General features: G+C 44.0%; 2 protein-coding genes across 2 annotated transcripts in view; one reads left to right on the top strand and one right to left on the bottom strand.

The window, feature by feature from the left end:
• Positions 1 to 12615: 12615 nt before the first annotated feature.
• LOC126996796 (V-type proton ATPase catalytic subunit A-like) lies at positions 12616 to 53240 on the top strand. Its single transcript, XM_050857658.1, has 9 exons — positions 12616 to 12727; positions 22635 to 22728; positions 24251 to 24363; positions 24914 to 25144; positions 36632 to 36826; positions 39342 to 39578; positions 44083 to 44651; positions 48964 to 49228; positions 51577 to 53240. The coding sequence occupies exons 1-9, from the start codon at positions 12725 to 12727 to the stop codon at positions 51736 to 51738; spliced, it is 1869 nt and encodes a 622-aa protein (XP_050713615.1). The 5' UTR covers positions 12616 to 12724; the 3' UTR covers positions 51739 to 53240.
• A 16337-nt stretch (positions 53241 to 69577) lies between these two features.
• LOC126997122 (uncharacterized) overlaps positions 69578 to 72089 on the bottom strand; it is a 3637-nt gene continuing 1125 nt past the window's right edge. Inside the window, exons 2-3 of the mRNA XM_050858179.1 lie at positions 70055 to 71253; positions 69578 to 69585 (exon numbers count right to left, since the gene is read on the bottom strand). Coding sequence (XP_050714136.1) covers positions 69578 to 69585; positions 70055 to 71253 — 1207 coding nt within the window. The remainder of the gene's footprint in view (positions 69586 to 70054; positions 71254 to 72089) is intronic.

The following is a 72089-nucleotide window of genomic DNA, read 5'->3' as shown; positions in this document are numbered from 1 at the left end:
AAGGTGCTGAGATAGTAGTTCCTTTATAGTGATCGACAGTCTACTGTGCAAGTTCATTTCCCCAAGCTTTTCCAGCATTTACAACCACAGGATGATACTGAACACTGCATGAAACTTGGCGTGTTGTGCAGCAGAGAAATGCTGGAATCCAATAAAGACAAATGTAGTCCACATATTTGTGGGACAGGAGGTTGGTAAAGTGTTTTAGTTAATTACTCTATAAATATTCCATTTCAGATTAGCATTCTTTAGTTTAACTTAATTTTGTTACTGAAAATATGGTGTTCGCATCACCCCGCGCACTGTTCCGGCCACTCCCAGCACGTGGTACGTCCGATCAAGAGGTACCTTTCGGAAAAGCTCATATAAGATATATTAAGGACTTCTTACATTATTAGTAAAAATCGTCATGCCTGAGCTTTAATTACCTCTCTATCAGGGCTCCTCAAGTCTCTTTCCTGGGGACTCTAGGCCCAACAACAGTCAGTCCAGGAAATACACCTGCAAGAAAACATCGCCAGGTGTCAGGACCCAGAAAACGAGGAAACAGAGGAGTGAGATATACAACTGTGTAAACACCTGACAGGACAAACACTAACAAAAAGGGTGACATATATATAAGTTTAAACATCTCAAGTACAAAAGAGGGGAAACAACGAGGGTAAAGGAAAACAGATACCCAGAGAGGAAAGGCAGGTATACAACTGTGTAGACATCTGACAGGACAAACACTAACAAAAAAGTGACATATATAACAGTGTAAGCATCTCAAGTACCAAAGAGGGGAAACAACGAGGGTAAAGGAAAACAGATACCCAGACTCAGATACAGAAAACAGATGCCCAGTGGGCGTGGTCAGAAAGTGTGAACAACCATTGAAAAAGACTCTGACCCGTGACGTCAGTCGTGGCGACATGTTATGAGCCAATAATTTAACAGAAAAATCACTGAGGGAGTGTCTTAAGACTGACTCACGAATAGCAGGAGAAGTAAAACAATACAACATAATGAGCGAGCAGATGGGTGTGACAGGAAGTATTGGCCATTGGTTATGTAAAGAATTAAGGGCGTGTCAAGGATGTAAGTCCGCCTAAAGCAAAGAAAAATGTGGCCTAGAGATCAGTGGTATGAGTAGACCGAGCTTGGTTCTCGCCTCAAGCAGACCTGCTACTCACTCAGCCGAGAATGGCTGTTGTGATCTTAATCGTGAGTAGAAATTCGAGAATCTAAGGGAAACCGACTGTATTGTCCTGGAGATTATAATGTAGGAGATGTGAAGTAGGATTGTGAGTGGGACAGGATTGTGATTATTTGTTTGCGATGTAAAGCAAAGGTAAAACCACTGGGTGTGGTAAAATAATGTGTTTCCATGACTTGTAGTAGATTATACTATAGGAATGTGTTATTAGGATTTTGTGAAGAGAGTACATAATGATTGTGATGTAAGCAGAGAGATACAAACCACTGCTTGTGGAACGACGAGTGTTATTATTATTGGCAACAACTGAGCACATATTGTAGTATTATGTTTAAGACATGTCGTTTGTCATATGTTGCATCCATTGCTGAATATGCCAGTGTTATGATCGTCTGAGCATAGAATATTGCGTAAGGCAATTACTTTCATTTAATTTTAAATAAATGTATATTTACTTTTCCTTGTTTATCCCCGAACACCAGTCTCCAATAACAACTTAAGCCGGATCACGCTACCAGGGATACGAGACGGTGAGATCATTTATGGAGTAATTAATGAGTGATAAAAGAGTTGATTTAATACAAGAAAAGAAGGGTCTAAAACTGGCGGCAGCGGTATAGGGATAAATAGGGACATGTGCTTACAGTGCTTTTGTTTAATTTACTCTGACGAGAAAACGCCTCTTATTTTCATTAAGCTTTGCTCGTTTTAAGTGGCGGAAATAATAGTGACGATTTAATTATATAATTAATGGTTCTTCCGGAGGACATGGACTTTGACGATATGGTAATGGAAACTCTGGCCAACCACTGTTGTTCTGTAGTGCAATGGGTAGCACACGCGACTCAACCGAGAATTCATGAGTTCCTTCCCGGGCGGTGTGGAGAGGGATGGGCAGTCTCTCTCCACCCGCGCCGCGATCCATTCATCAGTGAGAGGGTGTCAGGTGACAGGCAGCGGCAGCGTCCTGCCTCTCAGGTTTGTTTGTTTTAGGATTGTTACCCCAGGATGGAGGGGAACACGGGGCTCTACGCCTCACAGGGTGGTGGTGTGCCGCGGCGGACATGCAGCCATAGAGTGACTTTATAAAGGCCTAACCCGCGTCCCCCAGGTAGGAAGTGTAGAGTATAATCTAGAAAAAATGTGAAATACTAAGAAAAGTGTGAGGTATGGATAAAAAGTCATGAATGAAAAAAAAAAAAAAATGAAGCATATGGACAATAGTGTGAAGTATTAAGATAAATGTGTGTAAGAGAATCAGAGGAAGAGGAGGCCAGGTAGTGCCCCCTCAGTTATCTACTACAAATAACATTAAATAAACAAATGAAAATAAATAAATAAATAAATAAATATGCACACTTGCAGTGAAAAAACGGAAAATGAGCGAAGAACAAAACAGGGAGTAACCTTTAATATAATAAGATGAAGGCTATAACGAACAAGGAGTAACCTTTAATATAATAAGATGAAGGCTATAACGAACAAGGAGTAACCTTTAATATAATAAGATGAAGGCTATAACGAACAAGGAGTAACATTTTATATAATAAGATGAAGGCTATAACGAACAAGGGAGTAACCTTTAATATAATAAGATGAAGGCTACAACGAACAAGGGAGTAACCTTTAATATAATAAGATGAAGGCTATAACGAACAAGGGAGTAACCTTTAATATAATAAGATGAAGGCTATAACGAACAAGGGAGTAACCTTTAATATAATAAGATGAAGGCTATAACAAACAAGGGAGTAACCTTTAATATAATAAGATGAAGGCTATAACGAACAAGGGAGTAACCTTTAATATAATAAGATGAAGGCTATAGCGAAAAAGGGAGTAACCTTTAATATAATAAGATGAAGGCTATAACGAACAAGGGAGTAACCTTTAATATAATAAGATGAAGGCTATAACGAACAAGGGAGTAACCTTTAATATAATAAGATGAAGGCTATAGCGAACAAGGGAGTAACCTTTAATATAATAAGATGAAGGCTATAGCGAACAAGGGAGTAACCTTTAATATAATAAGATGAAGGCTATAACGAACAAGGGAGTAACCTTTAATATAATAAGATGAAGGCTATAACGAACAGGGAGTAACCTTTAATATAATAAGATGAAGGCTATAACGAACAAGGGAGTAACCGCCTCACATAAATATAAGGAAAAGAAGGCTATGACGAACAAGGGAGTGACCTTAAAAATAATGACAAGAAGGCTATAATCAACATAACTCAAGAGTAACTTTGGTAGGCAGATCGCACTACTCATGATAATACATGGTATGCAAAAGTGGCAGCACTCCTAGAAACAGGAGCGTGTGTGAGTTTTTAATGGATGAAATTATTAAAGAATTAGGGCTCGCAGTAAATAACTGTGAAGCGAAACCCGTGAATATTGTCTCTGTGCAAAGATACCATATTGAAAATGACGGTAAAAGACAAGTTAATATGGAAGGAAAAAGTAGTTTCCAAGACTTATTGATAACACGCGATGTAGATTTGCCGACTCATATTCTGTTGAGTACTGATTTGTCGTGTAGCACGAGATTATTTTGAAAACATTGCAACTAAATGAGGAACAAAAGAACGAAGCTCAAAACTGATAATAGAAGGGGAAACCATACAATTATGCCAGGAAAAATATGTCTTATATCTAGAGGTGAAGGATCTTAGCTAAATGTAGATGGAAATGAAGAAGGTCTCACTGAAAATAAGGCCGTACGTTGCCAAGCAGCGGAACCTTTGCAACTGCATGCATCTGTTGCAGGTTACATAACGCTAGTGACGCAACTACAGGCAAGTGAAGCTTTATTTGAGCCTTGTGTTAGTACTCATCAGGCTAGAGTCTTGTGCTCAGGGATAGTTAAGTTAACCCCTTCATCTGACAATCAAAGATCTTATGTCACTGTGCCGTATTTGAATATTGAAAGTGAGTGTAAAGATAGATGATAATACAACGTTAGGATCTGTGAAGCCTGTCACCCATGAGCTATACGCTGATCTGCCACAAGTATCTAGTGTACAGACCGCTGACACAGCTAAAACAGACTTGAAGCCCGCAGAGCTTGAAGTAAGGAAGAAAAGCCTCTATCAAATTGTTGACGCTAAATTCCCAAGTGAAGAGAGAGAATCAGGTTTTAAAGTCCTTAATAGATAAATATATAACAGTGTTTTCCACAAAACAAGAACCATTAACAGTAACGCCCTATTTTTTTAAGCACCATCAAGCAAAACACTGATGAAGTAGTGTACAGGCGTTCATATAACATTCCTATCAGTTATCATGACAGAGTAAATAAACAACTTATATCGCTCCAGCAACAGGGTGTGATTCGCCCTTCGCGATCACCCTATAATGCCCCACTTATCCCAGTGCAAAAAAAAAAAAAAACATGGAGTACTACGACTTTGTCTGGACTTCCGGGCACTTAATAAAACACTACGGGACGACCGGTACCCACTCCCTAATATAACTACCATACTCAATCAATTGGGAGATAGTAAGTTTTTTTTTCATGCCTAGACATGAAACAGGGTTCCCATCAAATCCCCCTAGATGAAATCAGCAGAGAGAAGACGGCATTTTCTTCTCCAGCAGGACATTGGGAATTTACTTCCCTCCCCTTTGGCCTTAAAACAGCCCCGTCCTGCTTCAAGAAAATAATAAACACTGTCCTTACAGGACTATTAGGTAACAAGGTTCAGGTGTACCTTGATGACATAATTATCCTGGGCGATATATTTTCTAATCACGCAGATAACTTAGAACAAATTCTGGATCGCTTAAAGGAAGCCAAACTGACTCTTAAGACGGAGAAGTGTAACTTTTTTAAGAACAAAGTAGATTACCTGGGCCATGCCATCCGCTCAGAGGGAATAAGACCTCAGTCTAGCAAGCTGGAGGCCATACAAAACGTCCCGGCCCCTCAAACTGTTCATGATTTACAGTCATTTCTTGGATTGACTAATTATTATCGCAAATTTATTGCAAATTATTCACAAATTGTTGCTCCTTTTCTAAAGATTTACAAAGGGAAGAAAGGTACACTAAAAGAATAAATAAAAATAAAATAAAACTCCACTCATATGGACGGATGAAACAAAAATTGCGTTCTCAACCCTTAAGGATAGAATGCTTGGTACAGCCACTCTACGCATCCTACTACAATACTGATGTATTGCAATAACAGGATAATGATGATAAACTAAGACCTGTATCTTTTTTTGTGAGAAATTGAATACGGCAGAACAGCGGTACAGTATAGTTGAACGAGAGGCTTTAACTGTAATTTATGGGTTACACGTAAACCGCCCATTAATACTGGGTTACCCTGTTGAGATCCACACGGGTCACAGACCTTTAGTCTGGTTGTTACAGGTAGCTAGTCCCAACGGCAGGATAGCTAGATGGCAGACTCTCATGAGTGAGTATGGTTTCACAATCAATCATTTGCCTGGCAAGGAAAATATAGTACAGATTTTTTTTTATCAAGGATGAAGGGTCACAGGACACTGAGATTGAATTAGAAGGAAACGCGCGATAATGTTTGTGGATGGGGAACAACAAAAACCGTGGAACACGTGGATAATGAGGGGCAAAATATTGCACTAGTGCAGAAAAAGAAACAGGCGCCGAAAAATTAGAAAATAAAATACATGATATGTATGGACCTGAATAGTGAGTGTATTGGCCACACACTTGACTGGAGTATTCAGGAGATTAGTGAGCTGCATGATGAGCAGCCAGCATATAAGTATGCTAAAAGAAGGAAGCCCCAAGAAAGAAAATTGAGCAAAGACTCAGAGAAAAAAGGCATAATGTGAGATGCCGCCCCTGTTAGAGGTACAGGTGGAAATTATGTTATATTGTGTTGAAGATGGGCATAATGTGAGATGCCGCCCCTGTCAGAGTTACAGGTGGAAATAAATGATGTGTTTTAGTGAGTCCGTACGGAGAAGCCACTAAGGTGGTGATTCTACCCCCCAAGTATTTCCAAGGCGATAACTCTGGCTCATTCGTCGCCACTGCAGGGCACGGAGGAACCAAAGTTACGTTATGTCGGTGTAGAAAGTTCGCTTTCTGGCCTGGAATGAAACGGGATGTAGAAAATTATGTAAGGAAGTGCGTCATGGTAGTCGTTTTAAAAGTGAGTTGGGAACTTGCACCCTGCTCCTTGGCGGCAATATCCAGACGTCACCGCTCCTTTTGGAAGAATACACATGGACCTTGTGGGTCCCATGGGTGTATCGGACAATGGGGTTCGATACGTAATGCCCATAGTTGATGTTTTTAAAGGTATTTGATTATAGTACCCTTACGGAGTAAGGAAGCCCGCGAAATGGCAAGGGCGTTGTACGTGGATGTTGTTTGTGTACACGGTGTTCCTCAGACAGTTGTTACAGATCAAGGTTCAGAGTTCGTTAATTCCGTGATGCAGGAGATAAATTAGAAGCTACCTGTGCGACACGCGAATAACGGCTTACCATACAAATGGGAATGGAATAATAAAGCGCGCAAATTATACTGTTGTTAACATTTTGAGGAGAATGTTCTAAGAAATGTGTCCGTTTGGGATATAATGCTACTTATAGACATCATGGCCTATAATCCTGCGTATTATCGCACCATAAAGGAGTCCCCATTTTATCGAGAGAGACAGAGAGAGGATTTTTAGAGATCCTCCTGTACCCTACACTGTTAGAAAAAAATTCAGCAGCCCTGGTATGATATTTACTCCTATAAAGAGGAAATGGTTGTAATTGCAAGGAAAGTTTATGATATTTACTCCTATAAAGAGGAAATGGTTGTAATTGCAAGGAAAGTTTATGATATTTACTCCTATAAAGAGGAAATGGTTGTAATTGCAAGGAAAGTTTATGATATTTACTCCTATAAAGAGGAAATGGTTGTAATTGCAAGGAAAGTTTATGATATTGACTCCTATGAAAAGGAAATGGCTGCAATTGCAAGGAAAGTTTATGATATTGACTCCTATGAAAAGGAAATGGCTGCAATTGCAAGGAAAGTTTATGATATTGACTCCTATGAAAAGGAAATGGCTGCAATTGCAAGGAAAGTTTATGATATTGACTCCTATGAAAAGGAAATGGCTGCAATTGCAAGGAAAGTTTATGATAGATGCCAGGTTTACAATAAAGAAAGTAGAGAAGAAATGGAAAAGTATTACCAAGTTACAAAAATCAAAACTATCAACGTTGGCGACAGAGTGTTCCTCAAACATACACCAAAAAGAAAAGAAAAGAAAAAGTTGCAACCTATTTTTGATGGACCCTACAGGGTAATAGAGAAGATCAGTGATATAATGGTAAAAATTATAAACCTCAGGACTAGTAAGGTTTCAACGGTCCCCACAGATAGAGTAAAAGTCCTTCATGAAGATTGCATCGACGTGCAGCAATGTCCAACGATTAGGAGAGCATACCCTTTAAATCCAGAGACAGACACTGATCTATTCTTTGCATTGCTCAACCCTGAAATCGCTGAGAAAACTTCTACCGAAAATAATGACTCGTAGCGGAGAGGTGACTGCTACTCATGACACATTAAATAATGTTCGTTCTACAACAGCAATAAACAGCTGATGCACAGGCCCTACCTTCTCAGGTTACTCCCAAACTTTCAGAGCCACCTCGGCATAGATAAAGCCTTCGCTCTTCGACGGTACAAGAGTTGCCTAAAGTAATGTCCAAACTAATACGATATAGAACAGGAATAATGCATAAGGATGAAAATGCAATAATTGAGCGGAAATATGACGAAATAAACCACAGATTGATTTGACTCTTTCGGTGTACGACTCATTGACACAACAGGAGTCCCCAACACGTGCTGGCCAAAGTTTCACACCAACATACTCTCTATATTATAGTCCTCACAGACAGAGACTATAGTACCGTTTAGCCTCACAGAAGATGTTTTAGCTGCATTATATAAAGCACGGATTTTAACTGCTTCGTTACTTGAAATGTTATTCAAATGTCACCTGAGTATCCAGCTGTAAAAGCAAAAAAATACACACTCTTTAATTTTGAAAACGAATTCAGTTTATTGTTGCATCATCTAAAAAAAGTTTTAGGCTATGTGATGACTACTATTCAAAACAAGCTGCATGCTTCTATGAATTATAGAAAAAAAAAAACGGGAAATAATTTTTTTGAGGATCCTTGTCTAATAACCTATTTGGTACCGCGACCCAGGCTCAAGTTGATGCTATTCATGAAAAAATAGAGAACTAGAGTCATTAACTGAGAAAGATTTTATATAGTTAAATGTTTATTATGGAAAACTCAACATCATTAAGTAATATGCATGCCATGCAATCTGCCTTTAATAGGCTATATTCAGCTGTAGATGTATTGAACCAAGTTGTGCGCCATTTTAGTATAGACTATGGCATTAGGAAGAGAAAAAAGCTCCTACAAGAATTGTTATATTTTGACTTAGCATTGAGACACATAAGTCCAGGTATACAAGATTTATATTTGAGTCTGCAGGCTCCCCTGCAAACATACATAACTCCAACCATTATGTGAAACAAACAGTTGTTCAGTACATTAAAGGAAGCCTAGGATCGGCCTCCAGGTCTTTTGTGCCTTGCAGTTCTTGATTTTTTAGCTCTATATAGGGATGTAATAACTGTCCTCCAGGACAACGGCTTTGCACGATTCTCGTAATTTCTATTTCACCAAACCTTTGCGAGGAGATCCGATTGACACCTTTGATGTCTTTCGAATCGACTCCCTTCCATTTTCTGTGCAGAATAGCACTTACTTTCTTATGTATAGTGTTGATTCAAGATGTATTGCCTTCAGTGAGAATAGGAAAATATATTTTATGCTTTCTAGTATAAAACACTGTAACAAGAATAACCATATGTTAGTTTGTCCTCCCACAGGCCCCGTCCATGAGGCTTGTAACGCAGCCTCTTGTGAATCGGCTGCTTTCTTGAAACATGAGTCAGTCATCAACCTCTGCCACACAATAGTCTTGAAAACATTTCCCCCTATGTTTATAAAAGGTCCTGGCTACTGGACCTGTTCACTTGCCTCCCCCATCACTCTGACACTCACATGCCCTACCCATCCTGTAAACAGACATACTGTCAGCCTGACGGATAATGGAATATTGATGCTTCGGCAAGGTTCTCTTCGCAGTGCTGAGTCCATCCCCCTACAGGAGCTAACAGCTGGCTTGCAGCCCCTAAATTATGTGGTCGAGCCGGATCAGCCCTTTCAACCCGCAATCCATTGGTGGATTGTCTTCGCCATTGTCGTGATCCTGGTTCTTCTGCTGGTGACGTCTGCCGTGGGGTATTCCTATGTCCTACGCTACGCACGACGCCGCCGAATTCCAGACTCAAGCCAACTGCAGACATTGCAACGAGTATCTTCTCCACCAACACCTGTGAGATCTCAGGGGCGAGATCTTCCGGAAGGGGAAGTAATGTCAGGACCCAGAAAACGAGGAAACAGAGGAGTGAGATATACAACTGTGTAAACACCTGACAGGACAAACACTAACAAAAAGGGTGACATATATATAAGTTTAAACATCTCAAGTACAAAAGAGGGGAAACAACGAGGGTAAAGGAAAACAGATACCCAGAGAGGAAAGGCAGGTATACAACTGTGTAGACATCTGACAGGACAAACACTAACAAAAAAGTGACATATATAACAGTGTAAGCATCTCAAGTACCAAAGAGGGGAAACAACGAGGGTAAAGGAAAACAGATACCCAGACTCAGATACAGAAAACAGATGCCCAGTGGGCGTGGTCAGAAAGTGTGAACAACCATTGAAAAAGACTCTGACCCGTGACGTCAGTCGTGGCGACATGTTATGAGCCAATAATTTAACAGAAAAATCACTGAGGGAGTGTCTTAAGACTGACTCACGAATAGCAGGAGAAGTAAAACAATACAACATAATGAGCGAGCAGATGGGTGTGACAGGAAGTATTGGCCATTGGTTATGTAAAGAATTAAGGGCGTGTCAAGGATGTAAGTCCGCCTAAAGCAAAGAAAAATGTGGCCTAGAGATCAGTGGTATGAGTAGACCGAGCTTGGTTCTCGCCTCAAGCAGACCTGCTACTCACTCAGCCGAGAATGGCTGTTGTGATCTTAATCGTGAGTAGAAATTCGAGAATCTAAGGGAAACCGACTGTATTGTCCTGGAGATTATAATGTAGGAGATGTGAAGTAGGATTGTGAGTGGGACAGGATTGTGATTATTTGTTTGCGATGTAAAGCAAAGGTAAAACCACTGGGTGTGGTAAAATAATGTGTTTCCATGACTTGTAGTAGATTATACTATAGGAATGTGTTATTAGGATTTTGTGAAGAGAGTACATAATGATTGTGATGTAAGCAGAGAGATACAAACCACTGCTTGTGGAACGACGAGTGTTATTATTATTGGCAACAACTGAGCACATATTGTAGTATTATGTTTAAGACATGTCGTTTGTCATATGTTGCATCCATTGCTGAATATGCCAGTGTTATGATCGTCTGAGCATAGAATATTGCGTAAGGCAATTACTTTCATTTAATTTTAAATAAATGTATATTTACTTTTTCCCTTGTTTATCCCCGAACACCAGTCTCCAATAACAACTTAAGCCGGATCACGCTACCAGGGATACGAGACGGTGAGATCATTTATGGAGTAATTAATGAGTGATAAAAGAGTTGATTTAATACAAGAAAAGAAGGGTCTAAAACAGGATCTTCGATCATGTTTAATTAGCCTATATTTTCTACTCCTACGTGTAGGGGAGAGTGGTGATGATTCGGCCACTTTTTAGAAAGATATTTTTAGAAAATTAAGTTTAAGAATTAGTGTAATTTTGTTGATCTCAAAATGTTCCTCCATCATTTGGCTCTTTAGGTTGCTAATATGACACTCGTAGCTATTTCCAGTTTTCAGATGTAGATGATGAAAGACAAGTTTCTAAATCGTCCGAACCATCCCAACCAGTGGGGATGGTTCGGCCAAGGAGGTGGGATGGTACGGATCGACACTCATAATACTCTCCATAATATTAATATAACTTAAGTTTCATTGGCTAATAAACAAGATTATATCTACTACAAAACATTTGCATAAGGACAAAAGTATCCTCTCAGGGTTTATAGGATAAAAAAATAAAAGGAGAACTACAAGAAATAGCTAAAAAAATTTGGTATTATGGCTTCCTGCTTTTCTCACAAGCATAATATCTGATTATAAATCAACCAAATTATCCTTTTTATAACCGTTGTAACACCTGTAGTGTTTAAATTGATATAAATTTGATAAAAATCATGAAAAAATCAACCGTCCGAAAAGTCACGACTCTATAAAAACAAATGTGTGGTCACACTCCTTTTCCAGCACGAGAGCTGGCTGATAAATACTTTACGTTTCGCTAATTGCCATGTTTTTGAAGTGAGAGCTTACGATACACTATGAAAATATTACATACGGGATGCAAAAAAACATAAAATCGGAACAGAACAGCTTTGAGGGCGTGGTTGCCCCTTCGTGGGCCAAGGCAACAAAGTTTTGCACATTCACACAAAATCTCGCGGCACGATCACTCCCATACACTTTACAATAATTAAGTGGTACGGCCGGACCATCCCACTGTCCGAATCATCACATATCTCTCCCACACATTTTAAGTTGTCTAACTGGACCTTTGCTCATGATAGTTAAGTAACCCCGACCTATGTATATTGTAGTACCTATACAAATTCGCATCACACCCGTCCCACCCTGCCTTGGTGATGACGTAGGATTACTGCATGCCCATACATGCATTGCTTCAAGATTTGCTTGGCATCACCATCTGATTGTGACAGACTCAGCCCGTCGTCTGCATAAAATAAAGTGTTCGTTGTGAAGTGCTCGTCTTCAGAGTCTGTGTTGATTGCAATGAGTTTTTTTTTATGTATGTTATCCAGTCATCCATCTCCAGTGACGTCAGGATTGTGCACCGACGGCCATCTTTCTACTCCGACTGATGAAGGTTTAGTTACGATAATGAAATTTACACTTTGGCTCACCAGAAATACTATAAAGATGGGGGAATCTATGTGACAATCAATAAACAGACCCATACGGACTTAAATACGGGTGAAATGAGTCTCAAGTGATATGTCACGAGGCTTTCATGGCGCCTCTACTCCATACATAGAGACACGTGCTGCTCCTCATGTGATTTGATGACATCACGGAGAATCGATGACGTCACAGGCCTATTTTTCTCCTCAAATAGCCTTTTTTGAAACGCCAAAAAATCACATAGGCCTCAAAATCGTCACGGAAGGTCTGGAAAATACAAACCAGGTCTCAAGAAATAGAAATAAAGGAGAATAAAGGTTTGTGTACATGCCCCGCTCCCCCCGCCCCCCGCCCCACACAGGCTCCCGTCACAAGGCAGATCGAAGAGCGGCTGTCACCTTCACATTTTTCCATTTTCCGAGAGAACTCCGCGCCAACACCCGACGCCATGGTAATGTATTGGAGGCACGGGCACGGCCTTCATTGTGTTCAGGGTTCCGCCGCGGCCTGGCTGTAATAAGGGAAATATGGAGGGTTTTGTGTGAAGGGGACGGGCTGGGAGGCAAACAGCTGATCCTTCCCTTAGACCTACCAATAAGACCTTAAAGCAAGACCCGCAGGGTTTGCCTGTGGCCGCCGCCCGCCGCCAGGCTCACCAGTGTGTTGTGTTCGTCATGTCATGAAGGCTGCTGTGGATGTAACCGTGTGTGCTAGGAGGGAGCCCGTGTATCCACGACTGTGAAAGTGTGTCTTGTTTGGGTGTTTTGTCACATCCCTGTTTGTATGGTCATGTTTCTAGGGTCACGCCGCCACCAGGGTCATGAAACTGCAGATAATATTGCCGAGAGGGCAGCCACCCCTTGCCAAATCTATACTTACACTACGTATTCTTTTTTGGTCCCTGAATGCAGTGAAGTAACAAATAACTACCAGAAAAGAGAAGGGGGGTCGAGGGGGCAAAGGGGGGTTGTGGGGACGGAGACTCCTTATTAAGGGGGTCGAGAGGATCGAAGGCCCCCCCCCCCCTATTAGGTAGGTTATGTTAGTTTAAATTTATTAAGCACGCGGTGTGGCTGGTGGAAATATGTGGCACGGGACGGGGCAGGGCGGCGGCAGGAGTAGTCCACTACACAGGTCGGTGGTAATGGGTGGCAGCAGGAGTGGTTCACTATGTGGGTCGGAGGTAACAAGACAGGGCAGGGTGGCAGCAGGGGTGGTTCACTATGTGGGTTGGAGGTAACAAGACAGGGCAGGGTGGTCCACTACACGGGTCGGTGGCAATGGGTGGCAGCAGGGATGGTCCACTTCACAGGTGGCAGTGAGTGGCGGCAGGTGCACAACAGGCAGTAAAGGTCAGTCGTTAGGTGATTTCTGAAAAAAAGTCTCCATAACGAAAAGCATCATATTTTATCTAGAGATAAGCAGTCAGTGTCTCAAAATGGTAAATCTTAAGAATCACCACTCCACCCCCTCCACCACCCCAGCCCCCCCAATCCCCCAAGACAAGCCTGGGGAACCGGGGTATTGGGGGGGGGAGCCCATATCACTGAAAAATGGCCTTCCAAAATTTCCCTAGAAAAATCCCTAAATCAGGAAAAATTCCCTAGTCTCGAAAGTAAGGAAAATCCCTACCGTATACTCACATGCGTGGGCTAATCGCTAACCAAGCATACCATCGCTAACCACCCGAAAACAGCCCTGAGCCATGACTCAAGGTCATCCGGGACTCGGGCTGAACAGGCCCGGGCTATACCCGGCCCTCAGCACGGCAGCCGTTGGGCTGCATGTTCTAAAAAAAAAAAAAACCACGCGTGGTGGACCTGGTCTCACATGCGTGGGTTAGTCGCTAACCAAGCATACCATCGCTAACCAAGCGTACCATCGCTAACCAAGCGTACCATCGCTAACCAAGCGTACCACCGCTAACCAAGCATACCACCGCTAACCAAGCATACTGTTGCTAACCAAGCGTACCGTCGCTAACCAAACGTTCGTAGAAAAAAAATATATTAAGACCTAGTGATGCTTCTTACGGTAGATAATGAATGCGAGCTATTTTGCGGCGGTGGCGTTAGCTCGATTAATCCCTTTAGGGAGCTGTGGTTTTGGTGGTCGTTTGCTCGATTAATCCCTGTAGGGAACAGTGGTTTTGGTGGTGGATGGCCAAATCACTGAAAAATGGGCATTCAAAATGTCCCTACAAAAATCCCCAAAATCGGGAAAAATCCCTTGTCTCTAAAGAAAGGAAATTCCCTAACGTATACTCTTGTAATCTATTCCTATATAACGTAGCAGCCGTCGCAGCGGGTCTGTTGACGAGTGTAGGGCGTGTAATTGGATGGTCAGCGTAGTTGAACCCCCACCCCACCACCCCAATCGTAGTCGAGCAACTCTTGGGAAATGTCATGTTTCATAATTACATATGGTACAATACTGACGGTTAACCTGTCCACTTCTAGTATGTTGATGCTAGATAATTTTTACCGAGTAGTTTAAGATACAAAATAAAACAGATTTGTGACAGCTGTCATCCAGATCGAACCGACGCTCCTGCTGTTAACTGACGCGGGAGTGACCTACCGACTGCTACGTATGACCCTGGCCTCCATTTTACTCAAACTCCACTATAAGTATCGCGCATTGAACAATATCCGTTTGTTTTCTGACACGTACTTGTCACACCATGTGACACTTGACACGCCCGTGTCTTTGTTGGACCCGGTACCGGGATAGTAATTGGTCCTTTTGTCAACCTACATGCACACCATTATGGCGGCTTGAAAACAACTGACTTCAGGAACCTGCCGTTAGGTGGTGCCACTGATACCCTCGCGTAGTAATATTTTACGAATGTATTAGAAAATACAAATAGCTGCGGCATTAGTTGCTTTAATACAGAGAAAAAAATAACGTAAAACTCTTAAAAGACCGTTTTTTTTCCGAAATCGTTATAATCCACGCACATTTTGGATATTACTGACTTAGGAACTAGTTTGTAGGGTGCACTGCAAGGCAGGTATGAGGCTCAGTCTATGTATAGAGGCAGTTGTGAAACAATAACAATGGACTTAGAAAATCCAAGCCACCTAACTCTATAATTAAAGAGGCCCCCTGGCCCCTCCCCAAGGTAAAACGTATACGAAAATGCATTATAATGATAATTCTTTCACATGCTAAATTACTACGAATATTGGTTTGGAGTGGTTATTCTTAAGTTTTGCCCTCATGATTAGTAGGGTACCCTCTCCTCAATAATCCCCGAACACAGCCCTCAGATGTGTCCGCCTCTCACATTAACTATTTCCCAAGGCCTACTTTTCTTGTTGAAAGTTCAGAAGTTGTGTAAAACTATCACCAGCATCACCGAACACTCCATGAAAACCCTGGCAACTTGTACTGAGAGGCTTTTCAAACAGGTGAACTGAGGCACCGAGACGTTTGAAAATAGGTGCCTCTGTGTGCCCCCCACATAGCACACCCCCCTCTCCTCAGCCGGGGTGTTCCTGCAGCCCCACATTTGGCACCAGGACCTCCTGGGTTTCCCATGCTTAGATCACTGTGTGGGTCATGAGACACACTAGAAGTTAATCCAGACCTGGCAAAGGGTTCTACCGGCACTGGGGATCAAACCCATGACCGGCTAGACGGAAAAACTACTTAACCAGTTGGCCAAAGGCTTTCCGCATCATTTTTTGTTTGTTTTACAATAAAGGAAGCAGCTTAACCCTTTATTTGCTAAGCGCTCGCAACGAGACTATCCCCTCAGGTGCGCTTGGGCACCCCAGCGGGGAAAGGGATCTTTAACCGCTGTATCTCAAAAACTATTCATCACAGCTACAAAACAAAAGCACCATTGGAAAGAGGAAGCCAAGATCTATAAGATTTGGTTATGTAAGCCTCTCCTGCGAACGTACAGGCATGTTCAGGGGGTGTTTTTTGCTGTGAGTGCGACTGGCGCTCGCAGTGAGCTTTTAGCACCACCAGCAAGTGACGCTCGTGCTCGCTCTTTTAACCTCTGTATCTCAAAAACTTCATCACAGCTAAAAACAAAAACACCATTGGAAAGAAGAGGCCAAGATCTATACGATTTGGTAATGTAAGCTTCTCCTGTGAATGTACAGGCACGTTCAGGGGGTGTTGCCTGTGAAGACGTACATTTATACGTGCGCAACGGTCAGCCGTAAGGCAACTACTGACTAGATCTCTTGATGATGGGGTGCTGGCAGGGCAGTATTGCCAACTGCAAAATTTACAACTATTTGGTCAAAATATCAGTCATGTGATAGGTGAAGCTATTCAAAAATGTCGCTATATTGGTCAACAACATCCATCAGTTGCTCGTTCGTAGATTTTCCGTGCTGGGCTGATATGATTTTTCACCAAATTTAGTGAAGAACCCACTCAATTGGCAATCCTGTGTTGTGAGAAATATTGTTGGAACACTCATACGTGAGATATTTGAGTGCGGCTGGAGCTCGCAGCGAGCGTTTAGCACCACCAGCAAATATGCCTAACGCTCACTGTGAGCGCTTTGCAATGAAAGGGTTAAGGGAAAGTGCCGCCAAGTATTAGTGGAGGGTACATTCATTTTATTTCAATTGTTCTAAGGTATTTTTTTCCTTGAAGACTTAGGTAAGTCATGTATCAGCATAATAGCTTTCGTGCTTCTGTATGAAAAAAAATTACAAGTGAAATTTATTACTTGTAATAAAAGCAGAGCTAAAAATGTTAATGAGGGCCAGCATGTTCACTCAGTATGTACGATATTGGGTAGTTTTACTCATGGCACCACTAGTTAAAAATTGTCCGATCAAATTTTTAATATGTCTCACTGTTCCTGCGCAATTTTTTTTTACCAAAATCGCCATTTGATGTGTCCCATAATTCTACCACTTTTTTTACCTTCAATAAATCTTATCAGCAGTGTTTTTATGTTTATAAAAAAAACCTGATGGACAATTTTTTTACCATCCACTCGCCTTTCAGCTGATGTTTGAGTTTTTTATTTTCTTCACAACTAACGGAGTTATTATTCTCCAAAGTATAAACAATGCACTTTTGAGATATGTGCTACTTTGTGTGTAAATGCAGTTAGCGTACAAAGTTATGATTTTTGGAGGATCTTACAGTGGTAAAATACAACTTAGATACCTATGCAGCTATATTTATGAATGGCAATGAATGATATAAAAAAAATAATCATAATTGGCACCAGTGTGTGTGTGTGTGTGTGTGTGTGTGTATGTGCACTAAAAATCTCCTGGGCTGCAGTGTTTTGTGAATACCTCCTGTTACTTCATCACTTTTTTCTCTTTTGGCCTTCTTTTCTTTTCCTAGGTGTCCAAACTTGCCAAAGTACAAGTACAAATGTACCTCTGAGAAGCGCTCACGACGCACTAAGTAACTGATTGACTGATTTACTCAACCACACTCTCCGAGGCTTGCTGGTTGCCACTAGAATTTTGCCAGATGAATGATGACACACTTTTTGTAAAAGAAGTGGAAATTTTGGACAAAAGAAGGCAAAATGTAACCTATACGAGTATTGTACAGAGAACGGAGGTTTTTGCAGGGAGGGGACCACGAAATTATTAATACATATCAAATTATTTGAAAGGGAAAAAATTATCATACAGCTGCCAAACTTTCACAGGGAATGTGTGACATGCTCAGCTATTTTTTGGAGTAATTTTTAAAATTTGGCTGAAAGTGATAAATACCCATTTTTGGCACTGCCTCCCCTTAAGGGAAAAATAAAAGCCTGCTAATTACTGCCCCTATAATAAAGATTGGCCACAAGAGAAGTCAGTATCGTGTGGGGAGGTGTCTCAATGCTCTCCTCTTAAAAGGTTGGTCACTACATATGTATCTCTTCCTCCTCCTTTGTGGGGAGTGTCTGGAAGTGTAAAAGTCCTTCCCAGTAACTGAGGTGTTGTGCTCCTTGCGTCCTGCTGGAAAATGCTCTCAGGGGGCTGTTCAGAGTTACATATGTATCATAGACAGTTAACTTATCAAAAGCAATTAAAATCAACTAATTTAACCGAACATAGTCTGTCTTGACCTAACTTAACTGAATCTGAGCTAACTTGTGGCCTGCTTCCAAAGTGCGAGAAACAGAAATATATCCCCAACTTCACACTATTGATGATCAAACTTGACAAATCTAACAAAACTAACAACCTAACCTGACCTGACTTGACCCCCTGTTGCTAAAATACGGTGTGCTGCCCTGCGCTCATAAGCTTCGTACATCCATATTTTGAGTTTTTATTTAATTTTACAGAAATTAATAGTTACTGCATTGGATTCAGAGATATATACAGGTAACTCGATTTACGTGAGTATTATGTCCTTGAAGAGGTCGCGTAAATCAAAAACAATGTAAATCAAACAAGAGGTAGGTTTCTATCGAAAAATAAATATTCACTTCATTCAGTGGAAAGAGAGAGAGAATATCCATATCACCGAGACATTCACTCAGGCACTCAGTCTCGGCCTCACTCGTGTGAGGAAGAAATGAGGGACACCATGAGCGACTGGCTAGTATTGGTACCGGTAATGAGCAGTCTGGTACTGGTACCGTACCGTATAGCTGGTACTGTTAGTACCGATACTGGTACCGGTACCTGCCCACTCCTATTGTTGAGTAGCGTGGCAGCGCGTGTACTGTATTGTTGTTCAAGTGGCGCGCAGGAAGAACTGAGCTCAGCTGTGTGGCAGTGGCGCCGTGTGAGTCCAGGTGCGTGAGACATCTGGTGGCCACTCCATAAAATATCACATATAAGTGAAAAAACGTGTAAATTAAACATTTATTTGTATTTTGGACCCCACGTTATTTAAAAAACGCGTAAAACAAACTCGCGTAAATCGAGAGTTACCTGTAATCTACATACGTACAATGCTAGTATTAACCTCTTTTGAGATGGCTACCCTTATTTCCATATTAGCCAATGTAATAAATAGAAAATAAAGTCAGTAGGTTAGTGTTCCCTCCCCTCCACGGACATACAACTGGGTGGCGGGGAAGGCTGTGACCCGGGAACTGTATCCCAAAGCGTGTATGCTCAGATGTGTTCGACTCTCATGACAAATATTTCCAAAGGCCACAAAGGAGACTAGTTGGGTTCCAGTGAGTGTCTTTCACATTCATGGTGCAGAGGCTTTGTCAAACTAGCACCAGGCTCATAAAACTACCCTTGGAAGTACTAGCTTAACCTCTACAAAAGTCCTTGTAAATGTGGTCATGTAAGCCTGGAAATGTTTGAAAGTATGGCCCTAAAGCCACACATTCCACTCGTGCGGTCCGGCTAAAATGAAGCAATTATATGCAATGTTTTTGGGGAGGTCAAAAGTCTTGTAAATAAAATCAAGACGTGTTGGCGCCTCTTTGATTGGCAGCGTAGACTCCTGGTCCTTCTGGCAGAATGTTACGGGAAATAAGTTGCTGTCTGTAGGTTATTCAATCAGTTAGCCAGTGAGGGCATACAGTGGGGTACATGTTGCCTCGCCCACCCGATGGCAGTGAGGGTGGTGGTGAGGCAGTGAGGGTGGTGGTGAGGCAGTGAGGGTGGTGGTGAGGCAGTGAGGGTGGTGGTGAGGCGGTGAGGGTGGTGCTGAGGCAGTGAGGGTGGTGGTGGTGTAGCTGTGGGCAATGCAAAGTATGAGGCTTGAAATGTGTATTGGGAAGCTACTCTCGGGTGACTGAGTAAGGAGTTGCATCCGGCGCATTCAAATTACTGTTGAATAGAAGTTTAATTGAACTATTCCCTGCATGTATCACTACAGTTAAAAGTTAAAATCAACCACTGAGCAGTTGTGTTCCTCTTGCCCCGAGCCAGTGAAGGTTGAGGAGGGGCAGCACGTGGTGAGAGCCTGACGCCCTTTGTTTTGAAATGATGCAGTCCAGACTTGCGCAACATTCCTCACTATAAACCAGGTCTTCGTCTGACGCACAAAGCATCCAGACGCTTGAGGAGAGGTGCCATACATCCAGGATTTTGGTTTGATTTGTGGGTGTATGTCCGTAGCCCTGGATGAAAAAGAGAGAGTTCTATTTACCCGATATCCAGAATATAGAGGTTTGATTTATAGTGTCTGTGCTGTATTGCAAATTACTTTGATTGTATTTGCTAGTGTATAGGACGCAGCACCGCAAAACGCAACTTATCCGAAAAGAAGATATTTTTATTTATTTATTTATTTATTTATTTTTTAATACTATGAACCATCATATATTTGTTTCAAGTGGTTCTATAGTAGTTTGGTGGGGGGAAATATATTCTTTGTGACACATTTATACATTAAGTACTGGAATCAAGTACTGCTCAGCTTCCCTCTTTCCATGTTCTTTGGTTCAGTCTGTGGCCTGCACCTTGAATTGGATATCGCAGTGCCTTCCTTGCTCTTTGGCCACATGATTGAACTTGGCAGACAATTTACAGTAACAAAATATAAAGAAATACCCTAACACAACCCTACCCTGCCTCCGAGCTGTTTGCCGAGCAGTGTGCAATCTCAGTCTTGGTCTTGCCATTATTGTGTTACGGCGTTGGGTTGCAATCCATTTAGTTGAGGTGCGGATATGTTAGTTTAGAAATTGTTGTGAACTATTTGACTGGCGATAGACTGATATTTTCACCAAGTTTTTCTAATCAGTCAACTAAGAAGAGGGAGAAGGAGAGTAGTGGAAATTAGCAGGATGAGAGCATGATGTTAGAGTAGAAAGAGGAGCTAGAGGAAGGCTTAGAGAAGGGAGAGGGGGAAGTGGAGATGTACAGGGATGAAAACAGAGTAGAAAGAGGACATAGAGGAAGGCTTAGAGAAGGGAGAGGGAGAAGTGGAGATGTACAGGGATGAAAACAGAGTAGAAAGAGGAGCTAGAGGAAGGCTTAGAGAAGGGAGAGGGAGAAGTGGAGATGTACAGGGATGAAAACAGAGTAGAAAGAGGAGCTAGAGGAAGGCTTAGAGAAGGGAGAGGGAGAAGTGGAGATGTACAGGGATGAAAACAGAGTAGAAAGAGGACTTAGAGGAAGGCTTAGAGAAGGAAGAGGGGGAAGTGGAGATGTACAGGGATGAAAACAGAGTAGAAAGAGGACTTAGAGGAAGGCTTAGAGAAGGGAGAGGGGGAAGTGGAGATGTACAGGGATGAAAACAGAGTAGAAAGAGGACATAGAGGAAGGCTTAGAGAAGGAAGAGGGGGAAGTGGAGATGTACAGGGATGAAAACAGAGTAGAAAGAGGACATAGAGGAAGGCTTAGAGAAGGAAGAGGGGGAAGTGGAGATGTACAGGGATGAAAACAGAGTAGAAAGAGGACATAGAGGAAGGCTTAGAGAAGGGAGAGGGGGAAGTGGAGATGTACAGGGATGAAAACAGAGTAGAAAGAGGACTTAGAGGAAGGCTTAGAGAAGGGAGAGAGAGGAGGGTGAAGGGGAAGGAAAAAAGGACATGTTAACAAGGAGGAGGGAGAGATAAAGTGTCGGAAATATGCAAGAATGAAACCATGAAGTTGGAAGAGAAAGAGAAGGTCAAGGAAAACTAATGGAAGAGAGAGAGACGGAAGGAGGAAGAAGGGAGAACAAAAGAGGAGGGAGAAAGGGAGTGGAGGACATATGCAGAGTAGAAAGAGGGGATAGAGGAAGTTTCAGAGATAGGAAAGAGAGAGAGGAGGGAGAAGGGCATAGAAGCAGGGAGAAGTGAATGGAGATAGAGTGCAAGAATGAGTGTGAAATTTGATCCCCTGATGTGTTTCTTTTTGCCAGGCCACAGAGTTTAAGCATAAAAGCAAGTCAACCCTGTCTATCCAAGCCTAGCTACTCTGTTCTTTCACAGTCCAACAACTTCCATTTCTCGTCTAACCCTGCAGTCCTTACTTCTACTTTTCTTTCTTTTCCTGATCAAACAACTTTCCCCTTTCTCTTTTTTCCAGTGCCAAGAAAAGAGAAAGAAAATAAACTTCATCTCAGTGTAACTTCACCTGTTGTCCCCTAACCCTCACCTTCCTTTCTTAAACAACTTTCCCCCTTCTGTTTTCAGTGCCATAAAAGAAAAGAGAAAAAAATAACAAAGTCGACGAAACTGCTCCTGACGTCCCCTAACCCTCACCTCCCTTTCCTAATCATAATCTTAAACAACTTCCTCCATTCTGTCTAACCTTACTTTAACTCTTCATTACTCTCCTGATCAAACACCTTCCCCCATTCTGTCTTTTCAGTGCCCCCCCCCCCCCAAAAAAAAAATAACAAACATAACACAACTAAACCCAATGTCCCATAACCCTCACCTTCCTTTCCTAAACATAAACTCAACAAAACTACACCTGACGTCACCTAACCCTCACCTTCTCTTCCTTCCATTGCAGGCAGGAGGGATGGATTTAGCGAGCAAGCTGCCGAAGCTGAGGGACGCCGAGCAGGAGAGTTCCCTGGGCAGCGTGTGGGGCGTGTCAGGGCCTGGTAAGTGATGCTAGTTGGTGCATCGGTGCAGGAAGGGAAGGCATGAACAGGGAGGGCTGCAGACTTCTTCAACGGGAGTTACTGAAGACATTAGGACATCAGAGCTAAATAGATTGGCAGATTGAGCACACAGCAACCATGACTTAGTAGCTGCTGCGTTAAGGCGAGCGTCCGGGTTGCAGGCCGACCAAAAAAATCTTTATGAGTATGTTTCCTAAGGTTTTAGGTCAAATTCCCTATGGTTCCTTAGTTATTAGTGGTTCCCCCCCCCCCCATACCGATTCAACATGTTTTGTTATTTGTAGAAAGTCATACTAAAATGTTTATATAAGAAAAAACAGCAAAGTTGGCATACATCTGTTGATTTCTAGGAAAGTCTGGCAACCCTGGGTGAGTGTGAGAGCGTGGGCTGATGGCTGGGCACTGTACATAATGAAATCAGTGCCTGTATAGCTGAAAGGGGATGGATGCCGCCTGCCGTTCACTTGCCGATACTTGATACCGCTACACCGCATGTTATTTACCCACTGTATCCTGCTTTTTGCCTGCTGTCTGCCATGGGACGGGTGTCTAAAAATATCAAGCAGAGGAGGGATGCCTGGAAGAAGAGCAAGGACGCAAAAAGACAGCATTTGAACCTGACACCACCACCACCTCATGCTCCTGCAACTCTGATACCCCTCGCTTGACGAGATAATACCTTGCCTTTAGGAAGGGCAGGGGGGGGGGGACTAGGAGCCTGATATGCTTGAAAATACATCTGAATGTATTATCAGATTGTAGATCATCGTAAAAAAACACACAGTTTACCTGAAAACACTTCCCAGTTTGTTATAACAGGTGTGAGATTGATCGATAAACTTTATCAGCCCGTATCTCAAAATGTAATTTATTCACCTTCTAAAATCTAATTTGGAGCCAGTTTTAGCTTGATTTCAATGAAACAAAAACTAAAAGTCAGAGGAATGTTTTTTCATCCGATGTCTGTTGCTATTTTTTTTTTATATATGTGAGCTGTAATTTTGTATTAACCCTTTCATTGCTAAATGCTTGCAGTGAGCGTTAGCCGTATTTGCTGGTGGTGCTAAACGCTCGCTGCGAGCTCCACCCGCACTCAAATCTCCCGTGTATGAGTGTTTTCCAACACTCTCGCCTTAATGATAAAAAATAAGAAAGCAGGGGATAGATGTCTGGAAGGTTGCATTGAATTATGTGAGTGCATTCAGGACTTAAGGTAATGATGGACACTAAGGATGGTATTCTAAGACACTTCCGCCTCTCACGTCAACTATTCCCAGAGGCCAAAAAGGGAATCAATCAGGTTATCATGTGTGTTTTTTTAGGTTCCTGGTACAGAAGAAGGGTCAGACTACCCCTACGGTCACAAAAGTACCTCGGGAAATACCCCAAACTCCTATGAAAGCCTTGTCGAATGTGCCTACTTGGGTGCTGAAATGTTTAATTAGAATATGACACTAAATTCCTTCTGCCGACCCCATCACCAGCCTCGTCTCCCCCACAGTGGTGACGGCCAAGAACATGAGCGGGTCTGCCATGTACGAGCTGGTGCGTGTGGGCCATCAGGAGCTGGTGGGAGAGATCATCCGTCTGGAGGGTGACATGGCGACCATCCAGGTACTGACTAGAAGTGATAGGTTTTCCAGTGGTGGACAGGGAAAGACACTAAACCACAGTCTAGTTCACCCCCTTGTTTAGCATCTATTTACATTCATCCATTATTGTTTCTTCCTTTTCCTGGAGCTCAACTTTCCCTATTCTTTTTGTAGAGGAAGAATCGGTGTTAGTAGTAATAGGTTTTATGGTGGTGTGGTTGAGGGAAACACAGCCAACCACAGTCCAGTTCACCGCCTTGTTTAGCATCTTTCAATGTTCTTCCTTTACGATTTCTTTCTTGTCCTGGAGCCCAACTTCCCCATTCTTTGTGTGGGTAAAATTGGCACCAGTGATAAGGTTTCAGGTTGTGTGCATACGGTAAAGCAGTGCACCACAGTCTACGCACCCCCTTGTTTAGTGTGTCTGTTCATCCCTTATTGATTCTTCCTTTTCCTGGAGAACAACTTCCCCATTCTTTGTGTGGGTAGAATTGACACCAGTGATAAAGTTTTGGGTTGTGTGCATATGGCAGCGTACCACAGTCTGGCTCACCCCATCACCACCTCCACAGGTTTACGAGGACACATCCGGAGTGACCGTGGGGGACCCCGTGTTGAAGACCGGCAAGCCCCTCTCGGTGGAGCTGGGCCCGGGCATCATGGGGAACATTTACGACGGGATCCAGCGCCCACTCCAGGAGATTGGCGAACTCACGCAGTCCATCTACATCCCCAAGGGCATCTCCACCCCCGCCCTCTCCCGCTCCAGGACCTGGGACTTCCAGCCAGATCGAGCTGTCAAGGTGCATTGTGTAACTGTTGCTCCATAATTATAAGTCCCAAGCATTTTTTTTTTATTTATTTATTTTTTTTTTTTACACCTTTCAAATTTTATTATATGGCATTTTTTGGCATTGAGTTCCATCCACTGTTTCTGACTCCATTCATACAGCTTTATCTTTCCTGTGATTCCTTACGTGAGTTCTCTTTCTCTATTGTTCTTTGTTCAGTATCCACAAAAATTATCTGAACGCCAGGACAGTCAACAAAGTCTCATACAAACATTGAGAAAAGGATAGAAAAAAATGTTAAAAACATAATGTATAATTCATGTGTTTCATCTGTGTTTAGTGTTTTCTCCCTTTGCATTCAAGATAGCCTGGATCCTCTTGGGCACAGAAAAAAAGGGCTGTCTCCAGTATTCTTTGTCTATGTCCATCACCCACACTCTCTTGACTTCAATGAGGGTAGGAATGCTTGATGTATCCCTCCTTTGGAGCTTCATTTTTGCGATGTTCCATAATTTTTCAATTGGATTGAGGTCAGAGGAATCCAGAAGTTTCATGTCCTTGGAAGCAATCCATTCCTTTGTTCTCCGGGCACTGTGGCACGGGGGATTGTTTTACATGGAGACCTTGCAGCCTGTGATCTCCATTTGTGGCATCAAATGGTTTTCAAGCATCTCATTGTATTTGCGTTCATTTTATCACCTGGCTTCCAAAAATTTATGCCACCATGCCCCTTGGCACTGAAGCATAACCATGCCATCACTCCGGAAGGATGCTTCAGTGTCTTGCCTGTCACTCCCTCGCTGGTGGCGCACAGTCATTTGACGGCTGGAGAAGGTCTTAAATTCAGATTCGTCACCTTTGACCACTCCTCAGCAGTCCACTGTGCATAGCGTTTGCAAAAAGCAAGCCTTTTCACCTCCATAAGCTGGGTAAGAAGAGGTTTTGCAGGAGAACATCGAGCAGGTAAACCAAGGTCCTTCTGGAGCCAGTGTTGGATAGTGCGGAGACACATCTCCAACCACACATTCGTGTCTCATTCTCAATTCTCAGGCTGATGTGGAAGGGTTTTCTCTTTCCTCAAAAAATGATCAGTGGTCCTCGTGGTTTTACAAACTCTCAGTGGACTTAACCCTTTCCTTGCGCGTGGTGCGAACGCGACTATCCCCTCAGGCGCAGTCGGGCAGCCCAATGGGGGGTCTCTTTTAACCTCTGTATCTCAAAAACTATTCATCACAGCTAAAAACCAAAAACACCATTGGAAAGGGGAGGTTCAGATCTATAGGAGTCGGTTATGTATGCCTCTCTTGCGAACGTACATGCACATTCAGGGAGTGTTGAATGTTAACACTTACGTCGTTGCGTGCGGGATGATCAGCCGTATTGAGGGAACTGCGGACATCTTTCCTTCAGATTCTGGCAAGGGAGTATTGCCAACTGCAATATTTACAACTATTTGGCCAAAGAATGAGTCAGGTGATAGGTAAAGCTATGCAAAAATGCTGCTATATTGGGCAAGAACATCCACCAGTTACTCATCCGTAGATTTGCTGTGCTGGGCTGATATGATTTTCCACCAAATATAGTGAAGAATCCACTCAATTGGCAATCCTGTGTTGTGAGAATTAGTGTTGGAACACACTCATACGCGGGAGATTTGAGTGAGGGTGGAGCTCGCAGCGAGCGTTTAGCGCCACCATCAAATACGCCTAACACTCGCTGTGAGCGTTTAGCAATGAAAAGGTTAAATCTATGGGGAATGCGTCCCTCCTTACAGCCTTCGTCCCGTATCACCCACAACATGACAGTCGACTAGGAGAGCTCCAACTGATGCTCAATCTTAGCATAGCTCTTCTCTGCCTTACTCATATGAAGAATAAGCATCTTTTCAGCAGCAGTAATGTTCTTCCCCATGCTGTGAGTCAGAAAGAAATGATAGGGTTCGAAGGTAAAATTATGCAAAATGGGGTAAATGTCTAGAGCGAATAGGTAGGACATCCATCCTTCAGATACCCGAAGGGAATGTGGGAATGCTATGCTTGAGAGGGGCCAAAAATATGGAAGAGACACACCATTCCGGCATCAAGACTATGACATGGTGGATGAAGGACGATACACTCAAGCATATGATTATGAATGAAATTACACTAGCGTTCGGATCATTTTTGCATGCACTGTAGTTCAGCATCGCCAGCAATGTTCTGTTAAAATACTCTGTTCCGATGTTATAATTTTCACAGCTTATTTAGGTAAACCAGAAACGTGAGTGATACACGCCTCTTGTTACCTGTCTCTCCCTTTTCCTCCTCTCTTCCTGGCTCTGGATGTTCTGTGTTGATAGAAAAAAATGTCTTGAGTCACTTCTAGCAGCCTGTTGTCCCAGTGGTTCTCAGCACTCCTTGCTGCCATACTTCTCACCGTAGAGTGCTGCTAAAATCTCCATGTAGTATTATGGTAAACTTTTACCATAATACTACATTGAAATTAAATGTTTTCCTCCTTGTGGTTCGTATTCAAATGAAGAACTTATTTACACCACAAGAAAGTTTTATGCATACACGATTGGTTGAAAAACTATTCTCGGTCAGTCTCCATGGATTTCTGATTTTCTGACCTTGTCCGTTATATCCGAAATCCGTTATAAGCTGGTCTGTTGTACCGAGAGTTTACTGTACTTACATTTATTAGGTTCGTTGGTATTATTATATGTACAGTCAAACCTCAGTTTGTGAGTGCCTTAGTTTACTGGCGTTTGATTCTGAACAAAAAAAATCCAACAAAACATGTCTTGGTATACGAGCGTCCTAGTTCTTTTTCTTTCTTTCTTTCTTTCTTTTTTTTTTTTTTTTCATTTTTGGCCGCCCCATGTGTCGGGACACAGGCTATATGGAGGCCGTCAGGGTCAAGCACGTGCATCCTTTCAAGGAGGGATGTCAAACCCTTGCTGGGTGACGGCTCACGAAGGGGGAGGAGAGGATGCCAATAGACCGCCTCTATTGGCTTACGTCAGCAGAGCCGACCAAGTCGGTCTTTCGATGATAACTGGTGTGTCTCTTTGTACAAGTGGAAGACATGAGCGTGGGTGATGAGAGTGCTTAAAGCAGAAATCAATGGGAATAGATTCTCAATTAGGGCTGCCACCTTGATGTAAAAAATATGGAGCGCAAAAACCCATCCTCCAATACAGAATGATTCTGTATTTTAAGGAATGGATGGCAACCCTAAAATTTCTCTGGCCTGCCATATCTGACAGCCGCTGCCGCTGCTGGTGAAGGCAAAAGGAAAGTGGGGAGAGACGTTACGAAGCATATTTTGCATGTGTTTCAGGATGGCTCTTGACAAATATAATTTTATGGGCTGGTTTTGTGGTTCACCAAAAAACGCACTCACTACAGTTCTAAAATACTGAATTTTATCTGCTTAACCATTCAGACAGGAAAATACGGAACAAATGGGGTTTCGTATTTTAAGGAAAAGGTGGCAAGTTTGCAGTGTCATCTCGCGATATATGGCCTTCTTGAACAACTCCCCATTCTTGAGACTGTTTTTCACCTCCTGTAATCCGCCAGAGTGCTCTATCTTGTGCATATGATTGGATGAACCAAAATTATTTCTCATTTTCTCATTGCGTTAATTTAGTCACAGTTACGGGATCTACAGTTCATTTGGAGTATTTCAGTAGCTACTTAGCGTTATTGCTTGTGACGGAGTTTCTTAAAACATCCTTTTTCTCTACAAAATATTGACAAATGTCATCGTTTCACTTTCTTGTTTCTAACAATGACTATGATGTTTTCATACCAGGAAGTTCTTACATATTCTACAGTGATACGTTACAATGGTCTGTGGTGCAACAGTAATCTTGTGAACTCTATATCCACCCCTCACCTGGCAGGGTTACCCATAGGAAGCTCAGGAAATGGTCATTGCCATAGGCCTATGGAGGTGCGGCCAACAAGACAGTGGCCGTACCCAGCCCCACCGCAGCTTGCGCAGGACCACAGATTCTTGGCAAGAATTGGGGGGAATTTTTTAAATCTGTTGCGCCAGAACAAGAAACACAAGAATTTTGCAAGATTTGGGGTTAATTCTTGCTCGGTCTAGGGTAATTCTTGACTGCCAGATGACGGCTCTAGTCTCAGTCCGCATTGTAAACTCGTAGAAATAGCATCCGTGCGCTCATGTCATGTTTTCAGCACTACAGTGTGAGTTCTTTGTGCTTTAACAATGTCCCCCAGAAAGATGGTTAAAAGGGATGGTGGTGCAAAGAAGAAAACAGGAATGGTGGATACTATGCTTGCAACAGGAACGGGGGGCGAGGCTCGGCAGCTTGTATACCTTCCTGGACGTGACTGACTCCTGTTCACCCTCCATCTCAGACAACATGTCGGGTTCGCTTGACGATGGTGGTCGAACATAGTTCCAGTGCCTCAAGACTAGGAAAACTAGCTGCTAAACACCGGGGTGAAGCCTACACCTTGAGCGTATTTAACAGTTGTAGGAGTCTCCGTAACAATTGTAACACATTGGTTTGTGTTTCATATTATTTATCATTGCTATTTGTTAGTAGAATTACAGTAGAATCTCGAATCTTGATCATAATTGGGACTGAAAATACTGATCGAGATTCAAAATATCGAGATGTGAAGTTAACTTCTTATGGTGAAAAATGCAGTTGGGACCAAAGCCTTGCCAACTAACCTATATCAACTACGTTTCTCACTTCCGGGTTTTTTCACACCTTGTTGTGGTCCTTGACCCCCATTCTTGCTCTTACCCACCTGGGACTTTCCATTGGCATGGAAACATGGTGAATGGGATCCAGGTAGCCAAACCACCTTGACCAGCCTTGAGCTGGGTTTGAACAGCTGGCAGGTGGCTGATGATGATGATGATGATGAGGGTCGGTGGCATAGCCTTTGTATCAGCGCCACTTAAACGGTATTTTTATTAGGGCTTGTGTATGTGTGGCTGTGTTTATTATGGGTATAGGCTTTTCGGCACTCCTACGGAATCCAGGTCCCGCCTCAGCTGCCTGGCTCAGCTGCTACCCACAGGCCAAAGTTGCCAGTTAGGCATTTTCTGTTGCAGTGTTGTTAGCATGCATGTTGGCGCAAGCCATCCTGGTAGCGCTCCCTTCCATTCCACATTGTCATTCACACACTCTCTAACTCTCTACCATACTTTTTATTGTACTCTCAATCATGCACTCAGGCACTGGGAGGCTTGTGCATGATTGGCATGATACTTTCTATTGTACTCAAAATCATGCACTCAGGCACTGGAAGGCAGAGCCAGTGCCTGAGTGCATGATTTTGAGTACAATAGAAAGTATGGTAGAGAGTTAGAGAGTGTGTGAATGTATGACCATGTGGAAGGAAGCGCTACCAGGATGGCTCGCTCGCCCAGCGTGCTAACAACACTGCAGCAGAAAATGCCTAACTGCCAACTTTGGCCCGCGGGTAACAGCTGAGCCAGGAGCTGGCCAGGCGGGACCTGGATTCCGTAGGAGTGCCGGCTTTTCAATTTGCTAATTTTTGTTTTCCACATGTTGTATAAGACTTCTTTCTTTTCTTCCATCTCTTCTTTTTCAAAAGGTGGGAGAGCAATCGAAAAAATCTGCGATTGAGATTCGTGTAATTTGATCGAGATATGTGAATCGTGGGTTCTTGATGGTGCAATTGAGATGAGATTGATCGAGATTCGTGATTTTACTGTACTTTAATTCTGTAAAAAATAACATGTAAAATGTTTTTATATAAATATTATTTTGAGATGTGAGATGCATTAATGGGATTTACATTAATTTCAATGGGGAAATTCATTTTGGTTTACGAGTGTTTTGGTGTGCGAGCAAAATTCCGGAACGAATTAAACTCGTAAACCGAGGCTTGACTGTATTTTTTTATTTCCACCACTTAAGGAGGAGTAGGTAGGAAGACACCTACCGAATGGGCGTGAGCTACTCCCGGTGAGGATATATGGGAAGCGAGGAGGGTGCTGAAGCCCTTCAAAGATCCTTCCCATGTCCTCACTAATCGTTTCCCTTTTGTCTCATCAACACCAGAGAGCAGTTCAGCATGCTCTCAAAAGACAGTTCCTCTCTCTTTCTACACCACACTACATTCACACAACACACACGCCTTTTCCCAAAATTTAAAATTCAAATTGGCTAACGAAAACACCACCTTGGAGTCCCTGCTTAGGGGGGGGTCCATAAATTCCCCCAGGGAGGACTCCCCTTCTGGCTGCCGACTTGAGAGGTGTCCTGATAACGCCTCAAACCTCCTCCTTATCAATTTCTGCAACATTCGTGGTCTTCGTTCTAATTTTCATTCTGTGGAACGCCATTTCTCCTCTAAACCTCATCTTCTCTTCCTCACCGAAACACAGGTTTCTGAGGCTACTGACAGCAACCTCTACTCTGTTCCCTCCTACTATCTCTATCCTAAATTTCAATCCAAAGCTGGATGTTGCGCCTATGTGCGCAATAACATCACTTGCTCTCGTGCCCACGACCTTGACTCTTCTGAATTTTCCACCATCTGGCTAAGACTTCATTGTCATTCTATTACTAAATACATCTGTGCTGTTTATCTCTTGCCTAACTCTACTAACTATGTAAAATTCTTTGACTATTTGAACTCTAAAGTGGAGCACATCTTGACTCACTCTCCCTTTGCTGAAATATCCATCTTGGGAGATTTCAATGTTCACCACCAGCTTTGGCTTTCATCCTCTTTCACTGACCAGCCTGGTGAACAAGCCTACAACTTTGCTCTCCTCAACGACCTAGAGCAGTTGGTTTAGCACCCTACTCGTATTCCCGACCGTCTTGGAGACAGGCCCAACATTCTAGACCTCTTCCTTACCTCTAATCCCTCTGCTTACTCTGTCAAACTGTTCTCTCCGTTGGGCTCCTTCGATCATAACCTTATTTCTGTATCCTGTCCTATCGCTCCTGTACATCCTCTGGACCCACCGAAGAGGCGATGCTCCTGGCATTTTGCTTCAGCTCGGTGGGACGACCTGTGGATGCACTTTTCCGAATTCCCGTGGAATGATTACTGCTTCCTGGAGAGAGACCCCTCTGTGTATGCTCAGCGCATCACAGAGGTGATTGTCTCTGGAATGGAGGGATACATTCCACATACTTTCTCTACTCCTCATGCTAAAAAGCCTTGGTTTAATCATGCTTGTTCTCGTGCTATTAAAGATAGAGAGGCAGCTCACAAAAGGTTCCAGAGCCTTCGAACTCCCGCTAACTTTGATCTTTACATTTCAGCCCGGAATCATGCCAAATCTATTCTCCGACTTACCAAAACTTCTTTCATTAATAGAAAATGTCAACACCTTGCTTCTTCTAATTCTTCCTGTGACTTCTGGCATCTAGCCAAAAATATCTCCTTCAATTTCACTTCTTCCTCTTTCCCTCCTCTCCTTAACCCTGATGGCAGCACTGCCGTCTCATCTGTCTCTAAAGCTGAACTCTTCGCTCAGACTTTCTGTAAGAACTCCACCCTGGACGATTCTGGGCATATTCCTCCTACTCATCACCCCTCTGACTCCTTTATGCCTGTTATTAAGATTCTTCCAAATGATGTTTTCTATGCCCTCTCTGGCCTCAACTCAGAAGGCTTATGGACCTGATGGAGTGCCTCCTATTGTACTTAAAGACTGTGCTTCTGTGCTGACACCCTGCCTGGCCAAACTCTTTTGTCTCTGCCTGTCAACATCTATCTTTCCTTCCTGCTGGAAGTATGCCTTTGTACAGCTTGTGCCTAACATGGAGGTAGGATTAGGAGGAGACGGCACCAGCTGGGTGAGGTGTCCCAGGAAAGTGAAGCCAGTTTGCCCGCGCTGGCCAACGCCCAGGACTGGCAGGATGGCTGTGCCAACCCTTTGTATCAGTAGCTTAATTAAATGTTTTTATCAATTGTTTCACTATCTGTTAAGGTACTACAACTTTTTTCTTGCTTTTAGACTAAGACATTTTTATTATTATTTCAAGTACTTTTCAAATTAATATTTAATTGTATTAAAACAAGTACTCATGCGCAAAAATAAGTATTTTCTGTGCGATGAGCTACATACTAGAAATACAAATATCCGTACATGCATTAACGACCATTTTCAAGTAACCTAAACCCTGATTTTATATCTTTTGTGGATAATCAATATTCATAGCAGAACTAATAACACTTGATTTATTAGTTAATTGTAAAGTGCATAATTATAAGTACACTATTATAAAATCATCCATTCTAAATTTAACAAGAGAAATTGGAAGTAGGTTTGGTTTGTATTTATTGGCCACTGAAATGAATAAGTTTGGTGTACAACTGACGGCTCCTTACCTTAACATTACTTGCTAATTTATTAGTTATCTGTGTAGCATCATACTTAAACCGTGCCTGCAAATATGTCTCAGCAACTGCCTTAACTAACAGACGCAGGTGGTTTTCCTGAGGGTCTGTGTCATACATGTGATTAGTTATGGTGGGGAATATGTTTTTTTTGGTAGCAATAAGCCAGCACTGAAATAACTAACTTACTAATAGCCCCCTGCCCTAAATTGTTGCTTGACACTCTTTCTCTGAACAGTTATTCTGAAGTGATACATATATCAAAAACACCATCAGAAGGATATACCAAGTTTCCTCTGTCCTTTACTTTAACTAGTGAGTGAAGGATCAACTTTCACTTGTCACATATAACTAAGATTTTATAATGTGTTAAGGAATACCTATATTGACGATAGAAGTTTATTTTTTATCTATATTCACCATTGCTAAGACAACTACTTTTAAGAAGATTTCATTCCATAATACCTAATAAGAAGCTATAACACCACACTCAGTAGGCTGAAGTCTGTCGTTTAATAATGAAATCTTACTCCATTTATCAGTTACTGTGTAGTTTATCTTCACCTCAGTCTAGTTTTAGATTACACCTAATATTACTTAGTTGTGAAATGTAAGTGTAGGGCATTTTTCCTTATCAAGCCTCGCGCTGCAGCCGTATGCAGCACAGGACACTGGCATCGTGAGCAGCCCGCGAGGCACGTCCACACAGCCCATTAGCTTTGACAAATGACTGAATGCAGTGATTCATGTCTATAGTGAAATCTAGGTATGGCGCAGTCAGGTCAAAGCTAAGCCTAGGTGAGGCTGGGAGTGGCCGACACTTGCTTCTTGCCAGTCCCAAGATGGCAGACTCTACTTAACTTTTTCTCACTGTGCGCCGCCTCCTCCTAATCCTACCTCCATGGTGCCTAAGAAGGGTGACTGTTCCAATCCCTCAGACTACCGTCCTATAGCTTTACTTTCCTGTCTATCTAAAGCTTTTGAATCGATCCTTAAGATGGTAGATTCAAAAGCACCTTTCCACTTCTAACCTTCTATCTGATTGCCAGTATGGATTCCGCAAGGGGCGTTCTACTGGCGATCTTCTTGCTCTTAACTGACTCTTGGTCATCCTCTCTTAGCGCTTCGATGAAACTTTCTCTGTTGCGCTAGGCATATTGAAAGCCTTGATAGAGTCTGGCACCAGTCTTTGCTTTCTAAACTGCCCTCTTCGGATTCTATCCTCTCCCTGTTCCTTTATCTCCAGTTTCCTTTCTGGCCGTTCTGTCTCTGCGGTGGTAGACGGTCACTGCTCTTCCCCTAAACCTATTAACAGTGGCGTTCCACAGGGCTCTGTCCTATCACCCACTCTCTTCCTGTTATTCATCAATGATCTTCTTTCCATAACAAACTGTCCTGTCCACTCATATGCCGACGACTCCACTCTGCATTATTCAACTTCTTTCAATAGAAGACCCTCTCAACAGGAAGTACACAACTCCAGACTGGAGGCTGCAGAATGCTTAACCTCAGACCTTGCTATCATTTCCAATTGGGGCAGAAGGAACCTTGTGTCCTTCAATGCCTCAAAAACTCAATTTCTCCACCTGTCAGCTCGACACAATCTTCCAAACACCTATCCCCTATTCTTCGACAACACTCAGCTGTCGCCGTCTTCAACACTAAACATCATCGGTCTATCCTTAACTCAAAATCTCAACTGGAAACTTCATATCTCCTCTCTCGCTAAATCAGCTTCTTCGAGGTTGGGCGTTCTGTATCGTCTCCGCCAGTTCTTCTCCCCTGCGCAGTTGCTATCCATATACAGGGGCCTTGTCTGCCCTCGTATGGAGCATGCATCTCATGTGTGGGGAGGCTCCACTCACACAGCTTGTCTGGACAGAGTGGAGTCTAAGGCTCTTCATCTCATCAGCTCTCCTCCTCCTATTGATAGTCTTCTACCTCTTAAATTCTGCCGCGATGTTGCCTCTCTATCTTCTATCGATATTTCCAGGCTGACTGCTCTTCTGAACTTGCTAACTCCCCCCCTCCCGTGGCCCTGCTGCACACGACTTTCTACTCATGCTCATCCCTATACTGTCCAAACCCCTTATGCAAGAGTTAACCAGCATCTTCACTCTTTCATCCCTCACGCTGGTAAACTCTGGAACAATCTTCCTTCATCTGTATTTCCTCCTGCCTACGACTTGAACTCTTTCAAAAGGAGGGTATCAGGACACCTCTCCTCCCGAAATTGACCTTTCTTTCGGCCACCTCTTTTGATTCTTTTTTTTATTATTGTTTTCTTTTTTGTGTGTGTGCCTTTGAGCTGTCTCCTCTGTTGTAAAAAAAAAAAAATAAATAAATGGACGTTCGGTATGACTGGACTAAGTTCCCCTCAATTAGTCCATTTTACTGAGAATTTACTGTAATTAGAAAATGGATACATGACGTGTTGTTTCCTGAAGCACCAGTAGTGGGTAAAGTGTTGATCGGCAGGTTCAGGAAGGCAAATCCATGTGAAGTACAGGGTGTCTCGATGGCAGAGAAACATATCGATGACGGGCAAGTCTTTCACTCCTGGCGGTGACATAGCGACTGATACGAGTGCAGCGCCAGAACACGGTGCTCACACTACAGAGAAACCAGATTGGTGAGATTGTTCTGTGTTGGCTCTTGCAGGTCCTTTACTTCCCAGTGCTCTGCCACATGGTCCCAACACCTGCCACCTCCTCTCATGTGTGATCTATAGCTGACATATGAGAGGAAGAGACAGGTGTTAGGGCTGTGTGGCAGAGCAGTGGGGAGGAAAATATCCAACACAAAAATGATCTCACCAATCTTGTTTCACTGTAGCTTGATGTGTCTGTCTTTCATCCATATGTTATGATTCTCTATAGCCGGTATTTAATTTGTTACTTTAATATTTAACTTCGTGGTCATAAGACAGATTACTTGGGGTGTCTTGTCTTAGTGTAACCATACTCCACACCTCTCCTTTCCCTCCCTTATCACTCCCCTTCCCTTCTCTTCCCTATCCTTTCACACCCCATTCCTCCTCACCCCTTCACACCTCTCCCTTCTTTTCCTCATCCTTCCCCATCCTTCCTTCCTTATGCCCCACATCTCCACCCTAACCACGACTCCTCTTCCCCAGGTCGGCAGTCACATCACAGGCGGCGATCTCTTTGGCATGGTGGCAGAAAATACCATCATCAACCATAGAATCATTTTGCCCCCGAAGGCCCGAGGCACGGTCACCTACCTGGCGGCTCCCGGCAACTACTCAGTGGATGAGACGGTGCTGGAGGTGGAGTTTGATGGAGAGAAGCACAAGTACAACATGATGCAGGTGGGTGGGGTGCTGGAGGCCCATATTCTCAGGCATTAGGGGGCTTACACACACAAACTCATTTGGTAAAACTGGTAGAGGCTGTGTTAGTATTTCCATGGGTAGTTTTATGAGTGTAGTGAGAGTTTGACAAGGCCTCTGGATCTCTTGTCATGATTCGGTGTGTGAGGCCTATATTCTCAAACATTTTGGGGCTTACACACATATTTGGTAGAGGTTGTTGTGTTAATATTTCCAGCCTATTGAAAGTTTGACAAGGCTTTAGTGAAGTTTAGTCGCTGGAGGGACCTTGTGTCATGGTCTGTGTTGGAGGCCATATTCACATACATTTCAGGGCTTACATACATACATTTGGTAGTTTTGGTGGAGGCTGTGTTAGTATTTCCATGGGTAGTTTTATGAGCCTAGTGATAGTTTGACAAGGCTTCTGGACCTCTCATCATAATTGGAATGAAAGTTTATGGCTCATGTCCTCAAAGTTTTGGGGCTTACACACCCACACCCACATTGTTAAGGGTCTTGCAGAGGCTGTGTTAGTGTTTCCAAGGGTAGTTTATGGGTGGTTTTTTGAGCCTAGTGACAGTTTGACAAGGCTTGTGTGTACCATGAATGTGAAAAACACTCATGAGGACCTAATTAAGCTTCTTTGCAGGCTTTGAAATACTTGTGACAGTCAAAAGTGTCTGAGAAATGATCTCCTAAATTTCTTTGTTTATATTTTTGCATATCTCTGCTCTGGCTGTCCAAGTTTCCCATGGCAAAAGTAAATCAAGGTCTACGTCTTTCATCTTATATTAAGGGAGTTTGATTTTCAGAAAAAAATGGTTAAAAGGATATTCTTTATTTCTTTCTTTACATTTTTTCTCAACATTACTCTGGCTCACCCTTGTGCTGTCCAACTTCCTAATGCAAAAAATAATTGGAATTTTAACTTTTCATCATATTTTATTCAAGCATGTTACAGGTCCCTTAAGGAAAAATATTAAGAATCCACAACATTTCTTACTTTACAAAGTGTTGCTAATATTTCTGCTCTGGCTCACCTGAATGCTGTCAAGCTTACTAATGCAAGAGCTTACTGGCACCTTCATTCTTTCTTGGCTTACACTGGTAAATTCTTGAACAGCCTCTCTTAATCTGCATTTTCTTCCTCCTGTGCCTTGACCACATTCAGGAGAGGAGCATCAGGACTCTCCTCCAACTTAATTTCATCATGCATTTGTCAATTTGTGTTAGGCTCAAATTTATTTAAAGTCCTTATTTGGAAGTTTGTTGATGGTTTTGTGGCCAGAAACAAGCAGCAGGAAGCTGACCCTGGTGAGGGGCTGAGGCTAAGCAGCATCACAACAAGCCCAACATTAACACACCATATCAACCATAGTATTATTTTATTACTATTACTATGATTAGAGACGAATCAGGCAGAGAGGGAGGAGTGCGGACGCTATAAGCTGCCTGGTCAGCTGCCCCCAAACACCTGAGATGCCGAGAAAGAGAAAATAAAAATGAAAGCAATGAGAGAGAAGCGGAAAGAGGACGAAATAATAAAGGAGATTATAGAAGTTCAGAGATAGAGGGTCATAAACATCCTAGAATACAAGTAAACAAATGGTTACAACAGTTACATCACCACAAAAAGTTACACAAAATAAACTAACAAACAGTCGCTGCACATGCGGTACACACACCGACATGCCAGGCTGGTCAGCTGGTAGGATTGGGTGACGTCAGCACCTTGAGCAAGCTGACTCGGGCGGTGTTCACTCAGGCAAAGAGTAGAAGGCTGACTGTTAACTTGCCGTCAGCTGCCTTGTGGAGAATACACAGGCTAGCGGGGTGTGGGCAGAGTACTTAGCAGGAGCAGGTGGTGTAGTTTATTCCGCCAAAGGTGAGAACACGTCAGGAAAGCAGCTCCTTCCCATGGTGACAGAGGAAGGGCATGGCTGCTCTTGTGCTGGTAATTGGTGAACACTTGGTGCAATGGGGGCTGGGTGAAATCTGGCTTCAGGTTAGAGTCAAGTGGAAGGGCAGCTGGCAAGGCTTCTCCTGTGATGCATTCTCACCATAGGCTACAGTGGAACAAATGGCTGGAACGATCACTTGTCATTGCGGGCAAACCCTTTGAAGCCCCAACACCACGAGTGAGAGGGTGAGCGGAGCACAGGAGAGAGAGAGAACGTGAGGCTGAAATGAAAAGAAAGAAAAGATTAGGTCAGCTTATGTCACCTTCCACCACCCTTATCACCATGACAGCCACACCTCTAATAGGCACAACCATCCCCAAGCACACCACTGAAAACCTCACTGCACCCACCCTCACCACTTGACACCCAGGCACACCACTAACAGCCACACCTCACCACTAACAACTACACCTCATCCACCCTCACCACTGACAGCCACACCTCACCCAACACCACTGACAGCTGCACCTTTCCCCCAACACCATTGACAGCCACACTTCACCACTGACAGCCACACTCTTCCCCGCCTTCACCCCCTGTACCCTCCGTAGGTGTGGCCAGTGCGTCAGCCAAGGCCGGTCAGCGAGAAGCTCCACGCCAACCACCCGCTGCTGACAGGCCAAAGGGTGCTGGACGCGCTGTTCCCGTGCGTGCTGGGTGGCACCACTGCCATCCCCGGGGCCTTTGGCTGCGGCAAGACATGCATCTCCCAGGCCCTCTCCAAGTACTCCAACTCCAACGTCATCATCTACGTCGGCTGTGGGGAGCGTGGCAACGAGATGGCCGAGGTGAGGAAGGCAGGAGGAGAAGGAGGAGGAGGAGGAGGGTAGGTAGGGATGCATGGAAGGGTAGGAAGTTGGTATGAAAGAGGAGAGGTAACTGGAGAAAGAAAGGGAAGGAAAGAAGGGAAAAAGGACAGTAAGAAATCATCATAGTTATTATTATTATTTTCATTATTATTAAAGACATTACAGTAGTTAGAGTTGGAAGGTAAGGTAAAGGTAAAGTTGGGAGCATACGCTTCAGCTACGCGTGGCCTTGGTGCTCATCTCCGTCGCATTGGCCCTTGAGCCTGTGGTGAGATGGAGCCCATCACCCCGGGACACAGGGCCAGTGTGACATCCAGGTTACCACAGTTAATCTTCCCCAGATACCCATTTATTGACCAGCCCGAAAGGAAGGATGAATGGTTGGGTGAGCTGCACGCCGACTACCTGGGATGGGAATCAAACCCCGGCCCATGGAGTAGTAGCCAGGCACGCTGACCACTAGACCACGGAGGCATAGAGTTGAAAGAGTCCTAATAATTCATCCAAGTCACAAGACTACCATGACATCCAAGACAAAAAAAATAGGATAAATGAAATAAAGTAAATATAGATCATATAAAACACTTAAGGCCTGACTAACTGAACACTGGCCTGAAGAGGTGGACTGATGCCTCTGGTAACAAATGTTTAATGAAGAGATTTTCTATTCTCTTTTTTCTATTACTCTCTCGGTCTCACATGTCCTCTGCGTGTATCGAAACACACGAGAAATTAATCACAACAAGGAGAGGGTATTCGCCGGCTGCCTGGGCTGGGATTGAACCCGCGACCAGCGTGACGAGAGAGCCACTCCTTACTGAGTCGGTCAAAGAGGTACAGGTAACTCTTGATTTATGAGAGTATTGCGTCCTTGAAGAGGTCGCGTAAATCAAAAACAATGTAAATCAAACAAGAGGTAGGTTTCTGTCAAAAAATAAATACCATATTTTCTGGCGTATAGCGCGCACCTTTTTCACTTAAAAAATGCCTGAAAGTTTAGCCCTGTGCGTTATACGTCGAATGTACGAATTTTTAATGATTTTTTTCTTCTTTGGGGTGTTTTTAAGGGTCTGTTTTTCGTCTTATCCAATAACAACAGCAAACTTACCTTTATTATTGTTTATAATCTTTCATAGTCCATAGCTGTCTTATAATATGTTACCATAGAATACAGGGCGATCTAATAACTACTATACAAAAATGAAATCGGTGGAGGATCGCCCATGCCTTGCTGTTATCCTGTTTTTCCGTCGGGCGCCATTTGTATGGTCTTGATCTTGATGTCACAGGTGGCTTATGATTGTAAGACTAAGGAGCAGTACAAGCTACATAAAAAATCATATTGGAAAAAATATCCATGTGTTCATTATTAATTATTAATATTAGTGAGAATAATGGGGTAAATATGATATCAGAAACTGTACATCATGAGTCTTGTACGAGTTATTTCATGCAATACCAGCCCGGCCGCCATTTGCATTGTTTACAAACCACACAACCACACCCATACAACAAACAGCTGCATGGCGCGTGTCACCAGAACCGTGTGAATTGTGTCTTGCCTAGTTGTCTGTCATAACCTATGAGTGATGGTGGGAATAATATGCTTATTCACTTCATTCAGTGGAGAGAGAGAGAGAGAGAGAGAGAGAGAGAGAGAGAGAGAGAGAGAGAGAGAGAGAGAGAGAGAGAGAGAGAGAGAGAGAGAGAATATCTATCACCGAGATATCCACTCAGGCACTCAGTCTTAGCCTCACTCGTGTGAGGAAGAAATGAGGGACACCATGAGCGACTGGCTAGTATTGGTACCGGTATCGAGCAGTCTGGTACCGGTACCGTACCGTATAGCTGGTACCGTTAGTACCGGTACCTGCCCACCCCTATTGTTAACCCCTAAAGGGGCGGAGGCGGCTATAGCCGCTTTTCCACGGAAGGGCCGGGGGCGGTTATAGCCGCTTTGCTTTTTTCGCGCTAAATTTATTTACTTTTCGGTAATTTTCGATGACCATTCGTTGGCAACACTGCCAGAGATATGTTTAGGCTACTGCTTCAGAATCTTGCCCGCTCTCACGATGGACAGGCGTACTGACACGGATTCTGACGCGTCCGATTTCCTGCCAGACCCTGCCGAGCCCAGCAGAGCAACACGAGAATGAGAAGAGTATGCTACAATGACTCCCAAACCACACATCACAAGACTGTGTTACATAGAGAAAGCTTAGAGTATTGACTATATATAAGAATTAGAGCATGGGGGCATCCGTTTTCATTACGCACTAGTCAAGGCCACACAAGCGAAACGAACGCAGAGCGGGCAAGAGCCTTGCTAACTCCAAAAGTCTCTCCTCTTCAACTCAATATTTCTCCAAAACCACAGCACATAGAAACGTTTTCATGCAATAATTAAAAAGAAGAAGAGTTGATGATGACTATGACGACAAAGTAATTTGTTATTGCATTGTAGTTCAGCAGAATCAAGTGTGTGAATATAGGCTATTTTCGGTGTTTGGTGCTGAGGTGCCGGTCCTGTGGATGTTGTAGATGACCACCCAGGCCGGCCCTTTAGGGGTTAAGTAGCGTGGCAGTGTGGGTACTCTATTGTTGTTCAAGTGGTGCGCAGGAAGAACTGAGCTCAGCTGTGTGGCTGCTGTGCCGTATGAGTCCAGTTGCTTGAGACATATGGTGGCCACTCCATAAAATATCGCGTATAAGTGAAAAAACGTGTAAATTAAACATTTATTTGGATTTTGGACCCCGCGTTATTTAAAAAACGCGTAAACCAAACTCATGTAAATCGAGAGTTACCTGTACCCCACTGGCTAAGTGGGGTTATGGGAGGCTCGTTCATCAGGCATAATCGCTGCACTACACAACTTTCCCCTCTATGTAGATTAATTTCTGTGTGTTGAGACCTTAGACAGTGACCACTATCGGTTCACTATTCCACAACATCCCTGTAGAGACGTACCTCCAACTCTCCCATTTTCTATTACCCTCAGAGAGCATGGGCCATCCTACCTGTTACCCCTTCGGGGAAACCCAACAGAACTGCAGGATAGGATATCCCACTGCTATGCCACCATTTAAATGAAGAGATTTTCTATTCTCTTTTTTCTATTACTCTCTCGGTCCCACACGTCCTCTGCGTGTATTGAAACACACGAGAAATTAATCACAACAAGGAGAGGGTATTCGCCGGCTGCCTGGGCTGGGATTGAACCCGCTACCAGCGTGACGGGAGAGCCACTCCTTACCGAGTCGGCCAAAGAGGTACCACGCTGGCTAAGTGGGTTATGGGAGGCTCGTTCGTCAGGCATAGTCGCTGCACTACAAATGCCCATTACCTGCATGGTATGTCACCCCCAACTCCGGCTATATGGGTGTGTGGCACGCCGCCCAGAAGCCAGCCCTGCTCACCGGGTTGTTTCTGCAAGAGACAGCCCTGAGTGGAGGAGGCCAAGGGGACGCCCACAGGGTTTGTGGCTTGAGCATGTTGATAGATCCTGCCAGGAGGTGTATGGGAGGGACCCCTGGGTATAGAGCTGTAGGGTGGGCGAGGTGATGCACCCCCGACAGATGCCCCTATAGTCTGGCTCGGCTAAGCGTGCAGTTGTGGGCGGGTTCAGCGTAGGGGATCCCCTTGTACAGCATTGCCGCGTGTCTCCTAGCCCGCGATGTAGAATCAGTAGAAATGTTCTAATGTAAGTAAAACCATGGCAAATATGATCAGCAAATATGCATACACATTTAATGTTAGTATTATAACATATGAAAGAACAGTTAACTTATTATGGATAAGATATTTATGAGCATATAAAGAAATGTGGCATACATATTTTACAGTGTTGCTAAAAAAAAGCTATAATTATTATTGAGTTTCCCTTTCATTTTGGGATGTGTAAGTAGTTTCACAGTTATATTTAAATTATATCGTGAAGGAATGTACGTTAAAATAAGCTGACATAAGTAAGAAAAAAATACCTTCAAATCCTCTTGGCGTTATCGCCACAAGAAAGAGAGAGAGGCAACGCTGTACTCTCAGATAATTCCCTACATGGCACCTTATAGCCGCACATTAAGATTAGATGAGTCTTACTATAGTGACTGATGAACAGATAGGATGATTAACAGATAGGCATATCATTTATGCATGTTAAAAAGTAAAACAATATTGGCGCTAACACTGATCCCTGCGGTACTCCACTTGTGACCTTTCTCCAATCCGATTTTTCATTTTATAACATGGTTCTCATTTCTCTGTTTGTCAGGTAATTTTTCATGGGTTGTCATTTTTTTCCCTGATCTGCCTCTATGTTCTAGTTTCTACAGATATATTTTATGTGGAACTTTATTGAATGCCTTTTTAGGTCCATAAAATAGGCAGTGTGTGTGTGTGTGTGTGTGTGTGTCAGGTAAGGAACAAAGGAGGGAGGCAGGAAGGGTGAGGGTTCGCAGTGTGTGTATCAGTCTGTCTGCCCCTCAGGTGCTGCGAGACTTCCCAGAGCTTGAGCTGGAGGTGAACGGCAAGAAGGAGTCCATCATGAAGCGCACGTCCCTGGTGGCCAACACCTCCAACATGCCCGTGGCCGCCCGAGAGGCCTCCATCTACACCGGCATCACCCTGTCTGAGTACTTCCGAGACATGGGCCTGCACGTGTCCATGATGGCTGACTCCACCTCCCGTTGGGCTGAGGCTCTCAGGGAGATCTCTGGCCGTCTGGCAGAGATGCCGGCCGACTCTGGCTACCCAGCCTACCTCGGGGCGCGTCTGGCCTCCTTCTACGAGCGTGCCGGCCGCGTCAAGTGTCTGGGCAACCCCGAGCGTGAGGGCTCGGTGACCATCGTGGGGGCTGTGTCTCCCCCTGGCGGTGACTTCTCCGACCCTGTCACCTCGGCCACGCTGGGCATCGTGCAGGTGTTCTGGGGGCTGGACAAGAAGCTGGCGCAGCGCAAGCACTTCCCCTCTGTCAACTGGCTCCAGTCCTACTCAAAGTACCTGCGGGCCCTCGAGGAGCACTACGACGCAAACTACCCAGAGTTTATGACCTACAGGTGGGGGGTATTCCTTTGTGTGTGTGTGTGTGTGTGTGTGTGTGTGTGTGTGTGTGTGTGTGTGTATGCAGCATGTCTGGGTGTGGAATGTTATGTCTTGACTCTGCACCCAAAGTTTGTGAGGTGGGTGGGTGTGGCTGTAGCATGTCTGTGTGTGTGTGGAGTGTAGGTTTTTGTCTTCCAGTACCAGGGGTTTGTGATGCTGAGGCAGGTGGGTGTTCTATGGGGTGTGACTGTTGCATTTGTGTGTGTGTGTATATTTACCGATTTACCTATTTGAAATCTACCGGGCCCGAGCTAAGCTCTAATAGTCCCTTCTCCATATCTACATTCATCCAGCCTTTCCTTCATTTTATGGATACTGCTCGCCTCCACCACTTCTTCCCGGAAGCTGTTCCATTGTTAACCCTCTTGCGCACGATGACGTGTTTCGCGTCATCAAGGGTAAAAGGTCCTGCTGCACGATGACACGAACCGCGTCATAAAAGTTTAAAAAATTGATTAAAAATTAAGTTTTCGGTGAAAGTGCGTCAAATTTGGGAGTGCCATTTGTTGGGATAAGTTTCTTAATGGAAACTTATGGCGACCTTTCTAAGGAGCATAGATGAGGAGCGTCAACTCTGTTGATTATTTTGAAAAAAATACATTTTCTTGGTGTAACTCGGGAACTATTAGGCGTGTGAGGATTTTGAGGATACCATAAGAATCCTCACTAAATTCTGCTTTGAAACATATATTTGGCTAAAAAAGTTGGCCCACAAAATTTCAAGCTAGCGAGTGGGGAAGAGTTGGTACTTAGGATTTATTGTCTACAATACTCTATATGGAGACTTGAAACGAGTTTGTATTGTTCATTTTCCTCTATTTTTATTTGCGCATGTTCTAATACAAGTCTTTATGAAGCCATTGATACCAAATTTATTGGGGTACAATATATCTGTGAGGGTAAAATACGTCCGGGAATGTAGAGCATCGTGGCGGCAAAAAAAGGCTAGTCGGGCCAGAGAAATGGATGGTGAGTGGAACAAAAACTTATTGGAAACTTACGGTGCGCAAGAGCGTTAACACTTCGATGTGGAAAACTATACTTTTTTAAGTCACTCAAACAGGTTCCTTTATTAGGTTTCTTTCCATGTCCTCTCACCCCTGCGTTCTCGCAGTTAACCCTTTCAATACAGTGACGCAGACATCGGCGTCACAGTATGGAAAGGTTTAAGAGGAATTGGAAGAGGATTAATCCTCTTCCAAACCTCTTAATCCTCTTCCATTTCCTCTTAAGAGGTTTAGAAGATGATTTAGAGGAAATGGAAGAGGATTAAAAGGTTTATAAAAGGATTAACCCTTTCCATACGGTGACGCTGACGGTGATGCCGACGTTGGTGTCACTGTACTGAAAGGGTTAAGAAGAGATCATCTCTTTCCACCTCATCAAATTTATTTACCAACTTACACAGCATGATCAGATCTCCTCTCTCCCTTCTTTGTTCCAGTGTCATCAAGTCCATCTCCTTCAATCTGTCTTCATACGTCATATTTCAGAGTTTTGGGACCATTTTAGTTGCAGTTCTCTATCCTTTCCAGCTTTCTGATAGGGATGTACCGATGTATCGGTATCGGTGGTATCGGCACATTTTAAGAGTATCGGTATTTGTATCAGATGATTTTCTGCCGATGTTACCGATACTTGAAGGAGTTTTGTACGTTGCAGGTCACTCGATTGCAAATAATTTTGTTCAACAGAAATTGGATTTTCTAAATTGTTGAAAAAATATTAGAAAAGTGTAATTATCTAGTATCATGATACTACATAGTTTGGAATTTCCCGTGATTTAATTTTCATCACTTTAAACGATAAGATTCATATTACTTTGAATACAAGTATATAATATTTAGCATACAGTACGCATAGCCTTTGGTACCGCGGACGCGTACAACACAAGTTTAGTACCAGTAGCTTCGGCGCTGGATTGGCGAAGCCCCTTCACTTGCCTCATTTGCCTGCCTCAGTCAGTCAGACGGTCGCCCCGCAACGGGGCACGCTGCCAGGGTCTGGGGATTTTTTCACAGTTTTGTGCCTATATGTACAGCAATTAAGGTAAAGCTATCCTAGCTGAGTTAACTAGACCTCACGAGGTGCCTCCTCCCTTGCCCCTTGTCGAAACTAATGGGGGTGGGTGTTAACACTTCCCTTCTATGGTGGAACAACGAGTAGTGGGTCTTTTTTTTTCTTAACATTTGATATTGCCCTTTAGCTGCTGGAATTGTTGTATAAAAAAAATCAGTGCACAGGTATCAGTATCAGTCAAAATTTTGGTATCGGTACATCCCTACTTTCAGATATCCTTCTTTTTGTGAGGCGACCACACAACTGCAGCATATTCAAGCTTTGATCTTATCATTGTTGTAATTATTTTCTTCATTTCTTTGTCCATAAAATGGAATGATACCCTTATATTTTGCATCATCCTGTAGGCTTCTCCAAACAGCTTGTTTATGTACTTTTCCATTATATATGTGTGTGTGTGTGTATGTGTGTGTGTGTGTGTTCCTCAGGGACTCACAGCACCCAGAGTTTGTGGGCCATGGGTGGCTGGGTGAGGTCATGGAGAGGAGAGAGGACACCAAGCATTAAAGAGTTGCCTGCAGGGGATGAGGAGAAGCCGTCATTCAGTGTGCAGCGTCTGATGGAAGGAAAGACAATGATAGTGATGTGTGATGGACTTAGGTCAGCATTCTCAGACACTTTTGGCTCTCACAACAAATATTTTCAAAGGCCACAAAGGAGATAAGTCTCATTTTCTTGAGTTTTTATCACATTCATGGTATAGAAGCCTGGTCCAACTATCACTAAGCTTATAAAACTACCCATGGAAATACTAACACAGAAACTGTACAAAAGCCTTATCAAATGTGTGTGTGTGTGTGTGTATTTACCTAGTAGTTTTACAGGGCCTGGGCTTTCACTCGTGTGGTCCTGTCTCCGTATCTGTATTTGTCCAACTTTTCCTTAAAGCTTTGCACACTCTTCGCCGATACTACATCCTTGCTTAGTCTGTTCCAAACCTATATATTTCTTTGCGGGAAGCTATATATCTTTATATCTCTCAAGCATCTTCCTTTCCTCAATTTTTTACTGTGTCCTCTTGTATTCCTGGTGTTTATTCCTTCTTTATCTACTTCCATTTTCCTCAATGATTTATAAATTTGAATTAGGTCTCCCCTTTCTCTTCTTTGTTTTAATGTTGGTAGGTCCATTTCCTTTAATCTTTCTTCATATGTCAATCCCTTCAGTTCTGGGACCATTTTTGTTGCCATCTTTGTATTCTTTATAGTTTTTTATGTGTTTCTTATGGGGAGACCACACCACCTCCGCATATTCCAATTTTGGTCTTATCATAGTGGTTATTAACCTTTTCATCATATCCTTATCCATGTAGTGGAATGCTAATCCTATATTTTTCACCATTCTATACGTATCCTCTAATATCCTATTTACATAACTCAGGCTGTAGATTAACTTGTATTGTCACTCCCAGATCTCTCTCTTCTTGAACTTTCTTTAATATTTCTCCATCTCCCATTCTGTATGTCCATTTTGGTCTCCCTTCACTCTTTCCCATTTCCATTACATGACTTTTCTTCACATTGAATTCCATCTCCCATTTCACACTCCATTTCCAAATCTTGTTCAGGTCATCTTGCAGAATTTCAGAGTCTTTACTGTTGTGTGTGTGTGTGTGTGTGTGTGTGTGTGTGTGTGTGTGTGTGTGTGTGTGTGTGTGTGTGTTTACCTAGTTGTATATACCTAGTTGTAGCTTTACAGGGCCTGGTGCTTACGCTTGTGTGGTCCTGTCTCCGTATCTGTATTTGTCCAACTTTTACTTAAAGTTTTGCACACTCTTCGCGATACTACATCCTCACTTAGTCTGTTCCAAACCTCTATATTTCTTTGTGGGAAGCTATATTTCTTTATGTCTCTCAAGCATCTTCCTTTCCTCAGTTTTTTACTGTGTCCTCTCGTGCTCCTGGTGTTTATTCCTTCTTTTAGTAGTAACTCTTCATTATCTACATGTTCCATTTTGCTCAATGATTTATAAATTTGTATTAGGTCTCCCCTTTTTCTTTTTTGTTCCAGTGTTGGTAGGTCCATCTCCTTTAATCTTTCTTCATATGTCAATCCTTCCAGTTCTGGAATAATTTTTGTTGCCATTCTTTGTGTGTGTTTATGTGTGCGTGTGTGTAACCCCCAAAGTGTTTGAGGATACAGGCCTTAGAGTGACCTGCTGACCCTCCACCATACCACATCCCGCAGGACCAAGGTGAAGGAGATCCTGCAGGAGGAGGATGACCTGGCTGAGATCGTGCAGCTGGTCGGCAAGGCTTCCCTCTCCGACGCAGACAAGATCACGCTGGAGGTGGCCAGGATCATCAAGGACGACTTCCTGCAGCAGAACTCCTACACTTCTTACGATCGCTTCTGCCCCTTCTACAAGACTGTGGCCATGATGAAGAACATTATTGCCTTCTACGACATGTCCCGCCAGATTGTGAACCGCACCGCGCAGAGTGACAACAAGGTAAGGGCTGGGAGAGGGAGGGAATGGTACGTTATGAGTGTGTGTGTGTACTTTGCTGATGTGATAATGAGGAGGAGGATGTTGACAGGAGTGTTTATGCTGTTAATAGTGAAGGGTTGTTGAGGAAGAGGAGGATAGGTTGCTAGTGAAGGCTGCATTGATGTTGATAGTGAAGGATGTGCTGCTGTTGAATTGACTTTGATAGTGGAAGTAAAGTTGATGGTAGTGTAGTGGCTTCATATTTTTCTTCCTTACCTCAAAGCAGTAATTTTGATGGATGTGGCACCTGCGCATTTATAGTTCGTGAATATGTGAAAATCAACTGTTGTGATAGATTTTCAAGCTAATTTTTCATTAATATATTTGAATGTATAAATATACAAAAAACAAAACAAAACAACTCAGTCCTTATAAATTCTAAACATGCCAATTTGTATCAATAATCTGTCATACGAGTTTGTATCAGACAGTACTGTCAGGTCATACCTACTCAAACGATCTATGGCTTTTCAAATGCCTTATCTCATTTCAGGTACGTTCATTAAAAGACATCTGGCTCTGCAAGTGCAAAGAAAGGGAATTCTAATAACTTATTGCATGTAAATAATGATTAATATTAAAAATAACATGAAATAGCAAATGATAATTGTTGAATGTGGTGCTAGGCTATTTTGAATGTTACTCATGTTATTTACATGCAACAAATATCAAAATTCTTTATGTACAGGCACTTGCAGAGCCAGTCTCAGCCAGATGTCAGTTCATGTACCTGCAGTGAGATGAATTATAGGTATTTGAAAGGCTATAGATCGTTGAGTATGATACGATTATGGCACCTTCTGTTTGATACAAGTTTGTCTTTTGTGGGCTTGTGTGGTATATTATCAATGCAAATTGGCATGTTTGCAGTTTATATAAAAGGGCTTATATTACTGAATAATATAGATATATTACTGGAAATACTGGAATACTGGGAAATAGTGATGATGATGGGAAGGAGGAGAAGGAGAGCAACAGGATAAGGTGATGTAGCCTACATGTCTGAGCCTGGAAGTATAAAATAGAGTAATAAATGTAATCAGGATCACATCAATGCCTCACTACAGCATCCTTGAGTTGGGGAGGAAGTCAGAATGCTGCTGAGAGACACTAAGCTGCCTGAGAGGGAATGGCGCTGAACGAGGGGAAAACATAACTGTCTGGGGCTGTGTCAGTAAAGACTTATAAAGGCACTCACAGGAGGCCGCTTCTCCTTGTAGTAGTGCTCCCGAGGTTACTCTTAGGAGAGATTGCACTTAGTGTTTTACTAATATAGGCCAAACTATAGGCTTAGGCTGTATGATACATGTTTGTGGTTTGAAAGATATATTAATTGTCATTTACAAGCATATAAAATAGTTCTAGTTAACTAGACCGCGGTGTGAGGCAGGGCGGGCTGTGTGGGCCGGGCCGTGGCCACCCAGCCACCCATGTTATCACATTGCACGCAGCCTCCCCGACACCATGGTCTAGTTGAGCAAGACTCGAGTTCATATGTTTCTGAATAACAAAATTAATAAAAAGTAACTTTCAAACTATAAATATTTATCATACAGCTTATATTTGGATCTTCTTTGTTTGACAAAATTATTTTCCCTCATGGGATTGGACGGGTCGATGAAGATGTCGTCATTGTTCATCTTGGTTTGAACGGGGCCTCAGGATGCCCTTCCTGTAGGTAACCTCAGTTTTCATCTGAGGGCCCAAGTGGATTGCCTACCAAGGCTGTGAACCCTTCCTGCCCGGGTTAGATTGGTGAGGTGGCAGGGCATGTCCACACATTGGTGGGCCATGCACAAAACACCTCTAGGGGTCCAACCTGCTCAGAGATTTTGCCTGGGGTTGCAAGGTCCCAGTTCCTAAGGGTGCCATGAGGAGGCACTTTGTGGGTCTTGACAAGGAAGATGTTGTGCACTGGCAGGGAGGACCTATGTACTCTGCCTTTTTACTGGAGCTGTCTGGTGGCTGCAGTGGAAAGCAAGAGATGCAAGCAATCTCTCACCTCACTACAGCCCTAGACACATTCCCTGCCCTGCTGTGGGGGCTAACCCTCCCCATATTTTGGTCTAAATTAGTAAAAAACAACATGCAATTTCTCCCATGAGTGGTCTGCTTGTGAGTAATCTTGGGAGTCCTTGTGCTGTGAGAAGCAGCCTCCTACGAGGGCCCTTACCAGTCTATCAGTGCGGCCCCTGGTCCATACTTTTTCACCAGCTGTGAGCCACCTTATTCATTCAACACATCCCGCGGAGGAGGAAAATTCCTCCGTGGGTGCTCCTGTGTCCCTCATCCGCCCCTCCTTCCCGCAGATAACCTGGCAGATCATCCGCGACACCATGGGCCAGATCCTGTACGAGCTGTCCTCCATGAAGTTCAAGGACACCTTCAAGGAGGGGGAGGCCAAGGTCAAGAAGGACTTTGACGAGATCTACGAGAACATCCAGCTGGCCTTCAGGAACCTAGAGGACTAAGGTGCCGCGGCAGCAACAGACAGTGCCGTGACGGGACTCTCACCTCTCCCTCTCATCCTCAGTCCCTCTCTCTCTGCTCTGGTAATGGGGTCATTTTTAGTCTGATGTCACATACTCAATACCTGACTTGTTTTCCCTTTTTCTCATTGGCAATCCATTATGCTGATTTTAGTGCCGGTCATTCCATTATTTTAGTCTTCTTATTTCAAAGCTAAAGTTTCCACTGTATTTCAAAGTTATATTTCATTCTATCAGAGCTGAAGTTACTGTTGTTCAATCACGGCCAAAAGTTAATCACCACTTTCTCCCAGAGTTAAAACTGTTATCTTGTAATGTTGTTGAGTGGGGGACAGTGAAGTTGGCTGAGAGGTTTATTATATCAGAGCTAAAGTTACTGTTGTTCAGTCATGGCCAGAGTTGTTTGCCATTTTCTCCTGGAGTTAAAACTGTTATCTTGTAATCATGTTTACTGGGGGACAGTGATGTAGGCCGAGAGGTTTATCAGAGAGCAGCACATGTAGTGTAGTGAAGAAAGTAGCCTAGTAATGTTATTGGGTCAAAGGGAAGGTCGTCTTTTTACTAACTTATTCTTAGTGGCTTCTTTCCTTCCTCTTGTTGACTGGGGCTGGGAAGGTTTCAGGGATGGGGAATTTCCTTTAGCATTATATAGTTTAACGGCAGATTGTTTATAAACGAGATGAAAAAGACAACTATGTAGTAGCTTAGTAAAGCTTATTGAGAGTGGAAGGAGAGATGCAATAGGTGAGGTAGTCTTTAAGTAGAACAAAACGTAGGAGGAAGAGGAAGTAAAGGAAGAGAAAAGGGAAGAGTTGGACCATAGAACAAAAATACATGTAGGAAATGAAAGAAGTTGAGTAATTGAAGCAGAAAGTTTTATCTTGAGTTAGCTAATAAAGGAGAGAGAGAAGCAGAGAGAGAGAGAGAGAGGGACTGGGGCTGCCCTAAAACAGTATTGGTGAGGCCACGCCATTCCAGAGTTGTGCTGTGGCTGCCTGTGGTCAGCTGCTGTTCTCACCCCCAGCGGGCCTTGCATAAATCTTAGGTGATAATTATAATTCTGATATGGCACTAGAGTCATATTTCCATGTACAGTTGTCCAGAGTGACTCATTGTTGCTGTTGTCCGTCACGTGTATAAACAACCCCCAGCGAGCCACAGGGCCAAGATTACTCTACAGCCCTCCCCGACTGACCTGGTGCGTGTGTGTAAGACCAGGGAGGTCGGGGGCGTGGGCGTCTTCTTTCGTCGTTATCGGTGACAGTCAGTTCTCCAGTGTTGTGCAGCGTAGGGTGGTAGGGGCCGGCCGGGCATCCTGACCCAGCACCCCGGCGGAACCAGCGATGGTGACATTCATCTGTGCACAAGGAATGTCTTTACAAAGGGGTAGCTTGTGTGTACATTCCAGACTGGCCGCTACTACCGCCAGTGTCAGGTGTCTGTGTATATTTGTGTATTTCACTGTGTATAAAGAGTCGATGGGAGGAGTGTGTTTTCTTTTCACCGTGACGTGTTCAAAGCTGTGAAGAGAATTTTTCTGTGACGTTGGCAGAAAGGGAGATGATGCTGTGGAGGACAGTGGGTGAGTATGACTGTGTGTGCAGGAGGAGAAAGTTGAAGGTAAGTGTTGGCAGGAGTAAGGTAGTGCTGACAGGTGTGCAAGAGAAAGTTAAAGGTGCTTGCAAAGTTATACAGACTTAGAGCAGAGAGCATGACAGAGTGAGATTTGGTTTGGAGAAGATGGAGGAAGTGATGAGTTAAGCAATTGGGGACAGACCTATGCAAGTATGGAGGGAGGAGGAGGAGAGAGCAGTAAAGGGTAGGCAGGTGATGAGTGCTTTGGAGAGTTATGGAAGGAAGAAGTGTAGGCATTATCACGAGACACATGGACGTGGAATCTAGCTCAGCGATCACAAATACATGCAGTGGAAATGAGAGAGAAGAGGTGCATGTGGTGTGGCAGGATGGGAAAGAGAAAGAACTGTAAGCATGTATGAGAGGCTTGATGTGGGTGTAACAGCAAAGGGTGAAGACTGGAGCTCTGAAACGGTATGGACATGCAACGAGAATGAATGAGGACTTTGTGAAGAGAGTGTGCAGGGGCAGGACTGAGGCAGGGGGTGTTAAGGGGAGCCACCAACAAAACGAGATTGATAGTGGATGAGTACTGGAGAGAGAGTGTTGGTAGGTGTGGGGTTGAAGGCTGTATTATCAAGCATTTCAGGGCTCTCACATCCCCATTTATTAAAGCTTTTGTGGAGGTTGTGGGAATCACTATAGCTACTTTCATGAAGCTTGTGGTAGTTTGACAAGGATTACGTTTCTTGAATGTGGTAAACACTCTTAAGAACCCGACCTATCTCCTTTGTGTGATTTGTAGTGAGAGCTGAAAATGTGTGATAATACGGGCCTGAGTGTGCTGTGAGGGAGTGCATCTTGTCCCGCAACAAGAACTTCCCTCAAGGGGGTGGACGTGCCCTAACCTATCCCTGTTCCACCACCCTGCCCAGCACACTCCACCCATTGCCTGCAGGGTAACCCACTCTCTCAGGCACTCCTCCATTCCACTGATCCACTTCACCACTAGTCTCCCTTCCTCTGACACTAATTAACAGGAGCATACACCAGGATATACGTTGCTTCACTCACCCTCAAACTTCCCATTACACTGTTAACCTGGGCAAGCCTCCATGCAAGCTCTTCCATTCTAAGCCCCTCCAAGGATCGATCGACTTGGATGTGTAAGCCTTGAAATGTTTGAGAATAGCCTTATAAGTGACAAAATATTTAAAACTCGCTATCTCAACCCAAGAAGAACCCATAACACCTAGTCATCAGAGTATATATATTTTTCCTGTTCCCTTGTTTTCTTCTTTCTTTTCTCTTCCTTTTATTTTTCTCCTTGTTTCTTGTTTCTCGTTACCAGGTTGCTTTTTTATTAATTTTCGTCTTACTTTGTCTTTCCTTTTCACCGCTTTCCTTGAGGTTAGTGAAATGTGGATGAATGTTTCCGTAGAGTTTATCCGGTGTGAATATGAGTGGAAGAATTTCTAGAACGGTGATTTGCGAGTGAAATAATTACCTCCGTGCGTCCTGCCTCCTCTCCTCCAATCCATTCTTCCTCCCCAGATCATTCTCTATTTCCATTTCCTTTTCTTCCTTTTTTTTTGGAGGTTTTGGTGATTGCTTTCGAGTCACTGCACGAGGAGGCGAAGCCCTTAGGACTTCAAGTCTCCTGGGCCAAGACCAAGTTACAGGTGTTTGGAGGCTTGCTGGATGAAACAGTACAGTCTGTTCATGCGAGTGGCGGGGACACTTGAGACCCCGGAAAATCCAGACAAAATTACTCCTAGGGTCTTAAAAGAAATCAAACATCAAATTTGTAAACCGCTCTCCATCATATTCAATAAATCTTTAACAGCTGGAAAAGTTCCGTCGGATTGGAAACTAGCAAATGTCACACCAATTTTCAAAAAGGGGGACAAGTCTCATCCAGGAAACTATCGACCAATTAGCCTGACATCGATTGTTTGTAAGTTAATGGAGACTATCATTCGCGACAATATGGTGAAATTCTTCGAAGAAAATAATATAATAAATAATTCGCAACATGGCTTCCGTAGTAAACGTTCGTGTTTAACTAACTTACTTGATTTTTTCATTATATTTTTGAGGTGTTCGATGAAAGCAGATCAGTAGATATCATATATCTGGATTTTCAAAAGGCATTTGATAAGGTCCCCCACCAACGATTGCTCAGTAAACTATTGGCGCACGGTATCTCAGGTAACATTCACAATTGGCTTGTGGACTGGCTCTCTGAGCGGAAACAGAGAGTAGTTCTAAACGGTGTTACATCTAACTGGCTCGATGTCAGAAGCGGCGTACCTCAAGGATCAGTGCTTGGTCCCATGCTCTTCTTAATTTATGTTAATGATATCGATGATGGGCTCACTTGCAAAGTATCAAAATTTGCTGATGACACAAAAATTGCTAGTAAAGTAACTGCGACACTCGACGAAGAAGCTTTACAATCAGATCTAGATCGACTTGCACGTTGGGCCAATCAATGGCAAATGAAATTTAAAGTTGACAAATGTAGTGTTGCACATCGGAAAAAATAACAATCACGTTCGGTACGTAATGAATGGCCAACAACTTTCTGCAGTAAGTAAAGAAAAGGATCTTGGAATCACTATATCAAGCGATTTAAAGCCCGGTCAGCATTGTTCAGAGGTAGTTAAAACTGCAAACAAATTGGTTGGCTTCATCGGACGAGTCTTTAAAATAAATCGGAAAAAGTAATATTAAAACTGTATAATTCGTTGGTTCGACCCCGTCTAGAGTACTGTGTACAGTTTTGGTCTGCCTACTGCAGAAAAGACATAGAAAAGTTGGAACGGGTTCAACGAAGAGTAACAAAGATGATTCCTAGGTTGAGAAATTTATCATATGAACAAAGGCTTAAAGAAGTAAATTTATTCAGTCTATCAAAACGAAGAATGCGAGGCGATCTAATAGAGGTGTTTAAAATGTTTAAAGGATTCAGTGATATTAATGCGGAAGATTACAACTGATCGATCAAATAGAACAAGAAGAAATCACAATTTGAAGATAAGTGGTAAAAGATTCTCGTCGCACGAAGCTAAACACTTCTTCTTGAATTGAGTCGTTGATGTTTGGAACTCTCTACCCTGTGATGTCATTGATAGTACAACAGTTACGGCCTTCAAGAATAGATTAGACAAGTATTTTGTATCCAACCAGCAACTAAAATATTACTCATTGTCGTAATAACGTTAAGTTCTTTCGAATACTGGTGTCCTTGTCCGCTTTTATCGCCCGGTTAGTGGTAGCAGTAATGGTAGTTCTTTCCTCTTTCCTACATAATTTCCATACAGTTTTTCCATGCTGCATGGTTCTTTTTCCTTTCCTGTCAGCCTTGGCTGGAGGGATGGGGGGAGGGGAGGAGCCTTCGCCTTTGCTGTCCTTCATCTTCCACCTTTGATTAGATAGTTAGTGTAACTTGTCACAAACAGCCTCGTAAGGACCAGCAGGTCTGCTGTTGCTTGTTCTTCCTTTGGATTCCTTTGTGTTCCTTTGTAACGTAGTTGATAACAACGGTGAGTCTTGCCAGGAAGTCTTAACTCTTCAGCACTCGCTCAGCACTAGTATATGGCGTTGTCGATACCTGTGTAGTAGTACAAAGATCCGGATCTTCAAGTCCCTTGTGCTCCCTGTCTTACTCAATGGGTGTGAGACATGGACACTGGATGGGGACTTAGAGAGGCGGATTGATGCCTTTGGTAATGTGTGTGTACGCAGAATCATGGGATATTGCTGGAATGACTTTGTGTCAAACCGACGACCACTACGTGAGACCGATTCGACCCGCATAGTCCGTCAACACCAAATCCGGCTATACGGGCACGTGGCACGTAACTCAGAAGCTGATCCTGCTCATCGGGTTGTCTCTGTAAGAGACATTCCTGAGTGGAGGAGGCCAAGGGGACCGCCACGGAGTTCGGGGCTTGAGCAAGTCGATAGATCCTGCCGGGAGGTACTCAGGATGGAAAGGGGGCCTGCATGGGGACTCCCCCAGAGGGGCCCCTGGACTTGGCATCGTGGGGTGGGCGAGGCGACGCGCCCCCCGGCGTATGGTCCCATTAATTGATTAATTGATTGATTCTTTTCTTTCCTCCTTCCCTCCTTACATACTCCTTTTCTTCTTCCTGCCTTTCCCTCCTTCAGCATTCTCTTCTCCCATTCTTCTCATCTTTTCCTCCTTCCATCTTTCTTGTTCTCTTAGGCCGGATTCCCACTATTCCGCTTTCACGTTTCCGTCGACATTAATGACGTCAAAATGACGTCACCAAAACAGCGGCCGCGCGGCACGGATGAGATACACTCCGTTGTGGTGTCATTAGACATCCCGTATCGTGAGACATCCCATCCAGAATACATACATGAATTTCGACATGGTACCGTGTCTTTTGTCGACTACTCCTCGAGATCTGTCCCACCTAAGTTTATTTATATTATTATGAAAGCAAATGATGACGTATATGATATGTGTATATAACTAGGATATCAACAATCACTCTTGTTCTTCTTTTGACCTGTTCCGCTTTGCATCGCTTTTTAGGTCCTCCTTGGTACTTTTTTTTACACTTCGATGCTTCACTTAGTTACTCTGTGATAGTAAAGATTGGGTTCCGCGATGCGAGTTAGGGATAGGATGTCTCATGATACGGGATGGCAGACGACACCACACCGGGTTCCGTTGATGACGTTATTGATGGTCGACGGAAACATGAAGACGGAATAGTGGGAACCCGGCCTTATTCCTCCTCCTCTCTTTTTCCCTTCCTCCTTTCTTCTTTCCTTCATACTTTCCCCATTTTCTCTCCTCTCTTTGCTTCCCATATCTTTTTCCTCCAATTCTTTTCTTCTCTCTTCGCCTCTTCCTGTTCTTCCCTTCTTTACTCGTCTTCCTCTTGCCCTTCTTCTTTCCTCCCATCATGTGCCTCCTTCCCTTCTTGCTCTGTCTCTCTTTTTCCCTCTCCTTCGCTACTTTTTTCTTCCCTCCTTCATTCACCTTATTACTCTTCTTTATCCTTTCTTCTTCTTCCTCCTCTGCCCGCTCCCCATCGTCGCTGCCCGCTCTCCGTCGCTGCCCGCTTCCCACTTCGAGAGGTTACGGGGTCACGCGCTCCTCGCTCCCCGTTCCCATCCTCGTGGATTGGGTTACGCTGTTGCAGACGTCTTTAGTACTCGCCGCTTGTTACAAAGTGTTGTTAGCCAAACGATTTTGCGATCCTGCTGTGCGCTGAATGCTGACTACTGTACTGTGAGCTGGCTGTGCTGTGCGCTAAGTCTGTGTACTGACTGTGAGATGTGTGCTGAGTCTGTGTGCTGATTGTTGTGCCGTGTTGCTTTACGCCGAGACTGTGAGCTGTCTACAGTACGTGTGCTGTGTGAGCTGATAGTTTTGCGAACGACGTTGTGCTTCGCAGAAAGGTTAAGTGTTTGCCCTTAATTTTACTACCTCTTCCCTGTATCTACCTTTTCGACGTAGCGATCAGTAAACATATATACACATATACACAAAACATTAGTGCTACACTCCGTCCTATTTATTGCTATTTCCATATTCCACGTGGCGACGCTCCACTCCCTGGTGTGGAGAGCGACCTGACCTGACTTTTCCCCAGAGACTTACTTAATCTCATAATTACCCCCCACCAGCCACTCTCTCTCTCTCTCTCTCTCTCTCTCTCTCTCTCTCTCTCTCTCTCTCTCTCTCTCTCTCTCTCTCTCTCTCTCTCTCTCTCTCTCTCTCTCTCTCTCTCTCTCTCTCTCTCTCTCTCTCTCTTTCTCTCCTTCCACACTCGCTCTGTCGCTCCTCCTTCGCTCTCGCTCCCCCCCTCTCTCTCTCCCTCCCCTATCCCGTTCCCCCTCTCTCTCTCTCTCTCCCTGCTTCGCCCTCTTCCTCCCTCCATCCCCATCTCCCTCCCTCCGACGCTCTCTCTCTCTGTGCCGAGTGCGATTACGTGCTGTGCTGCGTGCAGGTTATTGTCTGCCGAGTTGTTAGCTGCTTGCAGTGGTTTGCTGAGTGCCTGTGCTGATTGCTGTGCCACCACGTGCTTGCTGGACAGGATTAAGTGTTACCCTTACTTTTACCACCTCTATCTGCCTGTACAGACGTCAAAAAAAGTATCGGTGCACAGGAGGTGCGATGCCTATAGCAAACATTCGAGCATCCGCTGATATTGTGGGAGGGTTGGCATGCCTGACTGTGGCTTGTTCGTAAAATTCGAACCACACAGCGAGTGTTTCATAACTCAGATCCAAAAAACATTTCAAAGACTGACAGGAAGTTTACGTGGTTATCTTCGTATCATGGTCATGCCAATCAACATGGAAACATCACAGGCGACACGAGGGGCTGTCGTAGCCCTCCATGCTAGGGGTGTCACCATTACTGATATTGGCCGTCAGCTTCATATTCACCGGAACACAGCAGCACGGCGGATTCGGCGGCACGCAGACACACGTGCTACAGACGACATGCCACGAGTCGGGCGCCCACGTTGCACCACCGCAGGTGAAGACCAGGTTAATTGTTAATTTTTGGTGATATAATACAGTCTATAATAAAATATTAGTCTGTAATATTAGATAATGTGGATAATAACATGTTGACTATAACTGGATACGGTAATATATGGTGTAATACAATGACATCCCGTGTTACTGCTTACCAAGCACCATACCATAAGGATTGTGTGTTTGTGGTTTTATATCTAGGCTATAAATAACCCCATCGATGATGACCCATTCACACCTGTTGTCGACATTCACCGTGACCAGGGTCTGCAGTGCAGCACGCAAACCATACGCAACAAGCTTCACAGCAGGGATTGCCGAGGTCGCAGGCCAGCCACAAAGCAGAAACTAAACGAGCGTAACATGGAGCAGCGCATGGAGTATGCGCTCGAGTATGCTGACATGCCAGCAGAGTGTAGTCTTTTGTGATGAAAAGAGTTCCTACTCGGATGGCACATAAGCAGCACAATATGTTTGGCGGACATGTGGCACCATGTTCTCTCTCTCTCTCTCTCTCTCTCTCTCTCTCTCTCTCTCTCTCTCTCTCTCTCTCTCTCTCTCTCTCTCTCTCTCTCTCTCTCTCTCTCTCTCTCTCTCTCTCTCTCTCTCTCTCTCTCTCTCTCATGGATACGTAAACAAGTTGGTGGTTACTACAGGTGCCTGTATCCACCCCCACAGATTTGTGTTGTCTGTCTTCTGTCTACTACTAGTTAGAGTAATTATAGTTATGCTAGCATGACTATAATTAACTAACTTTGAATATCAAGGACAAGACATAGACTTGGTTGGCTGCAATACACCTTTCCATATCAGTTACAGATGAGGTTTTATGTGACTACTACATAAATGGTTATAATGTTTCAGATACGACATTAAAAATGTAATTGCTAGCAGCAGGAGCGGGCGTGTCTCTGCAGGGTTATTTGGATGGATGCATGCCAGTGCCGTTGGGGAGTTGGCTGATGTTGGACCGGGATATTTAACAGGTGATAAGTATGTTGAAATCCTGGAGGAGGTCCTTCTTCCCACGGTAGAGACATTGCTGTTCCCCGAGGGGGAGCCTTTCTACCTTCGCCAGGATAACAGCCCAATCCACACATGCCGGGTTGTTGAAGAGTAGTTTGGCCGACATCCAAACGTCACTCTGGTGCCACATCCACCCAAATCGCCAGACCTCAACCCTATCGAGCACATCTGGGCAACAAAGGTCCGACATATGCCTGAGCGGGACCGGGGACGGAGCCGTGCTGCTGTCGTCAGAAGTGCACTGCAAACATGGGAGCACCTCCGTCGTCCACTTGGGCAAGAAATGACTAGTGCGTTGGTGGCATCCATGCCTAAACGGCTGAATGCTGTCTTAGCAGCAGGTGGTGCCTATACGGCTTATTAATATATTAATAAAAAATTGAAACACGCGTTGTTATATTTCTCCTAAAAGTAGTATTAACAGCAAACATATTGCTAGAGTGTTATAACAGCATAATTATGACTATGAGTAATAACAGCTATTATATACGCATGACCCGTATTCGACTACCATGTTGTATAGTTCACATACCCCATTTCATAGGTAAAGTGCAGTTATGGTTTTCCACATGTAAAGTGTTACGGTAAAAAACACGTGACAGTGTTATGTTGCATTATCGACGCACGCAGATATGCCGTTACACGTAACCACATAATGTGAACCTGTATGTAATATCACGCTGGCTGGGGGGGCTTCGTGGTGCAGTGGTTAGCACACTCGACTCACAACCGAGAGAGCCCGGGTTCGATTCCCGGGCGGAGTAGAAACATTTGGGCGGCTTTTCCGATACCCTACACCCCTGTCCACCCAGCAGTGAATGGGTACCAGGTATTAATCGGGGGTTGTGTCCCGTCTCCTGGGATCTGTTCCCTTCTCCTATAATTCCTTCCCCTCCAGTCTCTCTCCGGCATATGACCTCAGATGTTGCGCCGACTAAACAAAACTTTCCTTTCACGCTGGCTGGTGATTTATGGCATTCACCTCACAGCAGGGCTACCAACGTGTATCAAGTCGGCCACTTCTTTTCATCGTCTTTCGTTCCGTGGTGTCACAATGATTCCTACTTATAGTGCACCGATACTTTTTTTGACGTCTGTACCTACCCTCTCTACGTAGCACCTTGTAAAACATATATACGCACATTCACAAAACACATTGTTACACTTTCTGCCATATTTATTACATATTTCCAGATACCACGCCAACAGCACTCCCTCACAGGTGTGGGAGTGACCTGCCGCGACCTGACCCGATTATTCCCCTGAGACACCAATTTTCTTAACTACCCCCTCACCAGCGTCGCTGTTCCTCCTCTCCTCTCCTCTCCCCTTCTCTCTCTCTCTCTCTCTCTCTCTCTCTCTCTCTCTCTCTCTCTCTCTCTCTCTCTCTCTCTTTTAAATCTCTCTCTTTAAAAATCACTTACTCACTCAGCAGGACACATTTGTCCCCTTGTGCGAGAAGCGAATTAACACTAATAAAAGTCCACCTTGGTTTAATAGCGAAATTAAACACTCAGTCAAGGAGAGAAAATTGTCTTACAGGTTAAAGAAAGACCAAAGCACGCCCGAAAACATTAGACTTTACAATGATGCAAGGCGACGATTAAAAAGATTAGTGCATCAGGCAAAGCGTAGATATGAAGAAAATATTGCAGCCAACTGTAAAAATAATCCGAAATCCTTCTTCAGTTACATAAACAACAGAAAGGCGATCAGAAGTGGAATTGGACCTTTAACAAACAGCGACGGTGCACTAGTGACTGACAGCCAACACGTTGCAAACCTATTAAATAATTACTTTTCCTCGGTGTTTAATAATAACAGTCCTCCCACCACCACCACCAACACCAGTACTAATGTAAATCCCGAGCATGCATTGTCTAACTTTGAAATAAAACCCGATGAAGTCCTTAAAGCCCTCAAATCACTTAAAAGAAATAAAAGTCCTGGACCTGATAAAGTATATCCAACTCTGCTGAAAGAAACAAAGAGCGAAATACTCTCCTCCCTCACAACCGTATTCAATATGTCCTTGCGACAAGGCATTGTCCCTTCAGATTGGAAAAAGGCTAACGTGACACCGATTTTTAAGAAAGGAGACAAAAAAGTACCAGGTAATTACAGGCCCATTAGTCTAACTTCGGTTGTAGGTAAGCTACTTGAGGGCATAATTAGACAAAATTGTGAGTTACCTTGAAAGCCACTCATTAATTGGGGACTCACAACATGGCTTCCGAAACAAAAGATCCTGCCTATCAAATCTATTAACCTTTTATAACGACCTCTTCACTGTTTATGACGTAACCAAATCACTGGACGTAGTCTATCTTGATTTCCAGAAAGCGTTTGATAAAGTCCCGCATCATAAATTACTTTACAAATTAAAGCAAATAGGTATTGACGGTCAGGTAAACCAATGGATCGCGAATTGGTTGAGCAACAGACAACAAAGAGTAGTGATTGACGGAATTAACTCAGAGTGGGCGCCGGTCACTAGTGGCGTCCCTCAGGGCTCGGTTCTTGGTCCAGTGCTCTTCATTATTTACATCAACGACGTGGATGTTGGACTCAATAACCGCATTAGTAAATTTGCAGACGACACAAAGATTGGTAACTCGGTTCTCACTGACGAAGACAGGCAAAGCCTCCAAGAGGATTTGCACAAAATTTCAGCTTGGTCGGATAGATGGGAGATGCCCTTTAACGTAGACAAGTGCCAGGTCCTTCAAGTTGGAACGAGGAATAAGAAGTTTGATTACGAAATGCGCGGCGTTAAACTCAAAAGTGTTCAATGCGTCAAGGACTTGGGGGTCAAAATCGCGTCAAACCTCAAATTCTCACAGCAATGCATCGATGCAGCAAATAAAGCGAACAGAATGTTGGGCTTCATTAAAAGAAACTTTTTTATATAAGAATAAAGATGTAATACTCCCGCTCTACAACAGTTTAGTCAGACCCCACTTGGAATATGCGGTACAGTTTTGGTCTCCCCACCATGCAAAGGATATTGCTAAATTAGAAGGTGTTCAGCGTCGGGCAACGAAAATTATCCCTTCCTTGCGCAACAAATCCTACGAAGAAAGGCTTTCTACCCTTAACATGTTCTCTCTTGAGAAACGTCGCCTCCGAGGAAAACTGATCGAATGTTTTAAAATACTTAATGGTTTCACGAATGTAGACAGATCAACATTGTTTATGATCGATGACACTTTGCGCACGAGGAACAATGGCGTAAAACTCAGATGTAGACAAGTAAATTCAGACTGCACCAAAATTTTCTTCACCAACGTTGTAGTGCGAGAATGGAATAAGCTCCCATCATCAGTGGTCCAGTGTAACACGATTGACTCCTTCAAAAATAAGCTCGACCGTCACTTCCTTCAACTTAATATCAGAGTAGAAATGCAACGTTTTGGAGTCTTCTGATTAATGTAAAAATCACTTAGGTTTAAGGACAGACCACCAAGTCTGACCATGGGGTCTGTGGTCTGTTTTTGTATGTTAATCTATGTTTATCTCTCTCTCTCTCTCTCTCTCTCTCTCTCTCTCTCTCTCTCTCTCTCTCTCTCTCTCTCTCTCTCTCTCTCTCTCTCTCTCTCTCTCTCTCTCTCTCTCTCTCTCTCTCTCTCTCTCTCTCTCTCTCTCTCTCTCTCACAGCCCCCATATCGACTGGGCGACACAGTCAGGTACAGAAGGCGAGTCACATATAAAGATAGAATTTCTAGAAGAAAATTATCTAAGCGAAATGGTTTCTGAGCCAACTCGACAAAATAATATACTCGACCTTGTTATAACGACCCAAGATAACCTAGTCAGTAGTGTCACGGTAGGAGAACACCTCGGTTTTTGCGATCATAAATTAGTGCGCGTCGACATTAGAGCTCAATCATCAGTGACTGAAAATAAAGTAAAGGTGCCCAATTTCAAAAGAGCTAACTTCGTAGAAATCCGACAAAAACTAACAGAAATACAACTATCAGATGACGGCAACGTAGATGAAGTCTGGCTAAGCCTTAAAACTCACTTACTCACTCAGCAGAACACATTCGTCCCCTTGTGCGAGAAGCGAATTAACACTAATAAAAGCCCACCGTGGTTTAATAGCGAAATTAAACAATCAGTCAATGAGAGAAAATTGCTTTACAGGTTAAAGAAAGAACAAAGCACGCCCGAAAACATTAGACTTTATAATGATGCCAGACGACGAGTAAAAAGACTAGTAGGTCAGGCAAAGCGTAGATATGAAGAAAATATTGCAGCCAACTGTAAAAATAATCCGAAATCTTTCTCCAGTTACATAAACAACAGAAAGGCGATCAAAAGTGGTATTGGACCTTTAACAAACAGCGACGGTGCACTAGTGACTGACAGCCAACACATTGCAAACCTCTTAAACAATTACTTTTCCTCGGTGTTTAATACTAACAGTCTTCCTCTCGCTACCACCAACACCAGCACTATTGTAAATCTCGAGCATGCATTGCCTACTTTTGAAATAACAACCGATGAAGTCCTTAAAGCTCTCCATTCACTTAAAACAAATAAAAGTCCCGGACCCGACAAAGTATATCCTATACTGCTTAAAGAAACAAAGAGCGAAATACTCTCCTCCCTCACTACCGTATTCAATATGTCCTTGCGACAAGGCATCGTCCCTTCGGATTGGAAAAAGGCTAACGTGACACCAATTTTTAAGAAAGGAGACAAAAAAATACCAGGTAACTACCGACCCATTAGTCCAACTTCAATGGTAGGTAAGCTACTCGAGAGCATAATTAGAGACAAAATTGTGAGTTACCTCGAAAGCCACTCATTAATTGGGGATTCACAACATGGCTTCCGTAACAAAAGATCCTGCCTATCAAACCTACTGACCTTTTATAACGATCTCTTCTCAATTTATGACGTAACCAAATCAGTGGACGTAGTCTATCTTGATTTCCAGAAAGCGTTTGATAAAGTCCCACATCATAAATTACTTTATAAATTAAAGCAAATAGGCATTGACGGTCAAGAAAACCAATGGATCGCGAATTGGTTGAGCAACAGACAACAAAGAGTTGTGATTGACGGATTTAACTCAGAGTGGGCGCCGGTCACTAGTGGCGTCCCTCAGGGCCCGGTTCTTGGCCCAGTGCTCTTCATTATTTACATCAACGACGTGGATGTTGGACTCAATAATCGCATTAGTAAATTTGCAGACGACACAAAGATTGGTAACTCAGTTCTCACTGACGAAGACAGGCAAAGCCTCCAAGAGGATTTGCACAAAATTTCAGCTTGGTCGGATAAATGGGAGATGCCCTTTAACGTAGACAAGTGCCAGGTCCTTCAAGTTGGAAAAAAAAAAGAAGTTCGATTACGAAATACGCGGCGTTAAACTCACAAGCGTTCAATGCGTTAAGGACCTGGGGATTAAAATCGCGTCAAACCTCAAATTCTCACATCAATGCATCGATGCAGCAAATAAAGCGAACAGAATGTTGGGCTTCATTAAAAGAAACTTTTTATTCAAGGATATAGATGTAATACTTCCGCTCTACAATAGTTTAGTCAGACCCCACTTGGAATATGCGGTACAGTTTTGGTCTCCCCACCATGCAAAGGACATTGCTAAACTAGAAGGTGTTCAGCGTCGAGCAACAAAAATGATCCCTTCCTTGCGCAACAAATCCTACGAAGAAAGGCTTTCCACCCTTAACATGTTCTCTCTTGAGAAACGTCGCCTCCGAGGAAAACTGATCGAATGTTTTAAAATACGTAATGGTTTCACGAATGTAGACAGATCAACATTGTTTATTGTTTATGATCGATGACACTTTGCGTACGAGGAACAATGGCGTAAAACTCAAATGTAGACAAGTAAATTCAGACTGCACCAAATTTTTCATCAGCAACGTTGTAGTGCGATAATGGAATAAGCTCCCATTGCCAGTGGTCCAGTGTAACACGATTGACTCCTTCAAAAACAAGCTCGACCGTCACTTCCTTCAACTTAATATCAACTAGAGTTGAAATGCAACGTTTTGGAGTCTTCTGATTAATGTAGAATCACTTAGGTTTAAGGACAGACCACCTAGTCTGGACCATGGGGTCTGTGTGGTCTGATTTTATATGTAAATCTATGTAAATATGTCTTCGGTGTTCCTAAATATTTTTTTATGATTCATTCGTTTTATTTAGTATGTCCACACATTGTTCTTTCTCTCTTTCTTACTTTTTTTTCTCTCTTGTCTCCTCCCTCTCCTTCTTATGCATCTTTCTTCTTTTTGAGAGAGAGAGAGAGAGAGAGAGAGAGAGAGAGCGAGAGAGAGAGAGAGAGAGAGAGAGAGAGAGAGAGAGAGAGAGAGAGAGAGAGAGAGAGAGAGAGAGAGAGAGAGAGAGAGAGAGAGAGAGAGAGAGAGAGAGAGAGAGAGAGAGAGAGAGAGAGAGAGAGAGAGAGAGAGAGAGAGAGAGAGAGAGAGAGAGAGAGAGAGAGAGAGAGAGAGAGAGAGAGAGAGAGAGAGAGAGAGAGAGAGAGAGAGAGAGAGAGAGAGAGAGAGAGAGAGGATGAGGATGCTTGACATTTTAACGGATGTCGAACTTGGGTCGTCACTTATTAATATAAACAAACTCACACACACACACACACACACACACACACACACACACACACACACACACACACACACACACACAGTCACACGCAGGAAGCCACGATGAACGCCACGCTGTCCTTACTCTTCCTGCTTCTTATGGCAGCGTTCCTGGCGCTCGGAGCTTCCCTCAGCCACACCCTGGACCCGCGCTGCCCCGCCAGTACTTCCATCTCGGGGGCTGAGGAATCGGCGCACATTACCACCGTGGATTATGGGTGGAACTACATTAAGGCATACTTCTTCGTGCACCCCGATTCAGACTTCAAGGGCGTCAGCCTCGAGGCGGCGGGCGATGGCTGGCGGCGCGACGCCTGGTTCATGCTGGAGAACACTTGCTTCCCTCAGAACGAAGAGTGGTGGTGGTTGTTGGCACGTGTAGAAAGACCCCTGAACACAAACAATGTTCTTATGCTTAAAGTATCGGCTGGTAAGTGTAGTTCTCAGTGTAAAATGAAGGGCCACTTCCCTGGTGACCTGAGACTTATTGTTATGGCGCACGGGCCCTCAAGGTTGAGATTTACGGACCCGGACCCATGCACTGCCGTACTAATTACATCAGGAGAATATATAACGCAAAGCTGCAAAAATCCTCCAGCCCCGAAACCCGAAGCCTTGTCTTTGTGGTGGTGGGGTAAAAAACACACCACCACCACCACCACCACCACCCTCAGCCCCGCCCTGGACCAGCGATGCCCTGCCGATACTACAATCTCGGGGGGTGAGGAATGGGCGAACACCACCACCGTGCAAGAAAGGGGGGAATGCCACAACAAATACTTGTTCGTACAGCCGGATCCGGGCTTCAAGGGCGTCAGCCTCGTGGCGGCGGGCGATGGCTGGCGGCACGACGCCTGGTTCAAGCTGAACAATTCTTGCTTCCCTCAGGACGCACAATGGTGGGGGTTGTCAGCATATGTAGAGAGAGAAAAAAATAATGCCTTACTTGTGTTTAGAGTATCGGTTGGTGAGTGTAGTCTGGATTGCGTCAGAGAAGGCCGCTTCCCTGGTGACATAAATGTTAATCTTGAGGCTCAGGGGACCTCAAGGTGGAGATTAGAGGACCCGGGGCCATGTGGTGTTGAACGCCATACAGTGCAATGGTCCTCAAGGATAAGCTGTATTAAGCCTCTAGTCCCTAAGACCACCACTACCACCACCACCAAAATGACGGAGGTAGTCACAGTTGCGGTTGTCATGATTGTGGTGATTATTGTTGTTGCTGCAGTGTTGGTGGTGGCAAAGAGGTGTATCCGGCAGCGAGGGCTCCGGGTGCCGCCGTGGCGCGAACTGGCCGCCTCCTGGGGCGTTGGCCACAAGGCTGCGGAGCCGCCCAGGGTCGCCGTGGTGGTTCCGCGCGAGCCGCCACAGCGCGGGCTGGCCGTCTCCTGGGGCGTTGGCCACAAGGCTGCGGAGCCGCCCAGGGTCGCCGTGGTGGTGCCGAGCGAGCCGCCACAGCGCGGGCTGGCCCCCTCTTGGGACGTCGGCCACAAGGGTGCGGAGCCGCCCAGGGTCGCCGTGGTGGTGCCGCGCGAGCCTCCGCGGCAGGAGGAGCCCGGCTATCTGTACATGGGCGGCAAGGAGGACGAGGAACACATATACGAGGACATGCACGCGCTTGCACCCTGCCAACAGTACGAAAATTTAGGCTTCGATGATGGTGAATACCTCTCCCCGAGGCGCGCCCCCCCGGGCACACCCTCAGGGGTCACGGAGGACGAAGAGAACACTTACGAGGTGATCGACGAGCCTGCACCCTGCAGCCAGTACGAGAATGTAGGCCGCAATGATGCTGCTTACCAGCGGCACGCCCCCCGGGGACACCCTGAGGGGTCAAGGAGGACTGAGGGCGTGCCTCAATGACCTCGCTCCCGGCGCACTGGGGCCACAGCTGCTACAACACCCAGGCCAGCACGCCACTCGCCCCGCCGTGCTGGGGGGAGCCTGGTGGTGATAATGATGACGTTGAGGAGGAAGAGGAGGAGGAGGAGGAGGAGGAGGATATTTCTCCTCTCCGTGTGTACAGGAACGCGTCGCCAAGGCGAGAGAAATCAGGCGCCTGGCGATGTGTGCTTCGGTGAATCACTGGGTGGCGCACCTAGTGATTAACCGAAGCCCACGTATAGGCCGCGTCCACTTCCTCTTGAACCGAAAACAAATTTAGAAAATATACTTAAATAAATATTGAAACTTGGTGGCCAGAAACAGTCCTTCATACGAGAGTGTGTTATGTTCACAGAGGCCAAGCCCCGCCCGCAGACACGGGGCACGGTCACAGACACCACAGACTATGGAAAACACCGTTACAGTTAGACTGTGTGAACAAACACGGACACACACTTACTGTGTCAATCCAGTGTGTGTGTGTGTGTGTGTGTGTGTGTGTGTGTGGTGGTGGTGGTGGGTGGGTGGGTGGGTGGGGGTGTCCTCCGCCTCGCCTGATCCTCCCCGCCGGTGTTCATGGACGGCCGTCACAACGATCTCTCTCATCTGTTTCCTGCTGCTGCTTGACGCTTTGTGCCGCATACTTGTGCGCGTGTTGCTGGCGTGTTCCGTGTGTTTATTGTGCTGTATAATTATACAGGTGTTGCTGGCATGTTCTGTGTGTTTATTGTGCTGTGTAATTATACAGGTGTTGCTGGCGTGTTCTGTGTGTTTATTGTGCTGTGTAATTATACAGGTGTTGCTGGCGTGTTCTGTGTGTTTATTGTGCTGTATAATTATACAGGTGTTGCTGGCATGTTCTGTGTGTTTATTGTGCTGTGTAATTATACAGGTGTTGCTGGCGTGTTCCGTGTGTTTATTGTGCTGTATAATTATACAGGTGTTGCTGGCATGTTCTGTGTGTTTATTGTGCTGTGTAATTATACAGGTGTTGCTGGCGTGTTCCGTGTGTTTATTGTGCTGTGTAATTATACAGGTGTTGCTGGCGTGTTCCGTGTGTTTATTGTGCTGTATAATTATACAGGTGTTGCTGGCGTGTTCCGTGTGTTTATTGTGCTGTGTAATTATACAGGTGTTGCTGGCGTGTTCCGTGTGTTTATTGTGCTGTGTAATTATACAGGTGTTGCTGGCGTGTTCCGTGTGTTTATTGTGCTGTGTAATTATACAGGTGTTGCTGGCGTGTTCCGTGTGTTTATTGTGCTGTGTAATTATACAGGTGTTGCTGGCGTGTTCCGTGTGTTTATTGTGCTGTATAATTATACAGGTGTTGCTGGCGTGTTCCGTGTGTTTATTGTGCTGTGTAATTATACAGGTGTTGCTGGCGTGTTCCGTGTGTTTATTGTGCTGTATAATTATACAGGTGTTGTTGGCGTGTTCCGTGTGTTTATTGTGGTGTATAATTATACAGGTGTTGTTGGCGTGTTCCGTGTGTTTATTGTGCTGTGTAATTATACAGGTGTTGCTGGCGTGTTCCGTGTGTTTATTGTGCTGTGTAATTATACAGGTGTTGTTGGCGTGTTCCGTGTGTTTATTGTGGTGTATAATTATACAGGTGTTGTTGGCGTGTTCCGTGTGTTTATTGTGCTGTATAATTATACAGGTGTTGCTGGCGTGTTCCGTGTGTTTATTGTGGTGTATAATTATACAGGTGTTGCTGGCGTGTTCCGTGTGTTTATTGTGCTGTATAATTATACAGGTGTTGTTGGCGTGTTCCGTGTGTTTATTGTGCTGTATAATTATACAGGTGTTGCTGGCGTGTTCCGTGTGTTTATTGTGCCGTATACTTGAACGCGTGTTGTTGGCGTGTTCCGTGTGTCTATTGTGCTATATAATCATACAGGTTTTATTCTCGTATTCTGTGAGTTTATTTGTACTATATAATTATACAGGTTTTGATGTCGTATTCCCTTAAAGCTACAAGTTAACTGAGTTTTCCCGTCACCAGTGTCCTGTCACTAGTGTGTAGACTTTACCAATAAAAGATCAAGAAGTGTTGTCCTTGTGTTCTTGGCGTGCCTGTCATCTGGTAGCTTCCAAGTCTTTGCTCTTAGAGGAGTGACCACAGCCGCGGCCAGCTGGCAGGCAACGGTGTGTCGGTGCACTGCTCTAGTCCCACTGGCTTCGTGGTGCTTCCCTTCACGGCCACTTCTGTTTACTCGACACGCCAGAAGCCTTCTGTTATCAAGCTGTGAGCGCCTTTCCGTGTCGTGGCCTTGGTAACGCGATCCGTGTTCAAGTTGTTATGGAGACCAGAGTCCGGGGAGATAACAAGTGAAATAATCTATCTTAAATATTTTTAAAGCAATGAAAGCAACACTCCAGCCAACACAGTACGTCTCGGCAGGAAAGAGTAATGGTTAGGGCACGTCAGCAGTGGACAATGGGCGTCACGGTCACATTAATGTAACAAAGATACGCAATCAGACTGTTACCTACAAGCCACAAAACTCACACGGGCACAAGTCATGCCACAGGCAGTGGTTCTCCCTCTCACCCGTTCCCAACACCAACACACAGTAATCGCCACACGAGTAATCCTACCGCACACTTCCTGTTCTATAATCTCCTGGCCGATAATGTACACAGAGTCGCGGACTGCCCTGGAATCCCGCATTTCCA

Source organism: Eriocheir sinensis, chromosome 11, assembly GCF_024679095.1.
Source record: "Eriocheir sinensis breed Jianghai 21 chromosome 11, ASM2467909v1, whole genome shotgun sequence".
NCBI lineage: Eukaryota > Metazoa > Arthropoda > Malacostraca > Decapoda > Varunidae > Eriocheir > Eriocheir sinensis.
Note: the sequence above shows the minus strand (reverse complement) of the source record. Positions and strands in the feature narration are given on the sequence as shown.

Bases quoted from the DNA above. Each gene is read 5' to 3' on its own strand.
- LOC126996796 (XM_050857658.1), top strand. The intron at 25,145-36,631 runs GTGCATTGTGTA...CCTCTTCCCCAG, and splicing joins AGCCAGATCGAGCTGTCAAG to GTCGGCAGTCACATCACAGG. The intron at 39,579-44,082 runs GTGAGGAAGGCA...TCTGCCCCTCAG, and splicing joins GTGGCAACGAGATGGCCGAG to GTGCTGCGAGACTTCCCAGA.